The sequence below is a fragment of the Phyllobates terribilis genome, unplaced genomic scaffold, assembly GCF_046119375.1.
Source record: "Phyllobates terribilis strain yellow unplaced genomic scaffold, ASM4611937v1 Scaffold_7__3_contigs__length_470593459, whole genome shotgun sequence".
Taxonomy (NCBI): Eukaryota; Metazoa; Chordata; class Amphibia; order Anura; family Dendrobatidae; genus Phyllobates; species Phyllobates terribilis.
Genome location: NW_027362767.1, coordinates 23466986 through 23539074, shown reverse-complemented (window position 1 = coordinate 23539074; position 72089 = coordinate 23466986). Strand labels below are relative to the sequence as shown.

Here is a 72089-nt window from a genome sequence, read left to right as displayed (position 1 = left end):
TGCATGTTCATTGGCTCTGTAAAGAGCGCCAAACATGCAGGGAGGAGACCCGAGCTCCCGGCCGAGTAACCCGGAAATGCTCGGTGCTCGCCGAACATCCCGAGTAGTGAGATGCTCGGGCGAGTACCGAGCAGTGTCGAGCATGTTCGCTCAACACTATCACAAACTAATGATTTCTTCCATTTACCAACTTCAACTTTGGATCACAGTTGTGCTTTGCTTTTCTGTCTTGACTTCTCCAAACTATAGTAAAACACTGCAGAATAAATGGTACATGACTGCAATGTGTGAAAAACCCTCACAGTTAGATGTACAAATTAAACCACGTACTGTACAAGACATCTTCTTTCATCCAGTACAGCAAAAATTAGAGTTGTCAGTGCCCTCATATGTTTATTTTCTGGCCCCATGTGTGAGTTTTTCTCTGTACACTGATGTAATTCAACTTATTGAACATGTCTTATGGCCACTAGATGTCACCACAGGGCCAAAGATTAAAGAGCAGCTGACAGCAAGCAGTGTCAGTGTGTGGCCTGAACCACATGGAGACCCAGGAAGCTACTGCAATGCCCTGCACACGGTGTAAGCGACTGCAATGCCCTGCACACGGGGTAGGCGACTGCAATGCCCTGCACACGGGGTAGGCGACTGCAATGCCCTGCACACGGTGTAAGCGACTGCAATGCCCTGCACACGGTGTAAGCGACTGCAATGCCCTGCACACGGTGTAAGTGACTTCAATGCCTTGCACACGGGGTAGGTGACTGCAATGATCTGCACACGGGGTAAGCGACTGCAATGCCCTGCACACGGGGTAAGAGACTGCAATGCCCTGCACACGGGGTAGGCGACTGCAATGCCCTGCACATGGGGTAGGCGACTGCAATGCCCTGCACACGGTGTAAGCGACTTCAATGCCTTGCACACGGGGTAAGAGACTGCAATGCCCTGCACACGGGGTAGGTGACTGCAATGCCCTGCACATGGGGTAGGCGACTGCAATGCCCTGCACACGGTGTAAGCGACTTCAATGCCTTGCACACAGGGTAGGTGACTGCAATGATCTGCACACGGGGTAAGCAACTGCAATGCCCTGCACACGGGGTAAGAGACTGCAATGCCCTGCACACGGAGTAGGCGACTGCAATGCCCTGCACACGGTGTAAGCGACTGCAATGCCCTGCACACAGGATAGGCGACATAGCAAATCAGAAGTACTATACTACATTTCTAATTGGAGGTATTTGCTAATATTATTATTATTACACCTACTACATATTGGGATAGGATCTTGGAGAGGGGAAAACACTTAATTATCCCTCCACATTTGTGTGCAGTTCTGTTTTGTGGGGTAAAGTTCACACTGGTGACTGCGCTGCAATCCTCACATTTTTTGTGTTGCAATTTCCATGTTAGGACAAAGTATCTGAAGGTAAATACCAGAGGTCTCAATCATTCTTCTTACAGCCATATGTTTTAATACCTCAATTACTAATACTGGAATAAAGTGTTAAAAAAAAAAACCACTACCCGACACTCCCCTTGTATCATGGATCTCATGCTCGTCCAACATAGTCCATCAAATCCAATGTAGTCCAGAAAGTGAGATCTCCAAAAATCAGAAACACTGGGAATAAATGACATAAAGAAGAATGAAAGAATCGTCTCGTAATTACATCCCACGCTTCGTCCCAATGCACTCGGCGCTGCCGGATTTTTTTGTTGTTGCAGTCTCTTTGTCCTGTTTTGTATTATTTCTATATTGCGGCATCCTGGGAACAGGAAGGATTTTTTTCTGTAGGGTCCGATGTGCTCCAGTTCGGCACTGATCGTATGGCTCATTTCCTGATACTTGTGAAAAGGAAGAGACTGACGCTTTACTGAACAAATCGAAAATTGCGCAACAAATTCCAACGAAATGCAAGGAAGAAATGAAAATGATGCAGAGGAAACAGAAAGGAAAGAAAAATAAAAGGCAACAAAGGGAAAAGGAGGTGAAATAAGGAAATGGAAAGGAAAGAGGGAAAGGGGAATGGAAAAGGAAGTAGGGAAAGGAGAAGGGAAAGAGAAGAAAGGCAAAGGAAATGAAAGGGGAAAGAGGAAAGGAAAAATGTAAGAGAAAAGGAAAGGAGAAGGGAAAAGGAAATAGTGAAAGATAAAAGAAAAGGAGAAGGGGGAATGGAAAGAGCAAAGGAAAGGAAAAAGGGGAAAGAGGAAATGAAAAGGGTAAGAGAAAAGGAAAGGAGAAGGGAAAAGGAAATAGTGACAGATAAAAGAAAAGGAGAAGGGGGAATGGAAAGAGCAAAGGAAAGGGGAAAGGAAAGGAAAAAGGGGAAAGAGGAAATGAAAAGGGTAAGAGAAAAGGAAAGGAGAAGGGAAAAGGAAATAGTGACAGATAAAAGAAAAGGAGAAGGGGGAATGGAAAGAGCAAAGGAAAGGGGAAAGGAAAGGAAAAAGGGGAAAGAGGAAATGAAAAGGGTAAGAGAAAAGGAAAGGAGAAATGAAAGTTGAAGGGGGAAAGGAAATGAAAGGGGAACGGGTAAGGAAGAAAGGAAAGGGATTAGGAAAGAGTAAGTTAGAAATCAATGAGTCTAACGCTTAAAGAATTGGTATTTTCTAGGCATTAAAGCTAAATCTGGGCACAGAAGACAGATCGCTCTTCACCAGGAGCCGTGCAGGATCATGTCAGTGATACAGAGAGTGTCTGGTTGTAGCCTATAGCGCTTTGTCTTCTATATCAGGCGTCGGTAACCTGTTGCTCTACAGCTGCGGTGATACTATAACTCCCATCATGCAGGCACCGGCTGCAGAACATTGCTCTAGACCTTGGCTGGATTGCTTCCATTCCTATGCAGGAGCCTCTTGCGGAGCATGTGTCCGCTGACAGACATGGCACATGTTACCAGCAGATGACGGCAGAACACAATGAACATTTCATTAAAATTCCTCATTCTTTGCCAGTAAAAAAAGATTCCTCGTCTGCTTCTACAACGCTGATACTACTATAGGAAAAGAGTATTCATGTCTGAGAGACACAGAGAAAGAAAAATTACTCAGCACCACATTGTAGAAGTAACAGGTCTACCTTAAAATAGGTTTTGTATTTGGGAGTCTGGAGGAGGCAAAGGTCCGAATCCCCTGCAGAGACATAGAAGTTTCACAACAACTCCCTAAGGGTGGCTGATTATTCTTGGTCAAACTCCTTGCACCCCTGGCTTATACGTTTCTTTGCCAGGTGTAGATGTGGCCAACCAGACCATTACCGGGAAAATGGAGTATACATGGATCCCATTCTGACAAAATCCCATTGTTGTAATGTACAGACAGATCGAGTCCAGCAGAATGGGAGCTGCTCTTTGTTTTGAGTTCCGCATGATGTCTTTACGACCCAATAGGACACACAGATCATTTAAATAATAAAAACATGTCTATCTGCAACCAACACTTCGGGGAGCACAGGAGCCTATTTTACACTGGTTATACATGTCACGGGTGTGTCAGAGGTGACAGACAGTCGCCCTGCAGTGGGTTGCAGGAGATCTCTATGTTTGGCATTACAGACATCTTCTTAGAGGCTGGCTGTCTCTAGGACCCAGTGGCTACCTCCCTCTGGCTAATTAGCTCCCTGACCTGGGTGTATAAATACCTTGTGTGTCTCAGAGAGAGGTGCCGCCGATATTCATTACTACTTGTGAGGCTTTAGCAAGAGCTGTACTTTGTTCTATCTGGAGCTTGAGGCCGTGTGCGCATTTGTCTGGAGTCGTCTAAAGCGAAGCAATTCCCTCCCCCCTGTTTGTCCACCCCTGTTGTCTATAGTGTTCAGTGGAGATTGACTAGTGCTCATCTCCTTCCTTCCCTAGCCTTAGCCATACGCCAGGGAAATTCAGGGCGAGGTTTGCGTGCAGCGATTGGTGAAGAGCCAATATAGGGACGGTAGTTGAGACAGGGAGACACTAGACCAGACTAGGAGGTCTACACTCCCCCCTTTCCCTAGTGTCTTGGCTCCCTTTCCCTCTGTGTTGCACTAAGTCTTTCCCACACCTTGCGTGACATTATAGCCGGCCGAGCACGTTTTGAAAAGGAAAAAAAAAAAACTGACATTTTGTGTTTTTTTTTCTCTGTGTGTTTTTAGGCGTGGACCTTTTTTTTTTTCCTTTCTCCCTTAGTATGGGTTCAGTTACAGAGCTCGCAGAGCGGCTGCACAGGCTGTCTCTGGAGGTGAATTACCTCCGCGGTGAGGTACAGTAGGAGCAAGAGCGGCTACAGGTTGCCAATATGGGGGTCTCTGCAGGTAGGCCTATCCAGCCTGAACCCAAGGTTGCCCTTGCGGACAGGTTTTCAGGAGGTAGGGACAATTTTTTTGCATTTAAGGAGGCATGCAAATTTTACTTCAAACTTCGTCCTTACTCCTCCGGTAGTGAGGAGCAACAGGTTGGTATTGTGATCTCTCTACTGCAGGGAGATCCTCAGTCATGGGCGTTTCTGTTACTGCAGGACTCAGTTTGATTTCAGTCTGTGGAGGGTTTTTTCGAGGCTCTGGCCCTCATCTATGATGACCCTGACGGAGTTGCCTTGGCTGAGTCTAGGCTTCGTCGCCTTCAGCAGCGGAATCGGTCAGTGGAGACATACAGTTCAGAATTCTGTAGATGGGCAGCGGATCCCAAATGGAATGACTCAGCCATTAGAAGTCAATTTTGTGAGGGGCTTACTGAAAGGTTGAAAGATGCCTTGGCAGTATATGAAACACCTCAGTCTTGGAGGCTGCCATGTCGTTGGCCATACGTCTTGATAGACGCCTTCAGTATAGACGGGTGAGACCACCTTCACAGGGGCCTTCTTGTCGGGGTTGTGTACCTCTGCCGGGGAAGCGGTCTGGGGTTGAGCCAGTACTGGGGGAGGTGGAGGAACCCATGCAGTCAAGGATGTCTCTACATCATACATCTCCCCAGGGATTCGCAAGAAATAAGGCGTTTTTTTGGTGGGAAAAAGGGACATTTTGTTGGGACCTGTCCTTCAATTCCTAAACAAAAGGAGACTCAATTAACACTTGGTAGTCTGGAGTTGGATAAACTAAGGTGCATTTGTGGCCAAACTGCAGTTCCCGCTTTGTCCTGACAGCAGATGTGGTGATAGAGAGCAAAACCGAGAAAATTTCTGTGTTTGTTGACAGTGGAGCCGGAGTCAGCATGGTTGATGCTGAGTTTGTGAAGATTCATGGTCTCGCTTGCTGTGGTTTAGCTGAACCTATTCCCATCTTTACCATTGACTCGGTGACACTTGCACAAAAAGTATTTACTCAGATTGTACATAATGTAAAACTGAGGGTGGGGTCAGTTCATTGTGTAATAATCCCTTGCTATGTTGTGGACAATCTTCCCACACTGATTGTCTTGGGTATACCTTGGTTTGTTAAACATAATCCATTGGTGGATTGGCAAACCGGGGAGATTATTGAATAGGGAGATTACTGCCATGAGTATTGTTTAGATATTTCCCTTGCTACTGTCTCTACGAAAATATTACCTGCTTTTCTGTCTGGTTTTGAGGATGTTTTTTCTGAGAGGGGATGTCAGGATTTGCCTCTTCATCGTGCTTATGACTGTCCTATTAACCTGACCCCCGGAGCTAAACTACCCAAGTCCAGACTGTATAATCTTTCTGGCCCTGAGAGACAAGCCATGAAGGATTTCATTGTGGAAAGTCTGGAGAAGGGACATATCAGACCCTCATCTTCGCTTGTGGCGGCAGGGTTCTTCATTGTGAAGAAAAAAGATGGCGGTCTACGCCCCTGTTTAGATTTCCGGGAATTAAATCAAATTACCATCCGTGATCCATACTCTCTTCATCTGATTACTGATTTGTTCAGCCAGGTTGTGGGAGCTAAGGTATTCTCCAAGTTGTATTTAAGGGGGGCCTACAACCTGGTTAGAATCAGAGAAGGGGACGAATGGAAGACAGCGTTCAATACCCCGGAAGGGCATTTAGAGAGTCTGGTTATGCCTTTTGGTTTGACTAATGCACCTGCGGTATTCCAGTATTTCATAAATGATATTTTCCATCATTTGGTGGGGAGGTTTGTGGTGGTCTATCAGGATGATATTTTGGTTTACACACCTGATTTTGAGACTCATCGGGGGCATATTAAGCAGGTGCTTCATATATTAAGGCATAACAAACTTTATGCCAAAATGGAATGAGCGTGGCTCAGGGTGGTCAGGCCAGTGGTAGTCCGTTATGTTCTGATGATTATGTCCGACTACGCCACCCGTGGATTTGCGGTCATTAGGAACCGCCGCTGCAAGGCAGACCGCTGGGGCTGATGATGTATGCAGCTGGGATGGTGTGACTCCCCACGAGAAGAGTGCGGTCCCAGGGCAGTGTAGTGGATGGTGGAAGTGATGGTGGTGAGAGTCCCAGTGCTGATAGTGCTGGAGGAGCAAGGAGCACACAGACAACAGGGTCTTTACTAGAACAGGTAAACTGACCCACAAACAGTCCCGGCTAGGAGGGGACCTGGATGTCTGAGAGCAACGGGGAAATTGGCCCTGGTCAGGGTGAGGGTGTAGGCCTACCGTGCTTTCTGTGCTCCTTCTGGCTATCTTCTCCTTATAGGGTAACAGCCCACGTTTCCGAGCTCTCCGTGTATTCTCGCCTGTATGACCAGCGACGTGGGTTCCTTTCTGCTCCCAGCCTTGTACGGCTTTGCTGGTCCCTTCTGTTGTGGCAGGGCCTCCAGGCTTCTTAGGCCAAGGAATATACAGTCCCCTGTGGACTGGTTATCTGCTGTAGGATGTGGAATCCTCCCAGCCTCAGACACCAAAGTCTGGTAAATTAAGTCCTCTATCTGCCAAGACAGGCTCACTTCGCCTCTTGTCTCTGGCTTGTGGCTCTCCTCCTGCCACACTTCATCTTAGGTGCAATACAACTTTCTGTCCCTGCTCTGCTCCGGGACACGTCTCAGTGCTGAGACAGGCCATCCAGTTCTCCCTAACCCTGCCCCCAGTACCAGCTTTTATAGGGGCAGCCAGCTCCCCCTACTGGCCTGAGACAGGAGGCATTGCATGCTAATGTTCCCCTAACCAGAGAACCTCCCCCTTGCTCTCAGACACATCTTTATTTACACTTGTGGCATCCAGGCCAGGGTGACACATTCCCCCCTAGTGAAATTTAGTACTCCGGGACTAAACAATAAACAAGGATAATATACATGACTATAAAACATTAATAGACAAACGACGCACAGATTGAGTTCTTAAGGTCACAGTGTGGCCTGTGACCGGGTGTCCACATCACCAGCACAGCGGGGAGCCTTAACCAGGTGGTCTGTCTTACCCCAAGTCCTTTACAGTCTTAGTTCATTCCTTGGTTAAGCTCCGAACGCAGTCCATACAAGGTCCCGGTTATAAAAAGTCCATAACCTTTGAGTCCTTAAGGTAGCTGCAAGAAACTGAAACACAGAATTACCAAACATGCATGTAACTTTGCAAACATTTCAACAGTTGGTAACAGGGTTATTTACAATTTTAGTACACTCTATATTCTCCAGCGAGCGGGTATCTGCCCCTTTGTGCTCCTGGTTGACCTCCTTAACCCACTGTCTGGTGGTGGACTGACCTGGCTTTCCCCACTAGCGTTAGGGGTACAGCTACCAGCTGGGTGTACAGGTAGGGCAGGCAGCTGTCTGCGGGTCCTTTGGCTTACCACAGGCATGGCAGGCTCACTGTCAGCAGAGGGTTGACTCTCCTGGGCTGCTGGTACAGGCTCTTCTGCCTCTGGAACTGCTTGCTCCTCTTCACCTTCCGGCTCTGGTGTTGGTATTTGCTGTGCCGGTTGCAGGTAATGCAGGACGGGTACCACTATGGCATAATTTATGCGAGTCCAGGACTGAGGGAACTCTCCGAGAACGGTGCTGATCATTTCTTCCTTGTCCTCTGCGGGTTCAAGGTCACTCTGATCCTCTTCTGCACTACGGAGTTGCTCGGGGCACCTTTTGAGGTGGTCTCTGGAGACGACACTAGTGGTTTCTCCTCCGTCCTTGGTGATTACGCACACCTTTGGGTTGTTGTGGTCAGACTGCAGTACGGTGTAGGGTTCCCTTTCCCACTGGTCGTCCAGCTTGTGTAGCCTTCTCTTTCGCTTCAGGAACTGCTCACCAGGTTCTAGGGGACCAGCAGGGGCGTGTTGATTGAAGAGTTTTTCTTGCCTCTCTCTCACCTGGGCCAGGCTCTTCTCCACACTCTCCTGTACCTTCTTGTACTGCAGTTGCCTTTCCGTATCCCAGTTCGCATCCGGGGAGGTGTCCTCAGGTATTAGGACTCCCATCTCCAGGTCTACAGGCAGCTTACCTGGTCTGGCTCGCATCAGGTAAGCCGGGGTGCAGTTTGTAGCATTCACCGGGATATTGTTGTATAGGTCTATCAGGTCCGGCAGTTTTTCTGGCCACAGGCTGCGTTCCTCCAGGGGCAACGTCTTCAGATCAATGACTATATTGTTCATCTTCTCACACATCCCGTTGGTTTGGGGGTGGTAAGGCGTTGTACGAATCTTCTTACAGCCATAGAGGTTGCAGAACTCTTGGAAGATTTCAGCCTCGAACGCTGGACCCTGGTCTGTCAGGACCTGTTCCGGATACCCGTGTGGACGGCAGAAGTATTGTTGGAAGGCTCTGGCTGCTGTTTGGGCTGTCAAGTCTTTTACCGGGACCACCACGAGAAAACGGGAATAGTGGTCCACGATTGTCAGGGCATAGATGTATCCTGACCGGCTGGGAGCCAATTTGACATGGTCCAGAGCTACCAGCTCAAGAGGCTGCGTGGTGACGATGGGCCTCAAGGGTGTCTTCTGGCTGGTGCGGTCCTTCCTCCTTAGGTGACAAGGGCCACAGTCTCTGCACAACTTTTCTACAGCCCCTCTCATGCCGACCCAAAAGAACCTTCCTCTTAGTAGGAACTCCAGTTTCTTCCAACCGAAGTGTCCCGCTCTGTCATGGTAAGCCCCCAGGACCATAGCTGCATCCCGCCTTGGGACCACGACTTGCCAGGTCAGCTCGTGCGTCCGGTGGTTGACAATCCTTCTGCACAACTTGCCTTCGTAGAGGAACAGCTTGTTCTTCTCTTTCCATAGCTGCTTGGCTTCCTCTGGAGCATCCGGATCTATGCAGGCATCTTCCTGGGTCAGCAGATCTTTCACCAGGCGGATGGCAGGGTCACTATCTTGGGTCTCGGCCCAGCTGTGGTGAGGTAGGGGATTTATCATCACGGTTGTTAGATCCTCCTCCTTCACGCGGTGGGAGTATTGAGCGGCTCCATACCGGTGAAACGCGGGAAGTTCTACCTCCTCCAGCTCCTCTGGGTCTTCGTCACCTTCAGGTAAGTGAGGCAATCTCAATAGGGTGTCTGCGTTGGCATTGGTTTTGCCGGCCCGGTACTTGATCACGTAGTCATAGTTGGAGAGACGGGCCATCCACCGCTGTTCTAGGGCACCCAGTCTTGCATTGTCCAGGTGTGTCAGCGGGTTGTTGTCCGTGTACACAGTGAACTTTGCGGAGGCCAGGTAATGCTTGAAGCGTTCCGTCATGGCCCACACCACCGCCAAGAATTCTAGCTTGAAGGAGCTGTAATTCTCCGGGTTCCTCTCGGTGGGCCTCAGCTTCTGGCTGGCGTACGCGATCACCCTTTCTCTGCCCTGTTGGTTTTGGGACAGCACGGCTCCCAGTCCCACATTACTGGCGTCGGTGTGGAGAATAAAAGGCTGGCCATAATCAGGGTAGGCCAGGATCTCATCCCCCGTGAGGGCCATCTTCAACTGGCGGAAGGACTCCTCTTCCGGTTTATCCCACTTGAAGGGCGGCTTTTGGCTCCTGGCCTTAGACTGTCCGATTAGGAGGTCCTGCATAGGAGCTGCCATCTTAGTGAACCCGGGGATGAACCTTCGGTAGTAGCCTACCAACCCGAGAAACTGTCTCACCTCTTTGATGTTCGAGGGGCTTGGCCAGCTCTTGATTGCCGTGACCTTGTCAGGGTCGGGGGCCACTCCTTCCGCACTCACCACGTGCCCTAGGTACTGGACCTTTGGTTTCAGCAGGTGACACTTCGATGGTTTCACTTTCAGGCCGTAGCCTGCCAGGGCTTCGAACTCCTCGGCCAGGTGCTTCAGATGGTCCTCGTAGGTCTTCTACTAGACGATTACATCGTCCAGGTAAAGGAGGATCGTCTCGAAGTTTCGGTGCCCTAGACAGCATTCCATTAGCCGCTTGAAGGTTCGTGGTGCGTTGCAGAGCCCGAAAGGCATACAGTTGAACTCGCTCAATCCCATCGGGGTGGTGAAGGCGGTCTTCTCCTTGTCAGCCTCTGCCACAGGAACCTGCCAGTACCCGCTAGTAAGGTCCAAAGTAGAAAAGAAGTTAGCTGATTTTAGTACGGCTAAAGACTCCTCTATTCTAGGCAGCGGGTATGCGTCTTTGTGGGTGATACGGTTGATTTGTCTATAGTCTACCACATTCTCATGGTGCCGTCTTTCTTTTTGACCAGAACCAAGGGGGCTGCCCAGGGGCTACAGCTGTCTCTAATGACCCCGGCTTCTTTCATCTCTCTTAGCATGCCCTTTGCGTTCTGATAATGTGCAGGGGGTACAGGTCTGTGCCTCTCTTTTATTGGTGGGTGGCTCCCTGTGGGGATGTGGTGTTCTATCCATTTTACTCTGCCGAAGTCCAGCGGGTGCTTACTAAAGACTCTCTCGTACTCCTGTACCACCCGGTAGACTCCTTGTTTTTGGTGCAGGGGAGTGGAGTCAGCACCCACATGGAGTTTCTGGCACCAGTTCTCCTTTTGTTTCTGGGAGCCATTACCCTCCGCCTGTGGAGATGGAGGCAAGGGTTCCACGGCCCTGATAGCTTTGTGTTCGACAACAAACAGTTTGGCGAGTGTAGCGTACCTGGGTAAGTGTACTTCCCTCTCACCCAATGTTGAGGATGCGGACGGGCACCCTCCCATGACGGACATCAACCACCCCCCGGGCTGTCAAAATGGTGGGCCTGCTGTCCGAGTACACGGGTTCTACCATGGCTTGGTAGTCTCTACCTCTCAACCCAATTGCAGTCCGACACCAGATCATCATTTCACTTTTGGGATGCATGGAAATGGGGAATGGGTCACTCAGTCTTACGCTACCGATCTCACCACCAGACAGTTCTACCTGCTGCCGTCTCATCAGGGCTTTTATCTCCTTGTTGAGGACTCTCTGTTGGCTGGAACTAGCATTCACCGCCACCTGTTGTAGAATTACAATTACCTCTGAAAGACAATTTTCAATCACGTTAGTACCCACAGTTATTTTAGGGTGACTTTCACGACGGTCAATGTCCACAATAATCACTCCCTGTGCCGGCAGTTCAACTTTACCAATTTTAATGGTCATCTCCTTGAACCCCATCTGCGGCACGGGTAAGCCATTACTGGCAATGATGCTCAAGTTACTGTCTGGATACCGCGTGATATCAGCATCAGTCCAATACTGCTTAAAAAGTACATAAGGGATAGTGGTTACTTGTGACCCAGTATCCAACAAGGCGCTCATGGGGATACCGTCCAGCACCACGGGTAAAACTGGGCGCCCCCCAACGTACTTATCACGCCAATTATAAGGGCCTGGTGATCTTATGCCTGGGGGTTGGCCCTCTGCCCCAGGTTGGACCCGTTTAAATTACAGTACCTGGAAATGTGTCCGGGCTGGTTGCATCGACGGCAAATGGGCTGTCCATCCTCTGCGTAGCGGTCTGTGGGCCTCCCTCGGAACGACGGGATCCTCCTCTGTCGACGCCACGGGACATCCTCCGGACTTGAAGCCAACTCGATGGGTCTTGACGGGTCCACTTGCAACGCCTGGACAGTCCTGGTCAACGCCGCGACGCTCCTGGTCAGCTCCTGGACTTGGTGGTGCAGGTCTTTCGACGGGGCTTGGTTCAGGGCCTGTGCGTCAGCCTCCACGGAGTCCATAGAGGAGGGCGCAGCCTCCTGGTGGTATGTGAGAGCAGGGCGCCGGGGGTTTATAGCGCCACTGGTTGCGGGTTCACGGAGCACCTTTATGGCCCTGTCCTTAAATTGGGCAAAGGTCAGATCAGGGTTCTGAAAGAACATGAGGCACAGTTCGGCCCTGTGGGCGCTAGACAGCAGACCTTCTATGAATTGTTCGGTTAGCAGCTTATCCGTTTCCTGCACACTGCCAGGGTCAGTTTGTTGGATAGCCCTCAAGGCTTCCTGCAGATTTAGGGCATAGTCTCTGATGCTGTCCTGTGCCCGCTGCTTACACCCATAGAACCTCATTTTAATTTCAGCGGAGGTACGTGTGTCAAAGGTACCCCGCAGCCGGGCCAGAATACCCTTTACGGTCCTTTTCTCCTCAGTGGGCCATGATTTTACCTCCCTTTGGGCTGCGCCAGTTAACTGCCCTGTTAGTATGCTGACCTTCTCTTCCTCTGTCAGGGGGTAAACTTGGAACAAACTATACAACCTTTCCTTGAAGTCAGTTAGGGCATGGGGCTCCCCTGAGTACTTGGGCAGCCAGGCCGCTCCAGGGATGTAAGGCAGGGAAAATGGCATCACCGCTGCTGCAGCTGCGTTGGTGGTAGTGGGCGCCTCTGTGTCCGACATCTTCCTCCCGACTAGTTAAGTGTGGCCTACCTTCCGACGATCCTCTTCTGTAGGCCGCGGCTCCGCTGCTGCTGCTCTGGACGAGGACCTTGCGTCGCGTCCAGATGACGTCAGCGTCGCTCTCTCTCCCTTCCAGGACCTCGCGCTGCGTCGGGGCGTGGGGCGGAGCTTTGGATCTCGCGCGGTTTGGACGTCCACGCCCCTCTTCTTCCCGCGCGGCGTCCTGAAGATGGCGTCCGATGGCGGAAAACGGCTGAAGATGGCGGGAACCGATGGAAGATGGCGGGAGACGGCTGGAAATGGCGGAAAACGGCTCCGGACGGCGGGAAACCTCTTTTCAGGTAAGTGCAAAGTCTTTTCTAGGCACGCAATACCCGTTTGTGGTGGGTTGGTTGCAATCCTGCCGACTACGCCAAAGCTGACTCGCCCCCTGGGCCGTGGGGCACGCGGAGCCGGGCAATAGGGGAACGATGGGAGTAGTAGTGGCAACCCGGTTCCGTGGCTCAGGGTGGTCAGGCCAGTGGTAGTCCGTTATGTGCTGATGATTATGTCCGACTACGCCACCCGTGGATTTGCGGTCATTAGGAACCGCCGCTGCAAGGCAGACCGCTGGGGCTGATGATGTATGCAGCTGGGATGGTGTGACTCCCCACGGGAAGAGTGCGGCCCCAGGGCAGTGTAGTGGATGGTGGGAGTGATGGTGGTGAGAGTCCCAGTGCTGATAGTGCTGGAGGAGCAAGGAGCACACAGACAACAGGTTGCAGTCCAGGGTCTTTACTAGAACAGGTAAACTGACCCACAAACAGTCCCGGCTAGGAGGGGACCTGGATGTCTGAGAGCAACGGGGAAATTGGCCCTGGTCAGGGTGAGGGTGTAGGCATACCGTGCTTTCTGTGCTCCTTCTGGCTATCTTCTCCTTATAGGGTAACAGCCCACGTTTCCGAGCTTTCCGTGTACTCTCGCCTGTATGGCCTGCGACGTGGGTTCCTTTCTGCTCCCAGCCTTGTACGGCTTTGCTGGTCCCTTCTGTTGTGGCAGGGCCTCCAGGCTTCTTAGGCCAAGGAATATACAGTCCCTTGCGGACTGGTTATCTGCTGTAGGATGTGGAATCCTCCCAGCCTCAGACACCAAAGTCTGGTAAATTAAGTCCGTTATCTGCCAAGACAGGCTCTCTTCGCCTCTTGTCTCTGGCTTGTGCCTCTCCTCCTGCCACACTTCCTCTTAGGTGCAATACAACTTTCTGTCCCTGCTCTGCTCCGGGACATGTCTCAGTGCTGAGACAGGCCATCCAGTTCTCCATAACCCTGCCCCCAGTACCAGCTTTTATAGGGGCAGCCAGCTCCACCTACTGGCCTGAGACAGGAGGCATTGCATGCTAATGTTCCCCTAACCAGAGAACCTCCCCCTTGCTCTCAGACACAGCTTTATTTACACTTGTGGCATCCAGGCCAGGGTGACACACTTTCGCTGTTCAGGAGGTGCAGTTTTTGGTGTACTTGTGATCTTCGGGTTTTCGGATGGAAGATCCGTGCAGTTGTTGACTGGGAGTGTCCCAAAAACCTGAAGGCTCTACAACGTTAACTGGGCTTTACTAGTTTTTACCGGAAATTCATCCAAAATTACTCTGTAATTGTGAAACCCCTTACTGACATGACTAAGCAGGAGTCTGATTTGTCCAAATGGTCGGATGCTTCCCTCCAGGCTTTTTCTTCCTTAAAGAATAATTTTGCCACTGCACCTATACTCAGTGAACCCGATGTTTCTCAAGCCTTTATTGTGGAGGTTGAGGCGTCGGATGTCGGGGTTGGGGCTGTGTTGTCTCAGAGTTCGTGCCCTGGTAAATGGCATCCATGCGCCTTGTTTTATAAAAAATTGTCTTCGGCTGAGAGAAATTATGACGTAGGTAATAGGGAACTTTTGGCGATCAAATTGGCATTCGAGCAATGGCGACATTGGTTGGAGGGGGATGTCCATCCTATTACTGTTATTACTGACCATAAGAACCTGTCATATCTCCAGTCAGCTAAACGTCTCAACTAGTGATGAGCGAACGCGCTTGCCACTGCTCGGTACTCACGCGGGCATCACTGTGCTCGACGAGCGGAGAGTATTTCCGGGTTGCTCGGCGGGAACGGCGGTCCCCTCCCTGCATGTTTGACGCTCTTTAGCGAGCCAATGAACATGCAGGGATTGCCTGCCATGCACTGTAATGCCGTAGCCATGTTGGTTGTGGCATTACAGTGATTGGCTGGCCGCACAGCGCCATCAAGTGTATATAAGACCGGGCGCCGCCATGCTCGTCACAGTCACTCTGGAATCAGGTAGTGTAGGGAGAGCTGCTGCTGCGTCAGGGAGAGATTTGGTTCTTTATAGTTAGTATAGGTATTCCACAACATATATACAGTATATATCCATCTGAGCTAACAGTCCTTCTGAGGACTAATCCAGCCGCATATATTCAGTGGTGATAGCAGGAGTTAGGCAGGGAGGCAGGGTATGTGGCAGACTGCAATGCATATACTGCAAGAGGGTCCATTGAACGTCCTGTTAGTATAGGTATTCCACAACATATATATATCCATCTGAACTAACAGTCCTTCTGAGGACTAATCCAGCTGCAAATAATCGGTGCTAGGCAGGCAGGCAGTGTATGTGGCAGACTGCAGTGTATGATACAGCAGAAGAGGGTCCATTGAACGTCCTGTCTGCTGCTGTAATAATTACAGATATTTCTAGACATAGAAAGGCAATTTTTTTTTAATCTTAATCCTGGTAATTTGCTTAAAAAGCAATCCCGAGTGCACCATTTTTCTGCTCCATTTGCTTGTTCTCACTGCAGTATACAGCCAGATCCAGGGCCGGCGTCAGAACCCAAGCAAGTGCCGGGGCTCTGATCAAGCAGGGGGGCCCACTCGCACTATGAGACCCGTGAGCGGAGGAGAGCGGTGTCAGCGCCTGCTCCCCCCCGCTTGCTCAGGGCCCCAGCAGCCGGCACAATACTTAACTCTCCGCGTGCCTCCGCAGCCTCCACAGCAGCTCCAGTCTCTTCCGTGTCCTCTGACTGTGACGTCTCAGGTCAGACGGTGCGGTGACGTTTTTACACTGTGCTCTCTGATGAGCCGTCACAGCGCAGAATAATATTAGTAAATTACAGGCCTGCTATTAAAACCGTGGTTCTCTGTCAGACTTATCACCTATAACAGTGTTCCAAAATCAGACATTTCTTCCATTTTCATTTCGTTGCAGTGTGTCGGTCAAGCTATTTACACTAGGTGTCTGTGAAGAATAGTATTAGCAAATTACAGGCCTGCTATTTAAAATTGTGGTTTTCTGTCAGATGTATCACATATAATTGCGTTCCAAACTCAGCCATTTCTCGTGAACTTGGAAAATATTGTCTTCCATTAAGAATGAGCAAGGTGCGTGGCAAGGGACGGGGAAGTGGACGTGATGTTGATGGTGCATGCAGAGGCTGAGGACGTGGCCGTGGGCAAGCTGAAATTGTGCCACAACAAACACCCACATCTTGTCTCTCGACCTTCCTGTCCCAATTAATAGGGGACCGCAGAACACCACTATTGAACACAGAGCTGTTGCAAAAGGTTATTGGTTGGATAGCGGATAATACTTTCAGTCACTTAACTACCACCACCGTCTTCCACACGGTTAAGTCTCAGTAGCCGTGAGTCTGGACAGCATATTTCTCACCCTGATCCTCCTTCCTCCCACCATGCCGAGTTCCCAGAGACAACTGATCCCACACTTGGACACTCTGAAGAGCTGTTCGCTTTTCCATTTGTAGATTTGGGCCTCTCGCCCGGCCAGCTTCAAGTGAGTCAAGAGGAGAACGCGTGTAGCGATGACCAAATATTGGAGCAGCCACGGTCACACGAAGGTGACGGTGGGAAAGAGCAATTACTGTCTCAAGAGGTGGATGATGATGATGATGATGATGAGACACAATTGCAAAAAAGTCAGGAGAAGGACCAGGGACCAGCGGAAGTGGAAGACGAGGTGGTGTATGATATAGTAACTGACCCAATCTAGCAGGAGGACATGCAGAGCAAGGAGAGCAGTGCAGGAGGGGAGGGAGGCTTAACACCACAACAGACAGGAAGAAGCAGCGTGGTGGCCGCAGACACAAGGCTGGAAAGTGTTCCTCGTAAGGCCAACACGACGGAAGTTGCCAGTACAACTGTTAGGTCTTCCCGAGTCTGGTTATTTTTTAAAGACTCTGCTGATAACTCCAAAAAGGCCATATGCACCTCCTGCCAAGCCAGCATCAGCAGGGGTAGCAAAACTAGCTGCCTGACCACCACCAGCATGATCAGGCACATGGCAGCAAAGCACCCGACTAAGTGGGCCAAACCCCAGGGTCCAGCAACAGTGTCTGCGGGTGACACCACTGCTTGTTCCGCTGTTGTGCGTGCACGCCAATCCCCTGTCCATGGCGCATGCCAAGATGCCTCCCGCCCTGCACTTGTCATTGCACACTCTCAACTAGCACCATCAGCAAGCACGTCCATGTCCTTGTCTCAGCGCAGCGTTCAGTTGTCCCTACCCCAGTCCTTGGAACGCAAGCACAAATACACAGCCAACACCCCACAGGTCACACTATTAAATTCACACATTTCGCGAATGCTTGGGCTCAAAATGTTGCCTTTTAGGCTCGTGGAGACTGAAGCATTCCGCAACTTGATGGCGGCAGCCGTCCCTCGGTACTCGGTCCCCAGCCGCCACTATTTCTCCCGGTGTGTTGTCCCCGCATTACACGAGCACATGTCCCAGAACATTAAACGTGCCCTCAGCAACGCAGTTACTGGGAAAGTCCACCTAACCACGTACACGTGGATAAGTGCTTGTGGGCAGGGACGGTACATCTCGCTGACGGCACACTGGGTTAATATAGTAAAAGCCGGGACCCAGTCGGACCTTGGGATGGAACACGTCCTTCTGACGCCAAGGATTGCGGGCCCTGGGTCAATCAGGGTTGCCCCCACATTCTACAGCTCCTGAACCTCCTCCTCCTCTTCAGACTGAAACTGCAGGCAGATCTGTGGCTTACACCGCTGAACCTACAGCCAGGCATGGTCGTGTGTGACAATGGCCGGAACCTGGTGTTGGCTCTGAGGTGAGGCGAGCTCACACACGTACCATGCCTGGCCCATGTGCTTAACTTAGTCGTTCAGCAGTTTCTCAAAACCTACCCGGATCTCTCAGATCTGCTTGTCAAAGTACGCCGCCTGTGTGCTGTGTTTCAGCAGCGTTTGCAGCTTTCCGCTCACCGACTGGTGTGTGATGCCCCCACGCATTGGAGCTCTACATTGCAGATGTTGAGAAGGATTTGTGAGCAGAAGAGGGCAGTTGTTGACTACCTGCATCAACAAGGCCATCGGTATTCAGGTCAGACTCCACACATAAGACCTCAGGAGTGGACTTGGATGTCAGACATATGTACCATCCTCCAAAACTTTGAGCACTCCACCAAGATGGTGAGCGGCGATGACGCCATAATTAGCGTCACCATCCCACTTCCCTGTCTTCTGATACCCTCTATGCTCACAATTAAAGAGGATGCGTTGAAGGCAGAGCACGATGAGATGGAGCAAGGAACCATACATATAGGGTGATTCCACACAGCCCAGCCTCATCTCTTCCCAACGTGGATTAGGCGGCAATGAGGAAGAGGAGGAGGAGGAAGAACAGAAGCTAGTTTCCTGCGCTATAGACGGTACTACCTGCACAACTGTCATACCATCCGTTCAGCGTGGATGGCCTGAGGACAGGGAGGAAGAGAAAGAGGAGGAGGAGGATGAGGAGGAGGAGAGCATGGTCAGTTGTCCTCTTTGTGAGGACACGGAAGTCTTGCTTGTTAGCAGTCTGGCACACATGGCTGAGTTTATGTTACGCTACCTTTCCTGTAACCCTCGCGTTGTCCAAATTTTGGGTGACAGTCATTATTGGTTGGTGACACTTCTAGACCCACACTACAAGGAGGACTTTCTGTCTCTTATTCTCTTGCAGGACAGGCCTAATAAAATGGTGCAGTATGAGAAGGCCCTTGTTGCGAAATTATTAAAAAACTTCCCATCTGAAAAAGCTGGCGACAGAGGTCACAGTTCGTTGGACAACCAAGGAGTACAGGCGAGAGAAACACAAATGCAATCCAGCAGAGGCAGAGGAACACTGTCAAAGTTCTAGGACAGTTTTCCTGATGTGCGGGGTATTCTCTCAAGGAATGAAAAGTTTAGGAAGATGGTGAGGGAGTACCTTGCCGACCGTACCAACATCCTCAGTGATTCCTCTGACTTATAATTATTTGGTATCCAAGCTGGATACGTGGCATGAACTGGCTCTCTACGTCTTGGAGGTCCTGGCCTGCCGTGCCGCCAGCGTTTTGTCAGAGTGGGTTTTTAGTGCCGCCGGTGAAATTATAACTGATAAGCGCATCCGCCTGTCAACTGAAAATGCTGACAGGCTGACCCTTATAAAAATGAACAAGGGCTGGATTGGGCCAGACTTCTCAACACCACCGAATGATAGTAGCATAACATAAACGCAAATATAGTGTCTTTTTTTGGGAGGTCTAACTCTATTCCCATGCACCTCTGTCTTCACACCCAGACATGGGTATACGCTTCCTGATTTTGTCTATTTGCTCTTGTCCTCCTCCTTCTCCGCATCCTCATCCTCCACCACCAAATCACCACCATATGTACCATATCAACATATCTACGTCTCTTGCAAGGGACATTGGAGTTCCTCCAAAATTTTGGCAGCAGTTGCTTCACTGCATAGGCAAACAGTATGGGAGACACACTTCCTAATAATGGGAGCATTATTTGCAGGAGGCCCTCCAACCTCTACGTCTCTTGCAAGGGGCATTGGAGTTCCTCCAAATTTTTGTCAGCCGTTGCAGTCACTGCATACACAATAACAGTATAGGATACCCACTGAATAATGGGAACAACAAAGCATAGCCAACTGCTGGCCCTTTAACAATAGTAAGGGGCCCTGATGGCCCTATAAAAATAGTCTTTCAACTTTCAGAGTCCCTCCATCATAAATGAAACAGGATGTGTGTGATCATGTGACGCGCCCCTGGGCCTGAGTCGCGCAGCGTTGCGCACGCGGGAGCCTACCCGGAGCCGGATCAGATGGGGGTAGTAGTCTCGTGGCGGTGACCCGGTCCGTGCCCAGGGAGTCAGACTAAGTGGCAGTCTATTAGCAGTAGATGGTGGATGACTACGCCACCCGTTGAATGCAGCTATGGAGCTGCCGCTGCAGGGCAGACCGCTGAGGCCGGTGGAAGGATGGTGCAGCGTGGATGGTATAACCCCCAACGGGAGGGGTATGGCCTCAGGGCAGCCGACGTGGATGATGGGGGTAGCAGGAACCACTCAGAGACGATGCGGTGTAGTTCAGGGTCTTTACTGGTGACAAAGATAGACCCTCCCGGAGTACTTGCTGGCGATCGGGGCCTGGTCAGTCCTTGAGCAGATGGGATCTCCCCTGGCCAGGCGGAGTTGTAGGCCTTCCCAACTAACTGTACTCTTCTGGCTACCTTGCTAGAGGCGGGTAAAAGTAGCCCACGTCCCTGAGTGTACCGTGTGGTGCTCACCCGTATGGCCGGTGACTCGGGGCCTTCTAATGGCTTCCGCTCCACGATGGCGGTGCTGGTCCCACGCGTGTGACCGTGCCTTCGGGTTTCTGGGCCAGAGGACCTGCAATCCCCTGCCGGTCGGTTTCTGCTGCTGGGTAGAGATTAGTCCCCACAGCCTCGGACTCCGGGTCCGGTGATACTTCTCAGTCAGGGCGAGCTCTGCAGCTGCCAGCCCCTGACTCCTTGTAGCACTGCTCCCACAGAGCTCCTGTTGTTTCTTCCTATGCTGCTTCTCTTCTCTACTCTTGTTCTGTCTTCTTCTCCCTCAAACCCTGCCTCAGCCCCAGGTTTATATAGGGGAAGTTCTTCCCCTCCAAGGACTGGGCAGGAGGTGTGGCATGCATAAGATCCCTGACCAAGAGACCTCCCACCTGCTCTCAGACATAATATTGCTATTATTGTGGAGACCAGACCCCTGGGGTGCCACACATGTCTCACACACCAAATGGCTAGATAAGGTTGTAAAATGTTAAAATGACATTTCCTAGTGAATGCATTTGTCTTGGTTGAAAGCAATGTAAAAGTGCAAAAAACGCATCAAAAATGCTATGTGTGAACATAGACCAAGGTGTGGAGGAGCAATTTTGTTTCTGTATATTTATTTTGCCTTATATATAAAAGTCATTACCCTGGAAAGGATGTTCCTTAACATATTTCCCAGGAAAATCCATTTTGGTTTTGTTTTAATATGTTTTATTGTGAGTCTGTAAAAGTGGCGTAATACCTCTGACAACGTTGTTGACAGCAGTGACCTGGGAGTCAGAAATGCTTCCAAGGGTCTTCCCCATGCTGTTCCCATGTCATTTGAGCACTGTTCCCATCAATTTGGGCAATTTTTAGGCCCTCTGCAGCCCGCCGGGGGGAGCCGCCGGAAAAATGCTTGCGTTTCCCATAGGCTTATATTAGGCTCGTTACTCGGTCTGAGCACTCGAGCATTCCAATTTGCTCGACCCAAGCAACGAGCACCCAAGCATTTTAGTGCTCGCTCATCACTAGTCTCAACCCTAGGAAAGCCAGATGGTCCCTGTTTTTTACCAGGTTCATTTTTGTTGTCACTTTTCGTCCAGGGGTCAAAAATGTCAAGACTGATCCTTTGTCCCGGACCTTCTCCGGTGGTGGTGACCATGAGAACCCTGCCCCGATATTACAGAAAGGGGTAGCCATTTCGGCACTTTATCATGAACGGGAGGGTGAGGTGTTGGAGGCTCAGGGGGACACCCCTGCCTCCTGACCTTCAGGAAGGATATTTGTACCATCTAATCTGCGCCGCAAAGTAATTAAGGAACATCATAACTCTGTGCTTCCTGGGCATCCAGGTGGTAAGGCAACCGTGGACCTCCTCTCTCATTGTTTTTGGTGGCCGGGGCTGCATCGGGATGTGATTGAACATGTAGCTGCTTGTAGTATTTGCACGCGTTCTAAGGTTTCACATACCTGTCCGTCTGGTACTCTTCTTCCGCTACCTATCCCTAGTAGGCTATGGACACACTTGTCCATGTATTTTATTACTGACCTACCGGTTTCTGCAGGCAAAATGGTGGTTTTGGAGGTAGTAGACAGGTTCAGTAAAATGGTTCATTTCGTCGCACTTCCAAATGCCAAGACACTTGCTCAGGTGTTCATAAATGAGATTGTGAAGCTTCACAGGGTTCCCTCCAATGTGATGTCAGATCGGGGGACCCAGTTTGTTTCCAAGTTCTGGAAGGCATTCTGTTCTCGACTGGGGGTGCAGCTGTCCTTTTCCTCTGCCTTCCACCCTCAGTCGAATAGACAGACTGAGGGTGTCAATCAGAATTTGGAGACCTATCTCAGATGTTTTGTTTCCAAAAATCAGGAGGATTGGGCATCCTACTTACCGCTGGCAGAATTTGCTATTAATAATCATCATCAAGAATCCACTGGCAGGTCACCGTTCTTCGGTGCATACGGTTATCACCCACAGCTTGGTACCTTTAGTGAGGGAGAAGCTTCAGAAGTTCCTGAGGAGGAATGGTTTGCTTCATCGCTCTCCTCGGTATGGCAGGGTGTTCTGTGTAATTTAAAGATCATGAGAGACAGATATAAATGTTTGGCTGACAGAAAACGCTTGCCAGGTCCGGACCTGAACGTGAATGACTTTGTGTGGTTGTCTACCAGGAATATAAGATTGAAAGTTCCTTCTTGGAACCTGGGACCTAGGTTTATTGGTCCCTATAAAATAACCTCGATCATTAACCCAGCAGCATTTCGTCTTGAACTTCCTCATGCCCTTAAGGTCCACAACGTGTTCCATATGTCCTTACTTAAAAAATATGTGGAACCTCTTGAGCCCTCCCCTCTACCACTGCCCCCAGTGATGGTTGATGATAATCTGGAGTTCCAGATTTCGAGGATTGTAGATTCTCGTTTCCAACATCGTTCTCCAAAATACTTGGTGCACTGGAAAGGCTATGGTCAAGAGGAGAGGATGTGGGTTTCAGTATCAGAGGAGAACGCTCCTAGATTGGTTCACTCATTCCACACCTCTTATCCTTAGAAACCCCGTCCTGAGTGTCCGGAGGCCACTCGTAGAGGGAGGGGGAGTACTGTCACGGGTGTGTCAGAAGTGACAGACACAGTCACCCTGCAGTTGGTTGCAGGAGATCTCTATGTTTGGCATTACAAACATCTTCTTAGAGGCTGGCTGTCTCTAGGACCCAGCGGCTACCTCCCTCTAGCTAATTAGCTCCCTGGCCTGAGTGTATAAATACCTGGTGAGTCTGAGAGAGAGGTGTCGGCGATATTCATTACTACTTGGGAGGCTTTAGCAAGAGCAGTACTTCGTCCTCTCTGGAGCTTGAGGCCGTGTGCGCATTTGTCTGGAGTTGCCTAAAGCTAAGTAATCCCCCCGTTTGTCTACCCTTGTTGTCCCTTCCCTAGCCTTAGCCATACACCAGGGAATGTCACGGCGAGGCACGTGTGCGGCGATTGGTGAAGAGCCAATATATGGACGGTAGTTGAGAGAGGGTCTCCACTCCCCCCTTTCCCTCTTCTCTCTGTGTTGCACTAAGTCTTTCCCACACCCTGCGTAACAATACATTGAACTCAGTAACAATACAATATGCAGGGAGCTCCCTCTAGTGGTGACTGCAGACAGAATCTTATCATGTATCTCTGTATACAGGGAGCTCCCCCTAGTGGTGGCTGCAGACAGTATCTTATCATGTATCTCTGTATACAGGGAGCTCCCCCTAGTGGTGACTGCAGACAGAATATTATCATGTATCTCTGTATACAGGGAACTCCCCCTAGTGGTGTCTGCAGACAGAATCTTATCATGTATCTCTGTATACAGGGAGCTCCCCCTAGTGATGACTGCAGACAGAATCTTTTCATGTATCTAGGTATGCAGGGAGCTCCCCCTAGTGGTGACTGCAGACAGTGTCTTATCATGTATCTCTGAATACAGGGAGCTCCCCCTAGTGGTGGCTGCAGACGGAATCTTATCATGTATCTCTGTATACAGGGAACTCCCCCTAGTGGTGGCTTCAGGCAGAATCGGATCCCGTCTCTGTATATAGGGAGCTCCCCCTAGCGGTGGCTGCAGACAGAATCTTATCATGAATCTCTGTATACAGGGAGCTCTCCCTAGTGGTGGCTTCAGGCAGAATCGGATCCCGTCTCTGTATACAGGGAACTCCCCCTAGTGGTGCCTGCAGACAGAATCTTATCATGTATCTCTGTATACAGGGAGCTCCCCCTATTGGTGGCTGTAACCCTTTGGTGCTCTATTATAGGGTGACTGTGCTCCAAGTGCACCAAAAGCAATTGGTGCAGAAGTTAGGACCTAAAATTAAGAGAATGATAAAAATAATTAATCAAAACACATAGGGGGCATTAATAATTTTGAGGGAATATTCTTGCCATTAATGGGGCAGATAGTGTGTACTATTACTTTTTAAGGGGAAAACAGTGAATATCATTACTAGGGTAACGTGGACATTATTACCTTAAAATGGGTACATATGGGTGAAGATGGTGCTAGAAAAGTGAGGAGCCAAAGATGCATGGGCACAAATCAAGGCGGAAGAAGTTGTCATGGTGGTCTGGGCCAGATGGAGAAGATGGGAAAAGTGAATATCAATCAGAGAAGACGTCACCTGTGATTACAGGTACTTTAGTCACTTTTAGGGTCTGCAGAAATGGTGTCTACCACTATTTGGTCACTATACATGGGTCTTTGTGTAGAGATTGTTATTCATAATAACATGGTAATATTACTGTGACACTATGTAATGGTTATGGTGTGGCGGCATTATTTGGACCCTATATTGTGCTATCATAGGTAATATTGGTCTTTGTATAGGGCATTGTATACTTTTTTTTTTTTAAGTGTGAGGGGTGAGTATTTGACACCATATTTTGTTTGTGTCTACAGGCGCCTCCCCATTGAGCCAACTTGTCAGACTGTGGTGAGACCTGAGATGACAGCCGATAACCTAAATATGTAAAACAACAAACATGGATCCAAGTTTCGGTCACTTTAGAGACCTGCCATTCTGGCACAGGGCATGCAGCCACCTAAACCCACAAAGGATTAGCTTTTATCCTCTCTCCACCCATAGGTGTGTTCCGGAAATCTGCAAAGCAATGTTATACATCAAAATATGACACCTACAAGCCCCATGACGGAGGTCAAAGAATTCGAGCACCACTCCAGGCCCATTTTGGGGACAAAACTAGGGTGCAAGGTCCTAAAAAAGTGCACCATAATTTTTTGGCCAAGTGAATGGGGCTTGTATGGGTTAAGGTGTTGATGCCATAGTTCTGGTAGGGAAGTTGCGAGCTGGACTGCAATGACAAGGGGGTTTCATTAAAGATGGGGGGACTCAGGCAGTGCCAGATGCTCTAAAAGGGCTGCATCTCCAATAAAAGGCTATTCCTCCCAAATACAAGATCTGCAGCATTTTTGGAAGCTGTGGTGACATCCAAATTCAGTGTTGATACTAAGGGGCATGGTTTCGGTGGACGTCTCCATGGTACAAGGCTGCATGAGTTTTGCAACAGATGGACAGCCACAGATTGAAGACCACTGGCTCTGAGGTTGTCAACATTGTCTTTGTTGTGGACCCCGTCTTCTCCTTATCGGCCCCTGACTGTCTCCCACAGTTTCTCTCATTTCTGGGGCATTGTGTTTCACATACAGTGGTGGCCAAAAGTATTGGCACCCCTGCAATTCTGTCAGATAATACTCAGTTTCTTCCTGAAAATGATTGCAATCACAAATTCTTTGGTCTTATTCTCTTCATTTAATTTGCTTGCAAGGAAAAAAACACAAAAGAGAATGAAGCAAAAATCAAATCATTGATCATTTCACACAAAACTCCAAAAAAGGGCCGGACAAAAGTACTGGCACCCTCAGCCTAATACTTGGTTGCACAACCTTTAGCCAAAATAACTGCGAACAACCGCTTCCGGTAACCATCAATGAGTTTCTTACAATGCTCTGCTGGAATTGTAGACCATTCTTCTTTGGCAAACTGCTCCAGGTCCCTGATATTTGAAGGGTGCCTTCTCCAAACTGCCATTTTGAGATCTCTCCACAGGTGTTCTATGGGATTCAGGTCTGGACTCATTGCTGGCCACCTTAGAAGTCTCCAGTGCTTTCTCTCAAACCATTTTATAGTGCTTTTGGAAGTGTGTTTTGGGTCATTGTCCTGCTGGAAGACCCATGACCTCTGAGGGAGACCCAGCTTTCTCACACTGGGCCCTACATTATGCTGCAAAATTTGTTGGTAGTCTTCAGACTTCATAATGCCATGCACACGGTCAAGCAGTCAAGTGCCAGAGGCAGCAAAGCAACCCCAAAACATCAGGGAACCTCCGCCATGTTTGACTGTAGGGACCGTGTTCTTTTCTTTGAATGCCTCTTTTTTTTTCCTGTACACTCTATGTTGATGCTTTTTCCCCAAAAGCTCTACTTTTGTCTCATCTGACCAGAGAACATTCTTCCAAAACGTTTTAGGCTTTCTCAGGTAAGTTTTGGCAAACTCCAGCCTGGCTTTTTTTATGTCTCGGGGTAAGAAGTGGGGTCTTCCTGGGTATCCTACCATACAGTCCCTTTTCATTCAGACGCCGACGGATAGTACGGGTTGACACTGTTGCACCCTCGGACTGCAGGGCAGCTTGAACTTGTTTGGATGTTAGTCGAGGTTCTTTATCCACCATCCGCACAATCTTGCGTTGAAATCTCTCGTCAATTTTTCTTTTCCGTCCACATCTAGGAAGGTTAGCCACAGTGCCGTGGGCTTTACACTTCTTGATGACACTGCGCACGGAAGACACAGGAACATTCAGGTCTTTGGAGATGGACTTGTAGCCTTGAGATTGCTCATGCTTCCTCACGATTTGGTTTCTCAAGTCCTCAGACAGTTCTTTGGTCTTCTTTCTTTTCTCCATGCTCAATGTGGTCACACAAGGACACAGGACAGAGGTTGAGTCAACTTTAATCCATGTTAACTGGCTGCAAGTGTGATTTAGTTATTGCCAACACCTGTTAGGTGCCACAGGTAAGTTACAGGTGCTGTTAATAACACGAATTAGAGAAGCATCACATGATTTTTCAAACAGTGCCAATACTTTTGTCCACCCCCTTTTTTAGGTTTGGTGTGGAATTGTATCCAATTTGGCTTTAGGACAATTCTTTTTGTGTTTTTTTCATTGAAGACAAATTAAATGAAGATAATAATACCAAAGAATTTGTGATTGCAATCATTTTCAGGAAGAAACTGAGTATTATCTGACAGAATTGCAGGGGTGCCAATACTTTTGGCAAGCACTGTATTTGCTTTTCTCTTAATCCGATTTCTTAGTAATTCACCTCTTCTTGCACCCTACCCACCCCCACCCTTCGCTTCCGCTCCTTTCTCACGTCATTGAATTCCCTCATTGCAGAATCTTATTTTCTTTTGTGTTTACTTCAAGGGAGGGAGACTCGAAAAATTAGACTTAGCAATGAAACAATGTTTGCTTAAATGTTTCCCATCGTCAGTCAATAAATAGAGGGATTTATAGGAGGCGGATATCAGAATCGGACACCGATGCTCTGAAGTTACAGGTGAGCGTCACTCACAATCCGTCTCTCCGCTTCATCTATGAATCCTTCACGTTTTGATACTTTTGGACGCAGATACAAAAATCTATTTTGTGAATTCATTTCTATTCATTAAATTATAACAAATATTTTGTAATCCAGGATTTATTTTATGTTGATTCCTTAAGAGAATATTGGGGGAAAAAATGTATCAAAATACTGAATAAAAAAAAAAAAGTATTTTATAGGACTGGGAAATTATTGTTAGGTACTGGAAGGCAAAAAGTGTTGTACTGTATGCTCCCTTTTCTATCATCTTACATCTGTCACCCCCATCTGGCTGTTTTTTAACTAATTAATCTATTTTTATTTTGTGCAGTGGAAACCATGAGCAGGTAGGTCAGCTTTGTATTCTGCATTATTAGTATGTGATTGCATGACGCTATCGGGTTCTGATTGAATGTAGTCTAATTACCTTGTTGGCTCCTTAAAGAGTTAATCTCATGAAAACAACCCTATCAATGCAGAACATTAATGCTTTATTGCACCCTGCAGATTAGCCATTTAGAATATTTACACAACCAATGCATAAGGACTTATCAGCCAGCTTACTGATGGTCTCCATAAAAGACTACATCATTTCTGTGCTAAAACACACATGTATCAATTGTCAGGGACACATCGTTATATTCTAGCTTGGAAAAATAAGAGACTGCGGAAGTGATTCATCAGTATTCTGCCTGCCCCTATGATAACACTTCCTGCTCCAGTGCTCTGGCGGTCTCCTAACAACCAATTATATTCATCCTTAATATCCTTGTGCTGAATTCTGTATTTAGGACATGGATTCTGATTGGTTGCTACAGAATTAAAGGATATGAATACCTTTTGGGGTAATTTTTTTTTAATTAAATAAATGTATGTTTAGCTAAAAAAAAAATATTTTCCCAATAGGGTTGCCTTACAAATTTTGTCTAAAATCCATCAGCGAGCTCTTTCTGATGGGAGAGTTTTTAACATGAAAGTTAAAGCAGAACTTTGTGAGCTCAGAAGGAAGATAACAATCCTCCTGTCAGAAGGAGCTCACTGATGGATTCTCAGTTAACTCATTCTGCAGTAATAGCCAGTGCAGCACAGAGGCTATAGAAGGCAAATCGTGTTCTTAAAAATTTTGCACTAACTGCAAAAAAAAAAAGTTATTTTTAGCCAAAAACGCAACGAAGTAAAAAAAAAAAATACCCCCAAAGATCCAAATCTTTTAAATACAGGATATTCTGGTAGTTCTCCTAAATGAGTTCCAGATTTTAAAAAGAATCTCCAAAATACCCACCACCCCCAAAAAGAGTCTGTTCTAGGAATTGCAGCCCATTTTTATTAGAGTGACTGACCATCAGACATCAGACAGAAAAAAAAATGATGTACTATCCCTTTAAGGAAGTGATGTAAATATACCTACTTTAGAAATATTCCATATAACATGTGTCTTTAAAGTGTTTGGAGAAGAGATACAGAATACATATTACACATTAGTCACTTTCACCTATTACTATAAAAATCACCTGCAGTATCACTTGTCACCACTATTAGAGCTGCATCCTTTTTGCATATACTTCAATGCAACAGCGCCACCACCATTGTGATAAAGATAAAACAAATACCTTTGAAAAGCAATAACATAAGCATAGAATGTCCACAGCACAAACAAACCTATTGCCATGTCGTGCTCAATAATAAAACAGCATATAGAGCTGCTGACATAATAAGTGACACTGATCCATGGGCAGATAACCATTAAGGATCTGACCTTTGTGTTCTTTCATCATCCTGAGTATATCCCCCTGGGATCAGCACCTCCTGTAGCCCCCCAACATGAAAACCTCTCATCACCGGTCACATCCTGGTCAATTACCAGTGAAATCGCCCTCATAGTTACCCACAAATCTCCCCACAGGACTGATCAAATATCTCACACCCAACCCAATGTGTAATCACCGGGCGGCGGCAACCGAAGCCCTCAACACTTGCCGAATCCCACAGAACTGGGGGCTAAACACATAGTGATAGGGAGCGTGCTGGTATAACCTGGGCATCTCCTGTATGTAATTATAGATGTACAGCTGGTATAACCCGGGCATCTCCTGTATGTAATTATAGATGTACAGATGGTATAACCTGGGCATCTCCTGTATGTAATTATAGATGTACAGCTGGTATAACCTGGGTATCTCCTGTATATAATTATAGATGTACAGCTGGTATAACCTGGGTATCTCCTGTATATAATTATATATGTACAGCTGGTATAACCTGGACATCTCCTGTATATAATTATAGATGTACAGCTGGTATAACCTGGACATCTCCTGTATGTAATTATAGATGTACAGCTGGTATAACCTGGGCATCTCCTGTATATAATTATATATGTACAGCCGGTATAACCTGGACATCTCCTGTATATAATTATATATGTACAGCTGGTATAACCTGGACATCTCCTGTATGTAATTATAGATGTACAGCTGGTATAACCTGGGCATCTCCTGTATATAATTATATATGTACAGCTGGTATAACCCGGGCATCTCCTGTATGTAATTATATATGTACAGCTGGTATAACCTGGGCATCTCCTGTATGTAATTATAGTTGTACAGCTGGTATAACCTGGACATCTCCTGTATGTAATTATAGATGTACAGCTGGTATAACCTGGACATCTCCTGTATGTAATTATATATGTACAGCTGGTATAACCTGGACATCTCCTGTATATAATTATATATGTACAGCTGGTATAACCTGGGCATCTCCTGTATATAATTATAGATGTACAGCTGGTATAACCTGGACATCTCCTGTATGTAATTATAGATGTACAGCTGATATAAGCCGGGCATCTCCTGTATATATTTATAGATGTACAGCTGGTATAACCCGGGCATCTCCTGTATATAATTATAGATGTACAGCTGGTATAACCTGGGTATCTCCTGTATATAATTATATATGTACAGCTGGTATAACCCGGGCATCTCCTGTATGTAATTATATATGTACAGCTGGTATAACCTGGACATCTCCTGTATGTAATTATAGATGTACAGCTGGTATAACCCGGGCATCTCCTGTATGTAATTATAGATGTACAGCTGGTATAACCCGGGCATCTCCTGTATATAATTATATATGTACAGCTGGTATAACCTGGGCATCTCCTGTATATAATTATAGATGTACAGCTGGTATAACCTGGGCATCTCCAGTATATAATTATAGATGTACAGCTGGTATAACCTGGGCATCTCCTGTATATAATTATAGATGTACCGCTGGTATAACTTGGGCATCTCCTGTATATAATTATATATGTACAGCTGGTATAACCTGGGTATCTCCAGTATATAATTATATATGTACAGCTGGTATAACCTGGACATCTCCTGTATATAATTATATATGTACAGCTGGTATCACCTGGGCATCTCCTGAATATAATTATATATGTACAGCTGGTATAACCTGGGCATCTCTTGAATATAATTATACATGTAAAGCTGGTATAACCTGGGTATCTCCTGTATAAAATTATATATGTACAGCTGGTATAACCTGGGTATTTCCTGTATATAATTATAAATGTACAGCTGGTATAACCTGGGCATCTCCTGAACATAATTATATATCTACAGCTGGTATAACCTGGGCATCTCCTGTATATAATTATAGATTTACCGCTGGTATAACCTGGGTATCTCCTGTATATATTTATATATGTACGTCCGGTATAACCTGGGTATCTCCTGTATATAATTGTATATTTACAGCTGGTATAACCTGGGTATCTCCTGTATATTATTACTAGCTATTGAACCCATTATATGCCCGGTTGGCGAGCATTTTTATTGGTATATAGTCTCCCATGCTGGTATGTGCTGCCCCCTTCCTGGTATTTGTGCTGCCCCCTTCCTGTCCCTACCATCCTATCCTGGTATGCATGACACCCCTCATTCCTATCCTGTAATGCATGGCACCCCTCATCCCTATTCTGGCATGCATGGCATCCGTCACCCCCAATCCTGGTTTGCATGGCACCCCTCATCCCTATCCTGTAATGCATGGCACCCCTCATCCCTATTCTGGCATGCATGACATCCCTCAGCCCCAATCCTGGTATGCATGGCACCCCTCAGCCCCAATTCTGGTATGCATGGCACTCCTCAACCCCAATCCTAGAAGGCATGGCACCCCTCATGCCCAATCCTGGTATGCGTGGCACCCCTCATCCCCAATCCTGGTATGTGTGGTACTCCTCATCCCTATACAGGTATGCATGGTACCTCATCCCTATCCTGGTTTGTATGGTATCCCTCATCCTGGTATGCATGGCACCCCTCACCCCCCAATCCTGGTATGCATGATCCCCTCACCCCCCCAATAATGGTATGTGTGGTACCCCTCATCCTGGTATGCATGGTCCCCTCACCCCCCAATCCTGGTATGTGTGGTACCCCTCACCCCCCAATCCTGGTATGCATGGTCCCCTCACCCCCCAATCCTGGTATGCATGGTCCCCTCACCACCCAATCCTGGTATGCATGGTCCCCTCACCACCCAATCCTGGTATGCATGGCACCCCTCACCCACATCCAGTTATGCATTCACCCCTCACCCACATCCAGTTATGCATGCACCCCTCATCCCCAATCCTGGTATGCATGGCACCCCTCATCCCCAATCCTGGTATGCATGGCTCCCTCATCCCCAATCCTGGTATGCATGGCTCCCCTCAGGCCAAATTCTGTTATGCGTGGCACCCCTCATCCCCAATCCTAGTATGTGTGGTACTCCTCATCCCTATCCTGGTATGCATGGTACCTTATCCCTATCCTGGTATGTATGGTATCCTTCATCCTGGTATGCATGGCACCCCTCACCCCCATCCTGGTATGCATGGCACCCCTCACCCCCATCCTGGTATGCATGGCACCCCTCATCCCCAATCCTGGTATGCATGGCACCCCTCATCCCCAATCCTGGTATGCATGGCACCCCTCATCCCCATCCTGGTATTCATGGCACCCCTCATCCCCAATCCTGGTATGCATGGCTCCCTCATCCCCAATCCTGGTATACATGGCACTCCTCATCCCTGTCCTGGTATGCATGGGCCCCTCATCCCCCAATCCTGGTATACATGGTACCCCTCATCCCAATCCTGGTATGTATGGTACCCCTCATCCTGGTATGCATGGCACCCCATCCCTCATCCTGGTATGCATGGTACCCCTCATCCCTATTCTGGCATGTATGGTACCCCTCATCCTGATATGCATGGCACCCCATCCCTCATCCTGGTATGCATGGTACCCCTCATCCCTATTCTGGCATGTATGGTACCCCTCATCCTGATATGCATGGCACCCCTCATCCTAATTCTGGTATGTATGGCCTCCTCATCCCAGAAACCTAGTATGCATGGCACCCAATCCCTCATCCTAGTATGCATGGCACCCCATCCCACATCATGGTATGCATGATACCCCCACACATTCCTATCCTGGTATGTATGGTACCCTCATCCCCATTCTGGTATGCATGGCACCCCTCACCCCCCAATCCTGGTATGCATGGTCCCCTCACCCACCAATCCTGGTATGCATGGTCCCCTCACCCCCCCCCCAATCCTGGTATGTGTGGTACCCCTCACCCCACAATCCTGGTATGCATGGTCCCCTCACCCCCCAATCCTGGTATGCATGGTCCCCTCACCCCCCAATCCTGGTATGCATGGTCCCCTCACCATCCAATCCTGGTATGCATGGTCCCCTCACCCCACAATCCTGGTATGCATGATCCCCTCACCCCACAATCCTGGTGTGTGTGGTACCCTCACCCCCCAATCCTGGTATGTGTGGTACCCCTCACCCCACAATCCTGGTATACATGGTCCCCTCACCCCCCAATCCTGGTATGCATGGTCCCCTCACCCCCCAATCCTGGTATGCATGGCCCCCTCACCATCCAATCCTGGTATGCATGGTCCCCTCACCCCACAATCCTGGTATGCATGATCCCCTCACCCCACAATCCTGGTGTGTGTGGTACCCTCACCCCCCAATCCTGGTATGCATGGTCTCCTCACCCCCCAATCCTGGTATGTGTGGTACCCCTCATCCTGGTAAGCATGATCCCCTCACCCCACAATCCTGGTATGCATGGTCCCATCACCCCACAATCCTGGTATGTGCGGTGCCCCTCATCCTGGTATGCATGATTCCCTCACCCCCCAATCCTGACATGCATGGTCCCCTCACCCCCCAATCCTTGTATGCATGGCTCCCTCATCCCCAATCCTGGTATGTATGGCACCCCTCAGGCCAAATTCTGTTATGCGTGGCACCCCTCATCCCCAATCCTAGTATGTGTGGTACTCCTCATCCCTATCCTGGTATGCATGGTACCTCATCCCTATCCTGGTATGTATGGTATCCTTCATCCTGGTATGCATGGCACCCCTCAGCCCCATCCTGGTATGCATGGCACCCCTCATCCCCATCCTGGTATGCATGGCACCCCTCATCCCCAATCCTGGTATGCATGGCACCCCTCACCCCCATCCTGGTATGCATGGCACCCCTCATCCCCAATCCTGGTATGCATGGCACCCCTCATCCCCAATCCTGGTATGCATGGCTCCCTCATCCCCAATCCTGGTATACATGGCACTCCTCATCCCTGTCCTGGTATGCATGGGCCCCTCATCCCCCAATCCTGGTATACATGGTACCCCTCATCCCAATCCTGGTATGTATGGTACCCCTCATCCTGGTATGCATGGCACCCCATCCCTCATCCTGGTATGCATGGTACCCCTCATCCCTATTCTGGCATGTATGGTACCCCTCATCCTGATATGCATGGCACCCCATCCCTCATCCTGGTATGCATGGTACCCCTCATCCCTATTCTGGCATGTATGGTACCCCTCATCCTGATATGCATGGCACCCCTCATCCTAATTCTGGCATGTATGGCTTCCTCATCCCAGAAACCTAGTATGCATGGCACCCAATCCCTCATCCTAGTATGCATGGCACCCCATCCCACATCCTGGTATGCATGATACCCCCACACATTCCTATCCTGGTATGTATGGTACCCTCATCCCTATTCTGGTATGCATGGCACCCCTCACCCCCCAATCCTGGTATGCATGGTCCCCTCACCCCCTCAATCCTGGTATGTGTGGTACCCCTCACCCCACAATCCTGGTATGCATGGTCCCCTCACCCCCAATCCTGGTATGCATGGTCCCCTCTGTTAGAACCTTGCTCATAGGTTTTTTTTCCTTTGCTGGTCACATGACCTTGTTGGCCTATTTAAGCCTGCTCCGCCCTTCTGGCTTTGCTGGACTTCATTGTATAACTACTTTCTAGCTAGCCTGTGCTCTGTATCTTACTCTGTTAGTTTGCTTGGTCTACGGACCTCTATGTTCTATATATTTTGTTTGTTCGTCTGTCTGCTACTATTTCTGTTAGGAGGTGTCCCATATTCCTCCCAGTCCTTAGTACTTGTAGGGATTCCTTCCCCACATCTATAGGTCTCCGTACAGACTAGCTTAGGACTTTAGCAGGTCTGATCGCAGGATCAGGTTCCCTGTTACATCGTAGGGATTCAGCTGAGTTCTATCGTAGGGACAGATTTCCTCTCTTTCCTTAGCTCTGGTAGCAGAACATAACAGTAAGTCCAGCCCGCAAATTCTCTAAGGAAAGATTTTTCTGTTCCATCATGGTGTCGGTTCAGGATTTGGCTCATCGCCTGCAGGGACTCTCTCTGGAGGTGGCCGAGCTCCGTCAGCACGTGAGTAACTGTCCTGGAGCACATTTCTTGGAGCCTAAGGTATGTTTGCCGGATTTATTTTTTGGTGAACATCGAGAATTTTTTTCATTTAAAAATGCTTGCTTATTGTATTTTCGTTTGAGACCCAAGTCCTCTGGGGATGAATCCCAGCGCATAGGGTTCATAATGTCACTTTTGCGCAAAGAGCCTCAGGAGTGGGCCTTTTCTTTGCAACCTAGTGATACATGCTTCAGATCAGTGGATAGTTTTTTTTCTGCTTTGGGACTATTATATGATGATCCTGACCGTGTTGCATCAGCTGAGACTGAGTTGAGACGTTTGAAACAGGGATCAGGTAATGTGGAAAAATATTGTACTCATTTCCGTCGTTGGTCTACTCAAACAGGGTGGAACGATTCTGCTCTGAAAAGTCTATTTCTTGCTGGGCTCAGTGAAAGGGTTAAAGACCTGCTAATTGCTTATCCTACACCTGAAGATTTGCAACAGGCTATGCAATTAGCTATACGGGTGGATAGGAGACTGCGTGCAAGGGTTAATGAGAGCAAATCCTCTGCTATGTCAGTTTCTGGTTATGAGAATGTGTGTACTAACAGTGGTGAACCGATGGAGATTGGATCGGTGGCACCTCGCTCTCAAGAAAAAGACCGTAGATTTTCTGAAGGCTTGTGTTTCTATTGCGGAAAATCTGGTCATTTGATTAAAGGCTGTGAGCTTCGTATCAAGAAAGAAAAAAAAATGGTCAGTCATGCCCGTATTGCCTGTTTAAATTCCAAGGGTGTATTTTTAGCTGCTTCCACGATTGCTCAGGAAAAATTAATGGAATTTCGGGTGTTTGTTGATTGTGGGTCTACTCTGAATGTAATTGATGGGGGATTCTTGGAAAGACTCAATTTAAAACCCGAACCTTTATCATCCCCCATTGCTGTGGTTTCTGTGGATGGTTCCCCTTTGAAGAATATTACTCTCAAGGTCTGTGAATTTCCTCTCACTATTAATGGTGTTCACCATGAGAAATTGGATTTGGTAGTTTTGAATAACTTGCCTTCTCCAGTAATATTGGGATTGCCCTGGTTAAAATTTCACAATCCTGTACTGGATTGGTCTACCAATGAAATTAAATCCTGGAGCCATAAATGTTATGACAAGTGTTGTAACGGGCGTATTGCAGCTTTGGATAGGGGAGAATTGCCTGTTCCTATTCAGGATTTTTGGAGAGTTTTTTCTGAGAAGGAATCGCAGGTTTTGCCTCCCCATAGAGACTATGATTGTTCTATTGAATTTGTCCCTGGAGCGACTCTTCCTAAAAGTCGTTTATTTAACCTTACTATTCCTGAGAGGAAAGCTTTGGAGGAATACATACAGACAAGTTTGGCCGCCGGTCACATTAGGCCCTCTAAGTCTCATGTGGCGGTTGGATTTTTTTTTGCAAAAAAAAAGGACGGCGGTTTACGTCCTTGTCTGGATTTTCGTGAGATTAACAAAATTACTGTACGCAATCCTTACCCACTGCCATTGATTCCTGATCTGTTTAACCAGTTAATGGGGGCCAAGTGGTTCTCTAAAATTGACCTTAAGGGGGCATACAATCTGTTGCGCATGAAGGAGGGTGATGAATGGAAGACTGCTTTTAACACTCCTGTGGGTCATTTTGAGAATCTCGTTATGCCTTTTGGTCTTACTAATGCTCCTGCATTTTTTCAGAATCTTATTAATGACATCCTGAGACCTTTGATCGGCAAAAATGTGGTTGTGTATTTGGATGACATTTTGATTTATTCGCCGGATCTGGAGTCTCATTGGCGGAGCGTACGTGAGGTATTACAGTTGTTAATGGACAATTCTCTTTTTGCTAAGCTGGAGAAATGTGAGTTCGCTGTACAAAGAATTAGTTTTTTGGGTTACATTATCTCCAGCGAAGGTTTTGAGATGGACCCGGTTAAAGTTCAAGCTGTACAGGAATGGCCTAGGCCTATTGGTTTGAAATCGATACAGAGGTTTTTAGGTTTCGCCAATTATTACAGAAAATTCATAAAAAAATTTTCTAGTATTGTCAAACCTCTGACCGATCTCACCAGGAAAGGTGCTGATGCGGTTCAGTGGACTTCTGAGGCCATTGAAGCTTTTGTGTATCTCAAGGAGAGGTTCACCTCTGCTCCCATCCTTATGCAGCCTGATGTGACTAAGCCGTTTTTGGTTGAGGTTGATGCTTCCTCTGTGGGGGTTGGCGCAGTATTGTATTGTCTCAGGATAACAGGGATGGATTACATCCCTGTGCCTTTTTTTCAAAAAAATTTTCGGAGACTGAACTGAATTACGATATTGGTAATCGGGAATTATTGGCTATTAAACTCGCATTTGAACACTGGCGCCACTTCTTGGAAGGTGCGAAATTTCCCGTTGAGGTTCTTACGGATCATAAAAATCTGATATATCTTGATGCTGCCAAGCGCCTGAATGCCCGTCAGGCTAGGTGGGCACTGTTTTTCTCGCGGTTTAATTTCTCCGTTACTTACATCCCTGGTACTAAGAATGTTAAGGCGGATGCCTTGTCTCGCAGTTTTTCTCCCATAGTCGGTGCTGAGAAAGAGGAGAACATTTTACAAGAAGGTGTTGTGATAGCTGCTTTGGACTCCGTTTTGGAAGATGAGATTCTTAAAGCACAGGAGAATGCCCCATCTAAAACTCCCCATGGGAGGTTGTTTGTGCCTGGGACCTTTAGGAGAGATTTATTTGTTGAGTGTCACGAATCTCGGTTGGCAGGTCATCCCGGAATCTCTGAGACCAAGAGACTGGTGGGTCGCAGTTTTTGGTGGCCTGGATGGCAGAAGGAAGTCATTAAGTGGGTGCGTCAATGTACTATATGTGCTAGATCTAAGTCCTCACATACTCCTGCTGCGGGGTTGCTTTGTCCTTTGGAGGTTCCCAGTGCTCCTTGGACACATTTGGCTATGGACTTTATAACTGACCTTCCCCCCTCTGAGGGTTTTACTGTCATCTGGGTGGTCGTGGACCGTTTTAGCAAGATGTGTCACTTGGTTCCCTTTGTCAAAATGCCCTGCGCTAAAACTCTCGCTAAGGCCTTTGTCAAGGAAATTGTCAGACTTCATGGCGTTCCTACTGACATTGTTTCTGATAGGGGTCCTCAGTTCGTGGCTCGTTTTTGGCGTGCCTTTTGTGACAGGTTGGGAGTTCATTTATCGTTCTCGTCCGGATATCATCCTGAATCTAATGGCCAGACAGAAAGGAAAAACCAGGATGTTGAGCAGTTCTTGCGTTGTTTTGTGGCAGACAATCAAGAGGGGTGGTCTGAGTTTCTGCCACTTGCTGAATTTGCTCTGAACAATCATACATCTTCTTCTGCTGGTTGTTCGCCTTTTTTTTGTTGTTCTGGGAGACATCCGTCGTTTGGGTCGTTCTCCAAGTTGGGATCTGCCATGCCTGAGGAGGAGAATTTTTCCGGTGATTTGGAGAGAGTTTGGACGGATGTGCGTGGTAATCTTCAGGAGGCCAACAGAAAATCTAAGGACTACTTTGATAGGAAACGACAGGAGGTTTTGTTCGCTGTTGGTGACATGGTTTGGTTGTCCTCTAGGAATCTGCGGTTGAGGATTCCTTCTAAGAAATTGGGTCCCAAGTTTGTAGGGCCCTTTAAGGTGCTTCAGGTTGTCAACCAATCTGCTGTTAGGTTGGAGGTTCCTACCTCCTGGAGAATTAATCCGGTATTTCATGTCTCTCTGTTGAAAAAAGCTGTTGTATCGGATTGTGACGCCTCTGCCTCTGTTCCTCCGGTGGTGGAGGACGGGGAATATGAAATTTCTCGCATCCTTAACTCTAGACTGTATAGAGGTAGTTTGCAGTATCTTGTGGCCTGGAAAGGTTTCGGACCCGAGGATAACTCTTGGGTGAGGTCGGATGATGTTTCCGCGTCCAGACTTATCAGAGCGTTTCACAGGAGATTTCCTGATAAGCCTGGTCCTAGGGGATCCGGAGGATCCTCTTAGAAGGGGGGGGTACTGTTAGAACCTTGCTCTTAGGTTTTTTTTCCTTTGCTGGTCACATGACCTTGTTGGCCTATTTAAGCCTGCTCCGCCCTTCTGGCTTTGCTGGACTTCATTGTATAACTACTTTCTAGCTAGCCTGTGCTCTGTATCTTACTCTGTTACTTTGCTTGGTCTACGGACCTCTATGTTCTATATATTTTGTTTGTTCGTCTGTCTGCTACTATTTCTGTTAGGAGGTGTCCCATATTCCTCCCAGTCCTTAGTACTTGTAGGGATTCCTTCCCCACATCTATAGGTCTCCGTACAGACTAGCTTAGGACTTTAGCAGGTCTGATCGCAGGATCAGGTTCCCTGTTACATCGTAGGGAATCAGCTGAGTTCTATCGTAGGGACAGATCTCCTCTCTTTCCTTAGCTCTGGTAGCAGAACATAACACCCTCACCCCCCAATCCTGGTATGCATGGTCCCCTCACCCCACAATCCTGGTGTGTGTGGTACCCTCACCCCCCAATCCTGGTATGTGTGGTACCCCTCACCCCACAATCCTGGTATGCATGGTCCCCTCACCCCCCAATCCTGGTATGCATGGTCCCCTCACCACCCAATCCTGATATGCATGGTCCCCTCACCATCCAATCCTGGTATGCATGGTTCCCTCACCCCACAATCCTGGTATGCATGATCCCCTCACCCCACAATCCTGGTGTGTGTGGTACCCTCACCCCCCAATCCTGGTATGCATGGTCTCCTCACCCCCCAATCCTGGTATGTGTGGTACCCCTCATCCTGGTAAGCATGATCCCCTCACCCCACAATCCTGGTATGCATGGTCCCATCACCCCACAATCCTGGTATGTGCGGTGCCCCTCCATCCTGGTATGCATGGTCCCCTCACCCCCCAATCCTGGTATGTATGGTCCCCTCACCACACAATCCTTGTATGCTTGATACCCCTCATCCCCCAAATCCTGGTATGTGTGGACCCCTCACCCCCAAATCCTGGTATGCGTGGACCCCTCACTCCCCAATCCTGGTATGTGTGGTACCCCTCATCACCCAATCCTGGTATGCATGGTCCCCTCACCACCCAATCCTGGTATGTATGGTCCCCTCACCTCCCAATCCTGGTATGTGTGGTACCCCTCATCCTGGTATGCATGATTCCCTCACCCCCCAATCCTGACATGCATGGTCCCCTCACCCCCCAATCCTGGTATGCATGGTCCCCTCACCCCACAATTCTGGCATGTGTGGTACCCCTCCATCCTGGTAATTATGGTCCCCTCACCCCCAAATCCTGGTATGTGTGGACCCCTCACCCTGCAATCCTGGTATTCATGGTCCCCTCACCCCCCAATCCTGGTATGTGTGCTACCCCTCATCCTGGTAAGCATGAACCCCTCACCCCACAATCCTGGTATGTGTGGTACCCCTCCATCCTGGTATGCATGGTCCCCTCACCCCCCAATCCTGGTATGTATGGTCCCGTCACCCCACAATCCTGGTATGCTTGGTACCCCTCATCACCCAATCCTGGTATGCATGGTCCCCTCACCACCCAATCCTGGTATGTATGGTCCCCTCATCCCCCAAATCCTGGTATGTGAGGACCCCTCACCCCCAATCCTGGTATGCATGGCAACCCTCATCCCCTAAATCCTGTTATTTGTGGACCCCTCACCCCCCCCAATCCTGGTATGCATGGTCCCCTCAACCCACAATCCTTGTATGTGTGGTAGCCCTCCATCCTGGTATGCATGGTCCCCTCACCCCCCAATCCTGGTATATATGGTCCCCTCACCCCACAATCAGTTACGGTTCGGGAGGTGGAACCTTTGTGCTGTGCTGCAAGGAGGGACCAGAGGGGTGTAACTAGGTATCAACTCGGACTGACCAAGGTCGCACGGTGGCTCAATCAACTCCGTGAACCAGGGAAGGACCGAGCAGAGGGACCAGGTGCTACTCTGGGCCAGTCCTTGCCTTGTATGAGAGAAGGTGACTCCCATGGGTCAGAAGGCAGGGACTGACCGGTTGTCACGCTGTCTCTGTGTACTGGAGGTAGGGGGCCTAAGCTGACCCTAAGCTGGGGCCCTGACTAATCCCTCTACCTGGAGGTACTGTTAAAGGTACAGAGGTCCAGGCCGCCAGCGTAACCCCTACCTCCTGAGGATCCCTGCACCTAAGTAATCTAGTCCTGAGAAGGACCCCGATCACAACAAAAGGGGACAGGTAATAATATGCCCACACTCAGTACTTAGACGAACGAGACAGTACAAGGGTAAAACCAAAACCACCTTCCATACAAAAACTACACAACTACAACAGAGGGAACACCAACGGGAAAGGAGATAAATGATAAAGCGAGGAAGGGAAAAACCACTCCAAATACACTTAGCTCTGAAACTCCAAATACCACGATCCGCTCTGTTAGTCTGCATGAAATGCTTTCACCGACAACTTCCCTAACAGATCAGCAGACATATGAAGGAGTCTCACTACTGCAGCATTGATTGCAGCTGGGCGAGGCTGGACCTCTCTAGCACAGAGAGAGAGAGTTAACTCCCTCACTGCCGAAAAGCACAAAACACCAAAAACTCAGCTGCGAGAAGTCAGGCTGTGCAATCGTGACGATCTTCGTGGCGACACAACCATGACAGTACCCCCCCTTCTACGAGGGGCCTCCGGACCCTCAGGGCCAGGTTTATCCGGTTGAGTCGTGTGGAAGGCCCGAATTAACCGGTCTGCGTTAATATCTGACGCAGGAACCCACATCCTCTCCTCAGGACCATACCCCTTCCAATGAACCAGGTACTGAAGGGACCGACGATTAAAGCGTGAATCGATGACCCTCGATACCTGGAACTCCAAGTTACCATTGACCACCACTGGAGGCGGAGGTAAAGGTGACGGTATCACCGGCGCCACATACCTCTTAAGCAACGATCTGTGGAACACGTTGTGAATTTTAAACGTAGGGGGGAGATCAAGACGGAATGCCACCGGATTAATTATAGAACTGATCCTGTACGGCCCGATGAACCTGGGACCCAGTTTCCAGGAAGGAACCTTAAGTTTTATATTCTTAGTAGACAACCATACCAGATCGTTCACACTTAGGTCCGGACCAGACACTCTCCTCCTATCAGCCATACGTTTGTAACGGTTCCCCATAGTACTCCGATTATTCAGTACCCCTCTCCATACAGAAGCGAGTGATGACGAAAATCGTTCCTCCTCAGGAACCCCCGAAGAGCCCCCTCTACTGAAAGTACAAAACTGGGGGTGAAAACCATATGCCCCAAAAAACGGGGACTTACCAGTGGACTCACTCCGCCTATTATTAAGAGCAATCTCCGCCAGAGGTAAGAAAGAAGCCCAGTCCTCCTGGTTCTCTGACACAAAACACCGGAGATATGTCTCCAAACTCTGGTTCAGACGTTCCGTCTGACCATTGGTCTGGGGATGAAAAGCCGATGAGAACGACAAATGCATCCCCCGCCGAGTACAAAATGCCTTCCAGAACTTGGACACAAACTGAGACCCCCGATCCGACACCACATCGGAGGGTACCCCGTGAAGCCTCACAATCTCCCCAATGAACACCTGCGCAAGAGTTTTAGCATTAGGAAGAGCAGGAAGAGCGATAAAATGTGCCATCTTGCTGAACCTGTCTACTACAACGAGAATGACAGTTTTACCCGAAGACGGCGGGAGGTCCGTAATAAAGTCCATAGACAGATGAGTCCAAGGATTCTCCGGGATCTTCAAAGGTAAGAGGGCCCCAGACGGACGGGTATGTGGGGTCTTAGAGCGCGCACAAACCCCACAGGACGCAACAAAAGTTACCACCTCCTTATGTAAGTTAGGCCACCAAAACCGACGCGAGAGGAGATCCACAGTTGCTTTACTCCCTGGGTGTCCTGCTAAAGCTGAGTTATGGTGTGCCTCGATCACCTTTTGTCGTAGCTGATCTGGAACAAACAGTCTCCCTGGAGGTCCAACAGGGGCGTCCCCCTGAGCCTCCAATACCTCCTCCTCAAGCTCAGAGCATACTGCCGACACCACCACCCCCTCTTGAAGGATAGGAACCGGGTCATCCGTATTCCCGGCCCCAGGGAAACTACGAGATAAGGCATCCGCCTTCACATTTTTTGACCCAGGACGAAACGTAACGACAAAATTAAACCTGGTAAAAAACAACGACCACCTGGCTTGTCTGGGATTCAGACGTTTTGCAGACTCCAGATAAAGCAGGTTCTTGTGATCGGTGATGACGGTGACCGGATGGACTGCCCCCTCCAAAAAATGGCGCCACTCCTCAAAAGCTAACTTAATGGCCAAGAGTTCCCTATTGCCGACATCGTAATTCCTCTCGGCGGACGACAATTTTTTAGAGAAAAAGGCGCACGGATGCCACTTACCAGGGGACGAACCTTGTGACAACACTGCTCCCACCCCTACCTCGGAAGCGTCTACCTCTACAATGAATGGCTGTGACGCATCAGGCTGAATGAGTATGGGTGCCGAGGCAAAACATTTTTTCAAGGAGAAAGCTTGACAAGCCTTGTCAGACCACCTAGAAAAATCCGTCCCCTTTTTTGTCATGTCAGTGAGAGGTTTAACCATGGACGAGAAATTACGAATGAACTTCCGGTAATTATTAGCAAACCCCAGGAAACGTTGTAGTGCCTTAAGATTCTCAGGCAGATCCCACTCAAGAACTGCCCGCACTTTCCCAGGGTCCATACGAAAACCAGACGCTGAAACCAGGAAACCTAAAAACTGGAGTTCCTGTACGGCGAACACACACTTTTCCCATTTAGCATACAGTTTATTATCCCGCAAGATCTGTAACACCTGCCTAACGTGCTCCTGATGAGACACCAGATCAGGCGAGTAAATTAAGATATCATCCAGATATATGACAACAAACTGTCCAACCAGGCGGCGAAAAATGTCATTAACAAAGTGTTGGAACACCGCCGGGGCATTAGTCAGACCGAATGGCATGACAAGGTTCTCATAATGCCCCCCCAGAGTGTTAAACGCCGTCTTCCACTCATCCCCCTCCTTCATTCTAATCAGATTGTACGCCCCCCTGAGATCCAACTTAGAGAACCATTTGGCGCCCACGATCTGATTAAAGAGATCGGGAATAAGTGCGAGCGGGTACGGATCTCAGACCGTAATCCAATTAAGTTCACGGAAATCCAGGCAAGGGCGTAGGCCTCCATCCTTCTTCTTCACAAAGAAGAACCCCGCGGCCACCGGGGAAGATGAAGGTCTAATATGCCCCTTAGCCAGACTTTCAGAAATATAATCCTTCATGGCCTGCCTCTCAGGACCAGAAAGGTTATACAACCTAGATTTAGGTAACTTGGCCTCAGGGAGCAGTTTTACAGAACAGTCATACTCGCGATGAGGAGGTAGTTCCCGACACCCCTTCTCCGAGAATACATCCTCAAAGTCCACCAAAAATGGAGGCAAGACCCTAGGAGTGACAGCACCGACGACGGTATTCATGCAGTTTTTATTACAGAAATTACTCCATTGGCTTATCTCTCTGGATTGCCAATTAATAACCGGGTTATGCTTAGTTAACCAAGGAAGGCCCAACACTATAGGAGTGGGAAGACCCTCCAACACGTAGCAAGACAACAGTTCTTTATGTATCGCCCCCACTTGAAGTTTTACGTTATGCACAACATGCAAAAAACTTCCCTGACCGAGGGGCCTGGCATCGATCGAGAATATGGGGATGGGTTTAGCCAACTCACCCAAATGCATACCTTGAACCCGGGCAAACCGAGCGTCCACCAGATTAGCCCCGGCCCCACTATCTAAAAGAACAGATATCTTCTCAGTTCTCGTACCCACCACCACCTCCGCCGGTACGAGAAACTGAGATGACCCTAGGGACGAAATACCTACTCCCAGATTGCCGTCCACCACACAACCTGGGATTAAAAGTTTTCCGACGACTCTTTACTCTGCAAAGGACGGGATGGACACCCCCCAATAAAATGTCCCTTTCTCCCGCAGAAGAAACACCTTCCAGTCTTGTGGTGTGCCACCGGTCCCCTCCCCTAAATGATGTCCCTCCTAATTGCATAGGCTCCTCTGGACTGACCAGGGGAACCACCATATGAGGGGACCTTGTAGGAGGTGGAGTCATCACAGGGGGTGGAGTTATCCCGCACCTCTCCCGAAGCCGTCTGTCAATGCGAATAGCAAGGGCCATAGCGGCTTCCAGTGACGCGGTCAAACTGTGCCAACACATCCTTTAATTTGTCGGATAAACCTTGACAAAACTGGCTCCTAAGAGCCGGGTCATTCCACTGGGTGTCAGTGGCCCACCTACGGAACTCCGAACAGAATTCCTCCGCCGGACGATCTCCCTGCTGGATCCTACGTAACTTAGATTCAGCAAGGGAGATCCGATCCGGGTCATCATATACAAGACCCAGAGCAGCAAAAAACCTATCCACTGACTGGAGAGCCGGGGAGCCCGGGGGAAGAGAGAACGCCCAAGATTGTGGGTCCCCTTGGAGGAGCGAGATGACAATTCCCACCCTTTGTTCTTCACTCCCCGATGACCGAGGCCGCAGCCGAAAGTACAACTTGCATGCCTCCCGGAAAACAAAAAACTTGTCCCGCCCCCCAGTGAACCTGTCAGGGAAAGCTACTTTAGGTTCTGGTCCGGCTTGCTCCTGGGGATACAAAACCTTGGACCTAACGTCCGCCAGCTCCATGGACAAACTCTGCAACTGCCGAGCTAGACCGGCTACTGGATCCATGGTAGCTGGAGAAAATCTAAGGGGTCGGTGAAAATGTCACGCTGTCTCTGTGTACTGGAGGTAGGGGGCCTAAGCTGACCCTAAGCTGGGGCCCTGACTAATCCCTCTACCTGGAGGTACTGTTAAAGGTACAGAGGTCCAGGCCGCCAGCGTAACCCCTACCTCCTGAGGATCCCTGCACCTAAGTAATCTAGTCCTGAGAAGGACCCCGATCACAACAAAAGGGGACAGGTAATAATATGCCCACACTCAGTACTTAGACGAACGAGACAGTACAAGGGTAAAACCAAAACCACCTTGCATACAAAAACTACACAACTACAACAGAGGGAACACCAACGGGAAAGGAGATAAATGATAAAGCGAGGAAGGGAAAAAACACTCCAAATACACTTATCTCTGAAACTCCAAATACCACGATCCGCTCTGTTAGTCTGCATGAAATGCTTTCACCGACAACTTCCCTAACAGAGCAGCAGACATATGAAGGAATCTCACTACTGCAGAATTGATTGCAGCTGGGCGAGGCTGGACCTCTCTAGCACAGAGAGAGAGAGTTAACTCCCTCACTGCCGAAAAGCACAAAACACCAAAAACTCAGCTGCGAGAAGTCAGGCTGTGCAATCGTGACGATCTTCGTGGCGACACAACCATGACATCGGTACAGTGGATGAGCACGGCAGGCAGGCTGACGGGTGATCCGGGTAGACGGACTGGCAGACACCACAGGTAACTGGCAGGAGCCTCCAGGTAGGCTGGCTGGTAGGCACGGCAGGTAACTGGTATGTTCTCCGGGTAGGCAGGCAAGCCTGGCCCATAGACAGACTGGCGGGTTTGGACCGTAGGCAGACAGTCGGGTTGGAGAGTGTACTTGGCTGGCGAAGACAGGTAGTCAGGCTGGCGGACTGGACAGGTAGTCAGGCTGGCGGACTGGACTGGTAGTCAGGCTGGCAGACTGGACCGGTAGTCAGGCTGGCGGACTTGACCGGTAGTCAGGCTGGCGGACTGGACTGGTAGTCAGGCTGGCGGACTGGACTGGTAGTCAGACTAGCAGCGGGACCTAAGGGCTGAAGTAGAGGTTAGAACACAGAGCTACAACCTTGCACGGGCACCTCCATTTCGGAGGAGGTGCCTTTTATATGAGAATTTCTCTGGCCACTGGCCGGGGACTCCTTAGGACGGCGCGAGCTGCCCCTTTAAGAGGGAGGGAGCGCGTGAGCGCCCTAAGCACAGTGCCCGGGAAGCTGCGCACCGGCAGCGGCAGGAGAACTGGAAGACGCCGGGCCAGAAGCGCGGCGGTAAGGGGGACGGTGTCTCTGCCTGTCAGGGGGCAGAGATGCCAATGCTACACAATCCTTGTATGCTTGGTACCCCTCATCCCCTAAATCCTGGTATGTGTGGACCCCTCACCCCCCAATCCTGGTATGCATCACACCCCTCATCCCCCAATCCTGGTATGTGTGGCCCCCCTCATCCCTCAATCCTGGTATGTATGGCACCGCTCATCCCTTTCACGCTTTACACACATACAAAAAAATAAACACTTATACTCACCTTTCTTCCCTGTGCTCCAGCGCTGAGGTGTCCTGTTCTGCCGGAGGCCGGGGGAGTAGTGTGGTGCCGGAGTACGTGCGTGCCCATACCGCGATGTCTAGCGCTATTTTGCTGAACACACACTGCAAATGTGTCTTCAGTAAAATGGCGCCGGATAGCGCTATGCGCATGCACCGATCCGACGCCTCACTCCTGCCCCGGTCTCCGTCGAAGAAAGGTGCCGCGGCAACGCTCCTCCCGGCCAGTTAAGTATGGCGCCGGAGATCGCACTATGCGTTCAGTGTCTACACATACCGTGATCTCCGGCGCCATACACTCCTCTTATCTGTAATGGCTGGATACGTGCTTCTGTCTGTAGCCAGACTGCGCGTCGCGCATACGCAGTCTATAAAGGCTTCAGACAGAGACGCGCGTCTCCCGTTATATTATAGATATATGTACAGCTGGTATAACCTGGGCATCTCCTGTATATAATTAAATGTACAGCTGGTATAACTTGGGTATCTCCTGTATATAATTAATAAGTGTACATGTAATACACATTATACACAGGAGCTCTCTATATAGTGTCAGTGTGCAGGTAATACAGGGATCACTGGTGACATTATACCCAGGAGCTCTGTATATATTGTCAATGTACAGTTAATACAGGGATCACCAGTGATGATATACACAGGAGCTCTGTATATAGTGTACATGTAATAGTGATCACTTGTCACATTATATACAGGAGCTCTGCATATAGTGTATAGTGTACAGGTAATACAGCGATCACCTGTGACAGTATACATAGGAGCTCTGTATACAGATATACAATATACAGTGTATAGGTAACACACTGACTCACCGGTGATGTCTCTAGTTAAAGTCCTTCATCTTCGCTTTTTTCCTTCATACAGCACAGACCACCATCACTTCTTCCAGCCAGGACTCATCTCTGCATAAAATAACACACAGTTATCTAGAGCACCGTTTCCAGAGCAACTTCTACCCTACGCAGCTGAATATAGACGTGCGCCCACCATTAGTATATTGTTAGTTATTATGTAACCCACCATTCCCCAAATATAAATTGAAATCCACCACTGTGCCCCCACTATCTATAAATAGCCACTTTCCCCACCTAATAAATATATAAATTAATGAGCACCTGTACTCTTTCCCCCAATTAATTACCAGTCACACTCAGTCATCCTCAACGCCCCCCACCCTATACCTCCCGCTCCCTCGATTCATTATATTTACACACCCCCGTCTGTCCCAATTCATTAAGTCACTCATGTACTCTCTCTCTCCCCCACCCCCACTTCATCATCATTTGCTCTCCCCCCACTCCCAATTTGTCATTTGCTTTCCCCCCACTCCCAATTTGTCATTTGCTCTCCCCCCACTCCCAATTTACATTTGCTCTCCCCCCACTCCCAATTCGTCATTTGCTCTTCCCCCACTCCCAATTCATCATTTCCTCTCCCAAGCCCCCACTCACATTTCATTATTTGCTCTCCCAGCCCCCCACTCCCAGTTCGTTATTTGCTCTCCCCCCACTCCCAATTCATCATTTGCTCTCTCCCCACTCCCAATTCGTCATTTGCTCTCTCCCCACTCCCAATTTGTAATTTGCTCTCCCCCCACTCCCAATTCGTCATTTGCTCTCCCCCCCCACTCCCAATTCATCCTTTGCTGTCTCCAAGACCATTTAATTAGTTCTATTAAAAAAAAAATGTTTTATATACTCACCTGTCATACGATTCCTGCAGCTCCACTTCTGGACTAGCATCCTGGCGCTCAATGCTGGTGAGTACATGACATCTCCAGCAAGTCACAGAAGAGGCAGAGGGACTGCCTCTTAGCTTCACAGCTGTTCAGTTTTGATGGCCGTGAGAGCTCTAAGACTCAATGCGCCGAGATGTATGCCGCCAGCGGCGGCATACCGTCACACGATACCCTGGGGCCCGGTGAGCAGAAGCACAAGAGAGTGGGCCCCAGACTTTACTTCTGTTCACCGGGCTCCTTACAACAGTAAGGGCAGTAATGCCCTGATGGCGGTCGTGATCTCCTTTATATGCTGTAATTATATATGTACAACTGGTATAACCTGGGTATCTCCTGCATATAATTATATACATTGGGGGAAATAAGTATTTTATCCCTTGCTGTTTTTGTAAGTTTGCCCACTAACAAAGACATGAACAGTCTATAATTTTAAGGGTAGGTTAATTTTGAAATTGAGAGATAGAATATTCAATAAAAAAATCAAGAAAATCACATTGTATAAATTAGATACATTTTTTTACATTTTGCAGTGAGAAATAAGTATATGATTCCTCTGGCAAACAACACTTAATACTTGAAGGTAAAACCCTTGTTGTCAAGGACAGCAGTCAGACGTTTTTTGTAGTTGATGATGAGGGTTGCGCACATGTCAGGAGGAGTTTTGGTCCACTCCGCTTTGCAGATTATCTCTAAATCATTAAGATTTTGAGGCTGTCACTCTGCAACTCGGAGCTTCAACTCCCTCCATAAGTTTTCTATGGGATTAAGGTCTGGAGACTGGCTAGGCCACTCCATGACCTTACTGTGCTCCTTTTTAAGCCATTCCTTTGTTGCGTTGGCTGTATGTTTTCGGTCATTGTCTTGTTGGAAGACCCAACCACGACCTATCTTCAATGCTCTTACTGAGGGAAGGAGGTTGTTGGCCAAATCTTGCTATACATGACCTCATCCATCTTCCCTTCAGTAGGGTGCAGTCATCATGTCCTCTTTGCAGAAAATCACCCCCAAAGTATAATGTTTCCTCCACCATGCTTCATGGTTGGGACGATGTTCATAGGGTTGTACTCATCCTTCTTCTTCCTCCAAATACGGCGAGTTAAGTTAATGACAAAGAGCTCAATTTTTGTCTCATCTGACCACAGCACCTTCTCCCAATAACTCACAGAATCATCCAGGTGTTCATTGGAAAACTTCAGACGGGCCTGTACATGTGCCTTCTTGAGCAGGGGGACCTTGCCGCCACTGCAGCATTTTCAACCTTTAAGGCGTAATGTGTTATCAATGGTTTTCTTGGTGACTGTGGTCCCAGCTGCCTTGAGATCATTAACAAGTTCCCTCTGTGTAGTTTTAGGCTGATCTCTCACTTTCCTCATGATCAAGGATACCCCACAAGGTGAGATTTCGCATGGTGCCCCAGATCGATGTCGATTGACAGTTATTTTGTATTTCTTCCATTTTCTTACTATTGTACCAACAATTGTCTCCTTCTCACCCAGCGTCTTACTTATGGTTTTGCAGCCCATTCCAGCTTTGTGCAGGTCTATGATCTTGTCCCTGACATCCTTAGAAAGCTCTTTGGTCTTGCCCATGTTGTAGAGGTTAGAGTCTGACTGATTAATTGAGTCTGTGGACAGGAGTCTTTTATACCGGTGACTATGTAAGACAGCTGTCTTTAATGCAGGTAATGAGTTGATTAGGAGCGTCTAACTGGTCTGTAGGAGCCAGAACTCATAATGGTTTGTAGGGGATCAAATACTTATTTCTCACTGCAAAATGCAAAAAAATGTATCTAATTTATACAATGTGATTTTTCTTGCTTTTTTTGGGCTATTCTATCTCTCAATGTTAAAATTAACCTAACCTTAAAATTATAGACTGTTCATGTCTTTGTCAGTGGGCAAACTTACAAAAACAGCAAGGGATTAAATACTTATTCTCCCCACTGTATGTACAGCCGGTATAACCTGAGCGTCTCCTATATATAATTATACATAATAATAATAATTAATAATAATAATAATAATTTTTACATAATTTTATATTTTTGCTGTAGGAAAACAAGTGATACAGAATGAAGACCCTTCTGTTTCTGTGTGTGGGAGCGTGTTTTGTGCATTTGGGGGTCCTGCAAAGCTTATATCTGACGGTTAAAGTCCCAGGACATGTGCCGCAGAAGTCCCCGAATGATTACGTCTTCATCAGCCTTGAATTTAATATGGCATCCCTGAAATCCATTGCCGCAGAGCTGGATCGTCCCGACAGCTCCTTCCAATCCTCAGATGGGGTCACCGTATTTCTGAACGATGATCAGAGCGCTGCCAACAAAAACATGAAGGTGACGGCTGTGGATTTCAATAATCCCACTGAAGCCGAAACCAAACTCAACAGCTACGTGTCTGAGAAAACCAGCGGAAAAATCAAAAACTTGTTCGGTGACTTCATAGATTCTACAGATTCAGTTATTGTCAGCTGTGTTGGTGAGTCTGACCATGATCAGCTCGATCCAGGGTCAGGTACAGACCGCTGCCGCCAATGACGGCTCCACTTACAGTTCATTGATTAATCATTTCTACTTTCTAGATGCATGGAAAGTTCCAGTAAGTGGAGGAAGGGGATACACAGTTCAGCTGACCGGAGAGTACAATGCAATGGTCAACACCGAGCTCGGATTCACTATGATCGAGATTCCAAAGAACCAGGACATAAAAGTTCTGATCATAATACCAGATGAAGGAAAGGAGGAAATAGTGGGAAAACCTGTGACTGATGAGAACCTGACACAGTGGAAAAAGTCACTGACCAGACAGTAAGGAACCTGATACTACCAATGCAAAAAACTATTTCCTGGAATAGAACCACTATAATACTGACCCTATGTACCAGAATATAACTACTATAATACTGATCTATATGTACAAGAATATAACTACTATAATACTGCTCCTATGTACAAGAATATAACTACTATAATACTGCTCCTATGTACAAGAATATAACTACTATAATACTGCCCCTATGTACAAGAATATAACTACTATAATACTGCCCCTATGTACAAGAATATAACTACTATAATACTGCCCCCTATGTACAAGAATATAACTACTATAATACTGACCCTATGTACCAGAATATAACTACTATAATACTGCTCCCTATGTACAAGAATATAACTACTATAATACTGACCCTATGTACCAGAATATAACTACTATAATACTGATCCATATGTACAAGAATATAACTACTATAATACTGCTCCTATGTACAAGAATATAACTACTATAATACTGCCCTCTATGTACAAGAATATAACTACTATAATACTGATCCCTATGTACAGGAAAATATAACTACTATAATACTGCCCCTATGTACAAGAATATAACTATTATAATACTACCCCTATGTACGAGAATATAACTACTATAATACTGCTCCTATATACAAGAATATAACTACTATAATACTGCCCCCTATGTACAGCAATATAAATAATATAATATTGCTCCTATACACAGGGCTATAACTACTATAATACTGCTCCTATATACAAGAATATGACTACTATAATACTGCCCCCTATGTACAAGAATATAACTACTATAATACTGATCCCTATGTACAGGAATATAACTACTATAATACTGCCCCCTATGTACAAGAATATAACTACTATAATACTGCTCCCTATGTACAAAAATATAACTACTATAATACTGCTCCTATGTACAAGAATATAACTACTATAATACTGCTCCTATGTGCAATAATATAACTACTATTATACTGCTCCTATGTACAAGAATATAACTACCATAATACTGCTCCTATGTACAATAATATAAGTACTATAATACTGACTCCTATGTACAAGAATATAATTACTATAATACTGCTCCTATGTACAAGAATATAACTACTATAATACTGTCCCCTATGTACAAGAATATAACTACTATAATACCGCCCCCTATGTACAAGAATATAACTACTATAATACTGCCCCCTATGTACAGGAATATAACTACTATAATACTGCCCCCTATGTACAAGAATAAAACTACTATAATACTGATCCCTATGTACAGGAATATAACTACTATAATACTGCCCCTATGTACAAGAATATAACTATTATAATACTACCCCTATGTACGAGAATATAACTACTATAATACTGCTCCTATATACAAGAATATAACTACTATAATACTGCCCCCTATGTACAGCAATATAACTACTATAATATTGCTCCTATACACAGGGCTATAACTACTATAATACTGCTCCTATATACAAGAATATGACTACTATAATACTGCCCCCTATGTACAAGAATATAACTACTATAATACTGCTCTTATGTACAATAATATAACTACTATAATACTGATCCATATGTACAAGAATATAACTACTATAATACTGCCCCTATGTACAAGAATATAACTACTATAATACTGCCCCTATGTACAAGAATATAACTACTATAATACTGCTCCTATGTACAAGAATATAACTACTATAATACTGCTCCCTATGTACAAGAATATAACTACTATAATATTGCTCCTATGTACAAGAATATAACTACTATAATACTGCCCTCTATGTACAAGAATATAACTACTATAATACTGATCCCTATGTACAGGAATATAACTACTATAATACTGCCCCTATGTACAAGAATATAACTATTATAATACTACCCCTATGTACGAGAATATAACTACTATAATACTGCTCCTATATACAAGAATATAACTACTATAATACTGCCCCCTATGTACAGCAATATAACTACTATAATATTGCTCCTATACACAGGGCTATAACTACTATAATACTGCTCCTATATACAAGAACATGACTACTATAATACTGCCCCCTATGTACAAGAATATAACTACTATAATACTGATCCCTATGTACAGGAATATAACTGCTATAATACTGCCCCTATGTACAAGAACATAAGTACTATAATACTGTGCATATGTACAAGAATATAACTACTATAATACTGCCTCCTATGTACAAGAATATAACTACTATAATACTGCCTCCTATCTACAAGAATATAACTACTATAATAATGTCCCCTATGTACAAGAATATAACTACTATATTACTGCCCCTATGTACAAGAATATAACTACTATAATACTGCTCCCTATGTACAAGAATATAACTACTATAATACTGCCCTCTATGAACAAGAATATAACTACTATAATACTGCCCCTATGTACAAGAATATAACTACTATAATACTGCCCTCTATGTACAATAATATAACTACTATAATACTGCCCCTATGTACAAGAATATAACTACTATAATACTGCCCCCTATGTACAAGAATATAACTACTATAATACTGCCCCTATGTACAAGAATATAACTACTATAATACTGCCCCTATGTACAAGAATATAACTACTATAATACTGCTCCTATGTACAAGAATATAACTACTATAATACTGCTCCCTATGTACAAGAATATAACTACTATAATATTGCTCCTATGTACAAGAATATAACTACTATAATACTGCCCTCTATGTACAAGAATATAACTACTATAATACTGATCCCTATGTACAGGAATATAACTACTATAATACTGCCCCTATGTACAAGAATATAACTATTATAATACTACCCCTATGTACGAGAATATAACTACTATAATACTGCTCCTATATACAAGAATATAACTACTATAATACTGCCCCCTATGTACAGCAATATAACTACTATAATATTGCTCCTATACACAGGGCTATAACTACTATAATACTGCTCCTATATACAAGAACATGACTACTATAATACTGCCCCCTATGTACAAGAATATAACTACTATAATACTGATCCCTATGTACAGGAATATAACTGCTATAATACTGCCCCTATGTACAAGAACATAAGTACTATAATACTGTGCATATGTACAAGAATATAACTACTATAATACTGCCTCCTATGTACAAGAATATAACTACTATAATACTGCCTCCTATCTACAAGAATATAACTACTATAATAATGCCCCCTATGTACAAGAATATAACTACTATATTACTGCCCCTATGTACAAGAATATAACTACTATAATACTGCTCCCTATGTACAAGAATATAACTACTATAATACTGCCCTCTATGAACAAGAATATAACTACTATAATACTGCCCCTATGTACAAGAATATAACTACTATAATACTGCCCTCTATGTACAATAATATAACTACTATAATACTGCCCCTATGTACAAGAATATAACTACTATAATACTGTCCCCTATGTACAAGAATATAACTACTATAATACTGTCCAATATGTACAAGAATATAACTAGTATAATACTGCTCCTATGTACAAGAATATAACTACTATAATACTGCCCCTATGTACAAGAATATAACTACTATAATACTGCCCTCTATGTACAAGAAAAAAAACTACTATAATACTGCTCCTATGTACAAGAATATAACTACTATAATACTGCTCCTATGTACAAGAATAAAACTACTATAACACTGCCCCCTATGTACAAAAATATAACTACTATAATACTGCTCCTATATACAACAATATAACTACTATAATACTGCCCCCTATGTACAAGAATATAACTACTATAATACTGCTCCCTATGTACAATAATATAAGTACTATAATACTGACTCCTATGTACAAGAATATAATTACTATAATACTGCTCCTATGTACAAGAATATAACTACTATAATACTGTCCCCTATGTACAAGAATATAACTACTATAATACTGCCCCCTATGTACAATAATATAAGTACTATAATACTGACTCCTATGTACAAGAATATAATTACTATAATACTGCTCCTATGTACAAGAATATAACTACTATAATACTACCCCTATGTACGAGAATATAACTACTATAATACTGCTCCTATATACAAGAATATAACTACTATAATACTGCCCCCTATGTACAGCAATATAACTACTATAATATTGCTCCTATACACAGGGCTATAACTACTATAATACTGCTCCTATATACAAGAATATGACTACTATAATACTGCCCCCTATGTACAAGAATATAACTACTATAATACTGATCCCTATGTACAGGAATATAACTACTATAATACTGCCCCTATGTACAAGAACATATCTACTATAATACTGTGCATATGCACAAGAATATAACTACTATAATACTGCCCCCTATGTACAAGAATATAACTACTATAATACTGCCTCCTATCTACAAGAATATAACTACTATAATAATGCCCCCTATGTACAAGAATATAACTACTATATTACTGCCCCTATGTACAATAATATAACTACTATAATACTGCTCCCTATGTACAAGAATATAACTACTATAATACTGCCCTCTATGAACAAGAATATAACTACTATAATACTGCCCCTATGTACAAGAATATAACTACTATAATACTGCCCTCTATGTACAATAATATAACTACTATAATATTGCCCCTATGTACAAGAATATAACTACTATAATACTGTCCCCTATGTACAAGAATATAACTACTATAATACTGTCCAATATGTACAAGAATATAACTAGTATAATACTGCTCCTATGTACAAGAATATAACTACTATAATACTGCCCCTATGTACAAGAATATAACTACTATAATACTGCCCTCTATGTACAAGAATATAACTACTATAATACTGCCTCCTATGTACAAGAATATAACTACTATAATAATGCCCCCTATGTACAAGAATATAACTACTATAATTCTGCCCCCTATGTACAAGAATATAACTACTATAATACTGCTCCTATGTGTTAGAATATAACTACTATAATACTGCTCCTATATACAAGAATATAACTACTATAATACTGCTCATATGTACAAGAATATAACTACTATAATACTGCCCCTATGTACAAGAATATAACTACTATAATACTGCCCCCTATGTACAAGAATATAACTACTATAATACTGCCCCTATGTACAAGAATATAACTACTATAATACTGCTCCTATGTGTTAGAATATAACTACTATAATACTGCTCCCTATGTACAAGAATATAACTACTATAATACTGCTCCTATGTGTTAGAATATAACTACTATAATACTGCCCCTATGTACAAGAATATAACTACTATAATACTACTCCTATGTACAATAATATAACTACTATAATACTGCTCCTATGTACAAGAATATAACTACTATAATACTGCTCCTATGTACAATAATATAACTACTATAATACTGCCCCTATGTACAAGAATATAACTACTATAATACTGCCCCTATGTACAAGAATATAACTACTATAATACTGCTCCTATGTGTTAGAATATAACTACTATAATACTGCTCCCTATGTACAAGAATATAACTACTATAATACTGCTCCTATGTGTTAGAATATAACTACTATAATACTGCCCCTATGTACAAGAATATAACTACTATAATACTACTCCTATGTACAATAATATAACTACTATAATACTGCTGCTATGTACAATAATATAACTACTATAATACTGCTCCTATGTACAATAATATAACTACTATAATACTGCCCCTATGTACAAGAATATAACTACTATAATACTGCCCCTATGTACAAGAATATAACTACTATAATACTGCTCCTATGTGTTAGAATATAACTACTATAATACTGCTCCTATGTACAACAATATAACTACTATAATACTGCCCCTATGTACAAGAATATAACTACTATAATACTGCTCCTATGTGTTAGAATATAACTACTATAATACTGCTCCCTATGTACAAGAATATAACTACTATAATACTGCTCCTATGTGTTAGAATATAACTACTATAATACTGCCCATATGTACAAGAATATAACTACTATAATACTACTCCTATGTACAATAATATAACTACTATAATACTGTCCCCTATGTACAAGAATATAACTACTATAATACTGCCCCCTATGTACAAGAATATAACTACTATAATACTACTCCTATGTACAATAATATAACTACTATAATACTGCTCCTATGTACAAGAATATAACTACTATAATACTGCTCCTATGTACAAGAATATAACTACTATAATACTGCTCCTATGTACAAGAATATAACTACTATAATACTACTCCTATGTACAATAAAATAACTACTATAATACTGCTCCTATGTACAAGAATATAACTACTATAATACTGCCCTCATTGTGTAAAATATAACTGCTATATCACCGCCTCTATTGCACAAATCTTGTTGTTTCCTTGGTTTATGTAATAAATGTATCATTGTGTAATCATACTAGCAGTTTCTGTCTCTGATTTGTGCAGGAGGGTTAATCTCGAGGTCCCCAGGTGCACGCTGTTCGGTTGTGCCACCATCATCAGTCAAAGAACTTTATTTGATGGATTTTTGTTCAAAACGAACAGGGTAAGTTTCTTCCTCATTTTTGGGGGGTTTTCTTTTGTTGCATTAACCCTCGATGCTTATTCTGGAGAAGTAGGATTGTCAATGCGAGAGAACACACAGCTTTGTACGTCTGCACAAATTTTGTTGGCGCCATAGGCTGTACACCAATGCATTACTAATAGTAGTCGGCCTGCAGTATTATTATTCGGGCTCCTGCTTTAGTAGGAGTGATTGCTGTGGATATTGGAGGGTAAAATGGAGAGAGCTAAGCCTCATCAAACAGCTCCTCGTATCTCAGCTTCCTGTACTTACATACCGTCACACTATTGGCTTACACAGCAGCTCCGCTACCAGACCATGAGATTTGTATGATATACAGTACAGACCAAAAGTTTGGACACACCTTCTCATTTAAAGATTTTTTTGTATTTTCATGACTATGAAAATTGTACATTCACACTGAAGGCATCAAAACTATGAATTAACACATGTGGAATTATATACTTAACAAAAAAGTGTGAAACAACTGAAAATATGTCTTATATTCTAGGTTCTTCAAAGTAGCCACCTTTTGCTTTGATGACTGCTTTGCACACTCTTGGCATTCTCTTGATGAGCTTCAAGAGGTAGTCACCGGAAATGGTCTTCCAACAATCTTGAAGGAGTTCCCAGAGATGCTTAGCACTTGTTGGCCCTTTTGCCTTCACTCTGCGGTCCAGCTCACCCCAAACCATCTCGATTGGGTTCAGGTCTGGTGACTGTGGAGGCCAGGTCATCTGGCGTAGCACCCCATCACTCTCCTTCTTGGTCAAATAGCCCTTACACCGCCTGGAGGTGTGTTTGGGGTCATTGTCCTGTTGAAAAATAAATGATGGTCCAACTAAACGCAAACCGGATGGAATAGCATGCCGCTGAAGGATGCTGTGGTAGTCATGCTGGTTCAGTATGCCTTCAATTTTGAATAAATCCCCAACAGTGTCACCAGCAAAGCCCCCCCACACCATCACACCTCCTCCTCCATGCTTCACGGTGGGAACCAGGCATGTAGAGTCCATCCGTTCACCTTTTCTGCATCGCATAAAGACACGGTGGTTGGAACCAAAGATCTCAAATTTGGACACATCAGACCAAAGCACAGATTTCCACTGGTCTAATGTCCATTCCTTGTGTTCTTTAGCCCAAACAAGTCTCTTCTGCTTGTTGCCTGTCCTTAGCAGTGGTTTCCTAGCAGCTATTTTACCATGAAGGCCTGCTGCACAAAGTCTCCTCTTAACAGTTGTTGTAGAGATGTGTCTGCTGCTAAAACGCTGTGTGGCATTGACCTGGTCTCTAATCTGAGCTGCTGTTAACCTGCGATTTCTGAGGCTGGTGACTCATAAACTTATCCTCAGAAGCAGAGGTGACTCTTGGTCTTCCTTTCCTGGGGCGGTCCTCATGTGAGCCAGTTTCTTTGTAGCGCTTGATGGTTTTTGCAACTGCACTTGGGGTCACTTTCAAAGTTTTCCAAATTTTTCGCACTGACTGACGTTCATTTCTTAAAGTAATGATGGCCACTCGTTTTTCTTTACATAGCTGCTTTTTTCTTGCCATAATACAAATTCTAACAGTCTATTCAGTAGGACTATCAGCTGTGTATCCACCAGACTTCTGCACAACACAACTGATGGTCCCAACCCCATTTATAAGGCAAGAAATCCCACTAATTAAACCTGACAGGTCACACCTGTTAAGTGAAAACCATTTCCGGTGACTACCTCTTGAAGCTCATCAAGAGAATGCCAAGAGTGTGCAAAGCAGTCATCAAAGCAAAAGGTGGCTACTCTGAAGAACCTAGAATATAAGACATATTTTCAGTTGTTTCACACTTTTTTGTTAAGTATATAATTCCACATGTGTTAATTCATAGTTTTGATGCCTTCAGTGTGAATGTACAATTTTTATAGTCATGAAAATACATAAAAATCTTTAAATGAGAAGGTGTGTCCAAACTTTTGGTCTGTACTGTATATATATACTTTTCCCGTCTTTTAGTGGTGACATTAACTCCGTGTTGTCTTCTCTTCCACAGATATCAGGCAGAATAGCTGGAACTTTCCCATAAATGAGGAAACTTACCAGAGAAGCTGATCTGCTTCCCTCCGCCTCTCACACCCTTAAAGCTATTTGCTTATAAGCGTTTTAATAATAGAAAACTTCTCCTTTAAGACAAAATATTTCTCTCTATAAGATAATAAAGATGCAGATGAAAGTGTCGGTGGCTCCTGTCTTATATCTGACATTTCCTGATATGTGGGGCTTCTATCACTATAAATTCTGTTCCTCCCGATCATTCTTCCCTTCCTTAGTTCCAGCCATCCATCCTTCTTCTCTTCCTTTTCTATCTCCCTCTCACAACCATTCCCTCCTTCTTTCTGTCCATTTCTTCCTCCATTCCTCCTGCACCCTCTACCGTCCCTTCTACCTTTCTCCCTTCAACCTTAAAACAACAGCTGCAGGCTTATGCCGGGGGATTGTGTTCAGCAGATTTATTAATTATTAGTTAGTTAGCCCATACCGCACTGTGTGACTCTGGTTTCTTTGTGTCAGTTTTCTTCCTGTAATTCTCATTTTGTGATGAATAACATAATGGTTGCATTTGGCCCCTGTTTCATTCTCCCACAATATTTGAGCACTGAATGATTCTACTGAAAGCTGCTATACTCCCTCTCCATTCTTTCTTTCCTTACTTTCTTTTCTTCCATTCCTTTCTTCCATCCTTCCAAAGTTCCAATGCTCTTACTTCCCGTTATGGCTGTCAGAAGCCAAAGGCTCTAAAAGGGGCCACCTCGGACAGACTTGGCACAAGGCATTCCAGATGAACCCCGACCTTCATCCTTTAATCCCTGTATAGGGATCTGGACTTATACGGGGTCCACTGGATTGATTACATGGAAGAGCTGCTGGCCGGAGAAGCGAGACAGAGGCAAGAGAATAGACAGGTAGCCGGGTCAGAATCAGGAGGTCGGAGTAGGGACAAAATCATAAAAGAAAAATCAAAAAGCAAGTAGAGGAGAAAAATCAGGTCTGTCCACTGGGAGAATAGCGAGGGAAGTTAAGGCCCCGTCACACTTAGCGACGCTACAGCGATCCCGACAACGATATGACCTGTCAGGGATCGTTGCTGCGTCGCTATGTGGTCGCTGGTGAGCTGTCAAACAGGTAGGCTCACCAACGATCAGGGGAGCAGCGACATCGTGGAAAAAATCTTTCCACGATGGCCTGCTCCTGGTTACCAGCTTGCTGAAGCAGGAGCAGGCTGGTAACCATGATAAACATCTGGTTACTAGGGGCACACGCGCACTTAGTAACCCGCTGTTTATTATGGTTACCACTCTGCTACGGTGAGCGGGAGGTTACCGCTCACCGTAGAAGAGTGGTAACCATGATAAACAGCGGGTTACTAGGAGCGCGTGTGCCCCTAGTAACCAGCTGTTTATCATGGTTACCAGCCTGATCGCTGCTCCTGCTGGTCACACACAGCGATGTGTGCTGACCAGCGGGAGGGCAACGACCAAAAAATGGTCCAGGACATTCTGCAGCGATCAGCGACCTCACAGCAGGGGCCTGATCGCTGCAAAGTGTCACACATAGTGACATCGCTGGTGAGGTCGCTGTTGCGTCACCAAAACCGTGACTCAGCAGCGATCTCGCTAGCGATCTCACTATGTGAGACCGGGGCTTTACACAGGAGCAGGTCCGAATATAACTGGCAGTGGACAGCAGGATCTCAGGATCTTAAATAGCTTGCAGCCCCTCCCTAACCACACAGCATTTAAGGCCAGGGCCCCACTATCATTATTTGATCAGTATTCAGTCAGTATTTTTTCTCAGGAGTGGGAGCTAAAACCAGGTGAGGAACAATCAGAGAAAAGGTATAATAGAAATGTGGCACCCCAGGGGTCTGGTTGCCACGGTAATAGAGATATTATGTCTGAGAGCAAGTAGGAGGTTTCTCTGGTCAGGAGCCCTAAGCATGCAACACGGTCCGCCCAGACCTGGGAGGGGAGGAATCTGCCCTTATAAACTGGGTCTGGGGCGGGATTAGTGAGTGAAGCTGGAGACAGAGCCTGCAGAACAAGCAGAGCAGTCAGAGTTCGAGTTCCAGACGCAGGGAAAGATACATCAGGAGCTCTGTAGGAGCAGCAGCTGAAGACCAGGGGCTGGAGCTGAGCAGAGATATAGCTCGCCCTGGCTGAAGTTACTAAAACCGGACACAGGAGTCCGAGGCTGTGGGGACTGATATATATACCCAGCAGCAGAAACCAGCCGGCAGGGGATTCCAGGTCCTCTGGCCATAGAAGCCCGGAGGCTCAGTCACAAAGAAGGGACCAGCGCCGCCATCCAGGAGCGGAGGCTAACAGAAGGCCCCAAGTCACCAGCCATACGGGTGAGCACCACACGGTATACTCAGGGACGTGGGCTACTTGTAACCGCTGACAGCAAGGTAGCTAGGAAGAGTGCAGATAAACGGGGAGGCCTACAACTCCACCTGGCCAGGGGAACTCCTGCATGCTCACAGACTGACCAGCCCCCTTATACTAGCCAGTACTCCCGGGAGGGTCTGCCTTGTACCATCAGTAAAGACCCTGAACTGCACCACACGTCTCTGTGATTCCTTGCCGCACCAGCACCATTAGCACTGGGACGCTCACACCATCACTCCCATCATCTCTCACATTAGCTGCCCTGAGGCAATACTTCTCCCGTGGGGAGTTATCCCATACTCAGCTGCGCGAACAACATCAGCCTCAGCGGTCTGCAGCGCAGCGGCGGTCCCCACTGACCGCAATCCACGGGTGGCGTAGTCGGACATTGTTATTACCTAAGACTGCCACTGGTTTGACCGCCCTGGGCACGGACCGGATCACCGCCACACGGAGACTACAATCCCCAGCATCTTACAGAAGGCCCGGCTCCGGGTTCCCCAGCACAGGCCCAGGGGGCGCGTCAACTTTGGCATAGTCGGCAGGATTTCGTGCCCGCAACCACCGGGTACTGCGTGCCTGAAAAAGACTTTTGAACTTACCTGTGGTGAAGTTTTCCGCCGTCCGGAGTCGTTTCCCGCCATCCGGAGCCGATTCCCGCCATCAGACGCCATCTTGGACTGTTTCCCGCCGTCTTCTGCCTTCTTCCCTCCATCCGCAGTTGCTTCCCGCCTTCGGACGCCATCTTCGGGACGCCGAGCAGGAAGAAGATGGGCGTGGACGCCGAAAGCGCGCGAGATCCGAAGCTCCGCCCCACGCACCGACGCTGCGCAAGGTCCTGGAAGGGAGGAAGAGCGACGCTGACGTCATCGGAGCGTGACGCCAGGTCCTCAACCCCGACGATCGACTGCGGAGCCGCGGCCTACGGAAGAAGAGCATCGCAAGGTAGGCCACGGTCCACTAGGGGGGAAGGAGGATGTCGGACACCGAGGGGAGCTCCACTGCCACAGCCACCGCCAGCGCAACCGCTGCAGCAGTCATGCCATTCACCATGCCCTATATCCCGGGGGCAACCTGGCTACCCCAGTACTCAGGGGAGTCACATACCCTAAATAACTTTAGAGAAAGACTGGATAGCCTCTTCCAGGTGTACCCCCTCACAGAAGAGCAAAAAGTGAGCATCCTGGTGGCCCAATTAATCGGGGCAGCCCAAAGGGAGGTAAAGTCCTGGCCACCTGGGAGGAAGAGGACTGTCAGAGAGATACTAGCCCGGCTGAAAGACACATTTGACACCCGCACCTCAGCCGAAATAAAGCTCCGATTTTACGGGTGCAAACAGCGGGCACATGAGAGTATAAGAGACTATGCTTTAAACCTACAAGAGGCCCTGAGAGCCATTAAGCAGGCAGACCCTGACAGCAAGGGAAATGAAGATAAGCTGTTGACTGAACAATTTATTGAGGGTCTACTGTGCAATGCCCACCGAACCCAGTTGCGGGCAATGGCCTTACAGGACCCTGACCTGGACTTTGCACAGTTCAAGGACAGAGCCATCCGGGTGCTCCGAGAACCGGCACCAGGTGGCGCTGTGACCCACAGGCGCCCTGCTATCACTTACCACCAGGAGACGGCGCCCTTGTCTGCAGGGCCTGTGGGAGCTGATGCGCAGGCTTTAAACAGTGACCCGGCTACAGACCTGCACCATCAGGTCCAAGAGCTGACTAAGAGCGTTGCCGCGCTAACCAGAACTGTGCAGTCTTTACAGGTCTCTTCTCCAGGAAAGATCCAGCTGGCATCTGGACCGGAGGACGTCCCGTGGCGCCGACTGAGGAGGACCCCACCGGCCAGAGGAAGACCCAGCGACAGATACAACGAGGACGGACGACCCATCTGCCGCCGCTGCAATCAACCCGGACATGTGGCAAGGTACTGTCATTTAAACGGGCACAACCTGGGGTAGAGGGCCAACCCCCAGGCATAAGACCATCAGGCCCATCAAACTGGCGTGATAAATACGTAGGGGGACGTCCAATCTTGCCTGTGGTACTGGATGGCATTCCTATGAGTACCCTACTAGACACTGGGTCACAGGTGACCACCATCCCGTACGTGCTCTTTAAGCAGTACTGGAATGACTCGGACATAACCCGCTACCCAGATGACGACCTGAGTATCATCGCCATCAATGGTCAGCCCGTGCCGCAGGTGGGATTCAAAGAGGTGACCATTAAGATCGGTAAAGTCGAACTGGCGGCACAAGGACTGATTATAGTGGACATAGACCGTCATGAGAGTCACCCTAGAATAACCTTGGGAACTAATGTGATTCAAAATTGTCTTGCAGAGGTGATTCTCATTTTACAGCAGGTTGCCAAGAACGCCAGTTCCGGCCAGCAGCGTGTGCTCCAAAAAGAGATCCGGGCACTGATGAAGCGGCAACAGGTGGAACTATCTGGTGGTGAGATAGGTAGCGTGAGAATGTGTGACCCGTTCCCTATTGCCATGCCCCCAAAAAGTGAGATGATGATTTGGTGCCGGGCAGCTATTGGTCTAAGAGGTAGAGACTACCAAGCAATGGTAGAACCCGTCTACTCAGACAGTAGGCCCACCATTTTGACAGCACAGGGGGTGGTCGATGTACGCCATGGGAGGGTGCCCGTTCGCATCATAAATATCGGGGAGAGAGAAGTATACCTGCCCCGGTATGCCACGCTAGCCAAATTGTTCACCATAAACCAGAATTCTGTACAGGCCGTGGAACCCTTGCCTCCATCTCAACCAGAGGAAGGTAACGGCTCTAAGAAACCAATGGAGGACTGGTGTCAGCAACTGCATTTAGGTACTGACTCCACTCCCTCACACCAGAAACAGGGAGTCTATCGGGTGGTTCGAGAGTACGAGAGAGTGTTTAGTAAACACCCGCTAGACTTCGGGCGAGTAAAGGTCGTAGAACACCACATCCCCACGCGAGACCATCCTCCCATAAAGGAGAGATACCGACCCGTACCCCCGGCACACTACCAACACGCCAAGGGGATGCTTAGAGACATGAAGGAGGCTGGGGTAATCAGGGACAGCTGTAGCCCCTGGGCAGCTCCACTAGTCTTAGTGAAAAAGAAAGACAACACCATGAGAATGTGTGTAGACTACAGGAAGGTCAACCGTATCACACACAAAGATGCGTACCCGTTACCAAGGATAGAAGAGTCCTTAGCTGCATTAAAATTTGCTAACTTCTTCTCTACTTTGGATCTCACTAGCGGGTACTGGCAGGTTCCTGTAGCAGAGGCGGACCGGGAGAAGACCGCATTCACCACCCCGATGGGTCTCAGCGAATTTAACTGTATGCCGTTCGGGCTCTGCAACGCACCAGGAACCTTCCAACGGTTGATGGAATGCTGTCTGGGACACCGGAACTTCGAGACGGTCCTGTTATACCTGGACGATGTCATCGTCTATTCCAAGACCTACGAGGACCACCTGAAACACCTGGCAGAAGTGTTTGAAGCTCTGGCAAACTACGGCCTAAAGGTGAAACCCTCCAAGTGTCACCTTCTGAAACCAAAGGTGCAGTACCTAGGACACGTGGTGAGTGCTGACGGAGTGGCTCCCGACCCTGATAAGATCACTGTGATTAAGGACTGGCCAAGACCCTCCAGCATAAAGGAAGTGCGGCAGTTCCTCGGGTTGGTAGGCTACTACCGAAGATTCATTCCCGGTTTCACCAAAATGGCAGCCCCAATGCAGGACCTCCTGATAGGTCAATCTCGGAAAGCCAAAAACCAGAAGCCGCCCTTTAGGTGGGAAAAGCTGGAAGAGGAGTCCTTCTGCCAGCTGAAGATGGCCCTCACGGGGGATGAAATCCTGGCATATCCAGACTACAGCCAGCCCTTTATCCTCCACACGAACGCAAGCAACATCGGGCTAGGAGCCGTACTGTCCCAGATCCAGCAAAGGAAAGAACGGGTAATCGCTTACGCCAGCTGAAAGCTACGGCCCACGGAGAGGAACCCTGAGAATTATAGCTCATTCAAGCTGGAGTTCCTGGCAGTAGTGTGGGCAGTGACCGAACGTTTCAAGCATTACCTTGCCTCCTCCAAATTCACCGTGTACACGGATAACAACCCGTTGACACACCTGGACACTGCAAGGCTCGGTGCCCTGGAGCAGAGATGGATGGCCCGCCTGTCCAACTTTGAATTCACCATCAAATACCGGGCAGGACGCTCAAATGCCAACGCGGATGCCCTGTCTAGAATGCCGAACTTACCGGACGTAGGGGAAGATCCAGAAGATCTGGAAGAAGTTGAGCTCCCTGCGTTCCACCGTCATGGGATTACCCTGTATTCCCACCGTGTGAAGGACAGGCGCTCCGTGATGTTCAATCCCTTGCCCCACTACAACTGGGCGGAGACGCAAGACAGTGATCCCGCAGTCCATTTGGTGAAGGAAATGCTGACCCAGGCCGATGCCCGTCTTGACCCAGATGCTCCGGAGGAGACCAAGCAACTGTGGAAGGAGAAAAGTAAGCTGTTCCTCTACAGGGAGAAGCTGTGCCGGAGAATGGTTAACTCTCGAACACATGAGTTGACCTGGCAGGTAGTGGTCCCAAGACGAGACGCGGCTATGGTTCTGGAGGCATACCACAACGGAGCAGGGCATTTCGGATGGAAGAAGCTGGAGTTCTTGTTGCGTGAACGGTTCTACTGGGTAGGCATGAGAGGAGCCATCGAGAGGTGGTGCAGAGACTGTGGTCCGTGCCACCTGAGAAGAAAAGACCGAGCCAGCCAGAAGACTCCCCTGCAGCCCATCATCACCAGACAGCCACTGGAACTGGTAGCCCTGGACCATGTGAAACTGGCTCCAAGCAGATCTGGGTATGTCTACGCCCTCACAATCGTAGATCATTACTCCCGGTTCCTGGTGGTGGTCCCGGTCAAGGACTTAACGGCTCAAACAGCAGCTAGAGCCTTCCAGCAGCACTTCTGCTGTCCACACGGGTACCAGGACCAAGTGTTGACAGACCAAGGACCAGCCTTCGAAGCGGAGGTCTTCCAGGAGTTCTGCAACCTGTATGGCTGCAAGAAGATAAGAACAACGCCCTATCACCCTCAAACCAATGGACTCTGCGAGAAGATGAACCAGGTGGTGATAGATCTGCTAAAAACATTGCCCTTGGAAGAACGCAGTCTGTGGCCTGAGAAACTGCCCGATCTGGTGGACCTGTATAACCACATCCCTGTAGGTTCCACCAACTGTACCCCGGCTTACCTAATGAGAGCAAGACCTGGTAAGCTGCCTATTGACCTGGATATGGGAGTCCTGACGCCTGAGGACACCTCGCCAGAGGCAGACTGGGATACAGAATGGCAGCAGCAGTATCGGAAAGTACAGGAGAGCGTCGAGCGAAGTCTGTCTCAAGCTAGAGAAAGGCAAGAGAAGGCTTATAACCACTATGCTCCCGCTGTTCCCCTGGTACCTGGAGAGCAGGTCTTGAAGAGGAAGAGGCGACTCCACAAGTTGGACGACCAGTGGGAGAAGGACCCGTACACCGTACTGCCATCAAGCCATGAGAACCCAAAAATCTGCGTAATCAGTAAGGATGGAGGAGAAACCACAGCCATTGTCTCCAGAGACCACCTGAAGAAGTGTCCCGAGCAGCTGCAAAGCCCTGAAGAAGATCAAGAAAACCCTCAACCCGCAGAGGAAAGGGAAGAAATGATCAGTACCATACTCGGAGACTTCCCCCAGTCTTGGACACAAGTAAACGGTGCTGTCGTGGTACCCGTCCTCACCTTTCTCCAGCCAGCCCCGCAAGTGCCTACAGAGGAACCGGTAGAGCTGGAAGAGCAGCCGGCCCAAGAGGCAGAAGAGTCCACACCAGCAGTACAGGAGGATCAACCCTCTGCTAGTAGTGAGCCTGCCGTGCCCCTAGTGAGCCAAAGAGTGCGCAGACAGCTGCCCAGCTTACCTACAACCTCCCCTACACCCTGTAGTGCAGAACCAGTTAGTGATCTCCGTAGGTCCACTAGAGTCATTAGAGGTCAGATGCCCGCTCGCTGGAGAATCTAAACTAATGCACTGTGAATTTATCTGTTAACTGTTTATGGTTTTTGTTGTTGCCTGTTATTAATTATGTTTCTCAGTTACCCTGCAGATTTATTTGGAGTAACAGGTTATGGACGCTGGATAACCGGAACAGTTTTGTAGATAGTTGCACCTTGGTGCCTCTTGCGAAGACGGCCGCGGAAGAGAAAACCTGTCTGGCGTGGCCTCCTTGCGGCCCAAAGTAGTTAGTCTACCCTTGCAGCCACGCCCAAGGCCAACGCAAGGGGTTTGCTTTGGACAGGTCCCCTACTTCGCTTAAAGTTTCACCTTGGGTGACATAGACACCCTCTTGTTTCAAAAACTTCACCTTGGGTGATATGGACACCCGGTTGCTGACACGCCGTGACCTTTAAAGAACTAAAGCTTCTTGTAAATATGTTATCGTATTATTGTTTATACCCTGTTATTATGTTTTAAAAATGTGTTTAGTCCCGGAGTACTAAAATTTACTGGGGGGAATGTGGCACCCCAGGGGTCTGGTTGCCACGGTAATAGAGATATTATGTCTGAGAGCAAGTGGGAGGTTTCTCTGGTCAGGAGCCCTAAGCATGCAACACGGCCCACCCAGACCTGGGAGGGGAGGAATCTGCCCTTATAAACTGGGTCTGGGGCGGGATTAGTGAGTGAAGCTGGAGACAGAGCCTGCAGAACAAGCAGAGCAGTCAGAGTTCGAGTTCCAGACGCAGGGAAAGATACATCAGGAGCTCTGTAGGAGCAGCAGCTGAAGACCAGGGGCTGGAGCTGAGCAGAGATATAGCTCGCCCTGGCTGAAGTTACTAAAACCGGACACAGGAGTCCGAGGCTGTGGGGACTGATATATATACCCAGCAGCAGAAACCAGCCGGCAGGGGATTCCAGGTCCTCTGGCCATAGAAGCCCGGAGGCTCAGTCACAAAGAAGGGACCAGCGCCGCCATCCAGGAGCGGAGGCTAACAGAAGGCCCCAAGTCACCAGCCATACGGGTGAGCACCACACGGTACACTCAGGGACGTGGGCTACTTGTAACCGCTGACAGCAAGGTAGCCAGGAAGAGTGCAGATAAACGGCGAGGCCTACAACTCCACCTGGCCAGGGGAACTCCTGCATGCTCACAGACTGACCAGGCCCCTTATACTAGCCAGTACTCCCGGTCTGCCTTGTACCATCAGTAAAGACCCTGAACTGCACCACACGTCTCTGTGATTCCTTGCCGCACCAGCACCATTAGCCCTGGGACGTTCACACCATCACTCCCATCATCTCTCACATTAGCTGCCCTGAGGCAATACTTCTCCCGTGGGGAGTTATCCCATACTCAGCTGCGCGAACAACATCAGCCTCAGCGGTCTGCAGCGCAGCGGCGGTCCCCACTGACCGCAATCCACGGGTGGCGTAGTCGGACATTGTTATTACCTAAGACTGCCACTGGTTTGACCGCCCTGGGCACGGACCGGGTCACCGCCACACTGAGACTACAATCCCCAGCATCTTACAGAAGGCCCGGCTCCGGGTTCCCCAGCACAGGCCCATGGGGCGCGTCAACTTTGGCATAGTCGGCAGGATTTCGTGCCCGCAACCACCGGGTACTGCGTGCCTGAAAAAGACTTTTGAACTTACCTGTGGTGAAGTTTCCCGCCGTCCGGAGTCGTTTCCCGCCATCCGGAGCCGATTCCCGCCATCAGACGCCATCTTGGACCGTTTCCCGCCGTCTTCTGCCTTCTTCCCTCCATCCGCAGTTGCTTCCCGCCTTCGGACGCCATCTTCGGGACGCCGAGCAGGAAGAAGATGGGCGTGGACGCCGAAAGCGCGCGGGATCCGAAGCTCCGCCCCACGCACCGACGCTGCGCAAGGTCCTGGAAGGGAGGAAGAGCGACGCTGACGTCATCGGAGCGTGACGCCAGGTCCTCAACCCCGACGATCGACTGCGGAGCCGCGGCCTACGGAAGAAGAGCATCGCAAGGTAGGTCACGGTCCACTAGGGGGGAAGGAGGATGTCGGACACCGAGGGGAGCTCCACTGCCACAGCCACCGCCAGCGCAACCGCTGCAGCAGTCATGCCATTCACCATGCCCTATATCCCGGGGGCAACCTGGCTACCCCAGTACTCAGGGGAGTCACATACCCTAAATGACTTTAGAGAAAGACTGGATAGCCTCTTCCAGGTGTACCCCCTCACAGAAGAGCAAAAAGTGAGCATCCTGGTGGCCCAATTAATCGGGGCAGCCCAAAGGGAGGTAAAGTCCTGGCCACCTGGGAGGAAGAGGACTGTCAGAGAGATACTAGCCCGGCTGAAAGACACATTTGACACCCGCACCTCAGCCGAAATAAAGCTCCGATTTTACGGGTGCAAACAGCGGGCACATGAGAGTATAAGAGACTATGCTTTAAACCTACAAGAGGCCCTGAGAGCCATTAAGCAGGCAGACCCTGACAGCGTGGGAAATGAAGATAAGCTGTTGACTGAACAATTTATTGAGGGTCTACTGTGCAATGCCCACCGAACCCGGTTGCGGGCAATGGCCTTACAGGACCCTGACCTGGACTTTGCACAGTTCAAGGACACAGCCATCCGGGTGCTCCGAGAACCGGTACCAGATGGCGCTGTTACCCACAGGCGCCCTGCTTTCACTTACCACCAGGAGACGGCGCCCTTGTCTGCAGGGCCTGTGGGAGCTGATGCGCAGGCTTTAAACAGTGACCCGGCTACAGACCTGCACCATCAGGTCCAAGAGCT

The 72089-nt window shown here is 47.4% G+C and overlaps 1 protein-coding gene across 2 annotated transcripts; it reads left to right on the top strand.

Moving 5' to 3' along the window:
* The first annotated feature begins 27225 nt into the window (after nucleotides 1-27225).
* On the top strand, nucleotides 27226-61056 carry LOC141152838 (serpin A3-3-like). 2 transcript variants are annotated; one of them, XM_073637493.1, is made up of 6 exons: nucleotides 27239-27385; nucleotides 27741-27756; nucleotides 51403-51826; nucleotides 51930-52155; nucleotides 58727-58826; nucleotides 60874-61056. In XM_073637493.1, exons 3-6 carry the CDS (start codon nucleotides 51421-51423, stop codon nucleotides 60904-60906), a joined length of 765 nt encoding a protein of 254 aa, XP_073493594.1. In that variant the 5' UTR covers nucleotides 27239-27385; nucleotides 27741-27756; nucleotides 51403-51420; the 3' UTR covers nucleotides 60907-61056. The 2 variants fall into 2 exon arrangements, with proteins under 2 accessions (XP_073493592.1, XP_073493594.1); XM_073637491.1 differs by lacking the exon at nucleotides 27741-27756 and having other exon boundaries at nucleotides 27226-27385.
* The last annotated feature ends 11033 nt before the right edge of the window (nucleotides 61057-72089 follow it).

What these genes read in the sequence shown, in the direction of transcription:
- LOC141152838 (XM_073637491.1), top strand. Translation starts at nt 51,421, where the DNA reads ATGAAGACCCTTCTGTTTCTGTGTGTGGGAGCGTGTTTTGTGCATTTG. An exon ending in AGTTATTGTCAGCTGTGTTG is followed by an intron (nt 51,827 to 51,929) that starts GTGAGTCTGACC and finishes TCTACTTTCTAG; the next exon opens with ATGCATGGAAAGTTCCAGTA. An exon ending in AAAAAGTCACTGACCAGACA is followed by an intron (nt 52,156 to 58,726) that starts GTAAGGAACCTG and finishes TGATTTGTGCAG; the next exon opens with GAGGGTTAATCTCGAGGTCC.